The 72089-nt window shown below is 39.6% G+C and overlaps 1 protein-coding gene across 1 annotated transcript; it reads right to left on the minus strand.

Annotated features, from left to right (window-relative positions):
- Positions 1 to 32532: 32532 nt before the first annotated feature.
- On the minus strand, positions 32533 to 41771 carry LOC117137558. Its single transcript, XM_033299061.1, has 2 exons — positions 38608 to 41771; positions 32533 to 33297 (listed from the first exon to the last, which is right to left on the minus strand). The coding sequence occupies exons 1-2, from the start codon at positions 38619 to 38621 to the stop codon at positions 32889 to 32891; spliced, it is 423 nt and encodes a 140-aa protein (XP_033154952.1). The 5' UTR covers positions 38622 to 41771; the 3' UTR covers positions 32533 to 32888.
- Between the last annotated feature and the right edge of the window lie 30318 nt (positions 41772 to 72089).

Raw genomic sequence — 72089 nt, forward strand, 5'->3', positions numbered from 1 at the left:
CCCGAAGGTAACTGTTTTTAGTTCAAAGTCTCGGATATCTCCTTCCTTGTTTCGGAACAGAATTCTTTGAAACGGGGTATGTTTTGGATCGACCCAGATCTGACGATACATTTTCGTAATGTCTGCACTGAAGACGTATTGAAAATAACGCCATTTCAGGACCTGGATCGTTAGATCGGATTGTAGGACTGGACCAGCATGAAGGATATCATTTAAGCTGGTCCCATTTGCCGACGGACTTGAAGCGTTGAATACAACGCGAAGCTTTGTAGTGGTGCTTTCGGGCTTAACTACCGCGTGATGAGGAAGATGATACGAGGGAGAATCGTGAGTCGGCGGAACTTCTTTCATATGACCCAGATCCAGGTACTCCTGGATTACGCTGTCATATTGCTCTTTTAAGGGAAAGTCTCTTTTTAAACGATTTTCGTTTCTAAGAAACTGAGCTAACGCAATGGACCTTGAATATCCTAAATCGGATCCGGTATTCTCGGGATCCCGGAACGGGAGCGTCACCACGTACCTCCCGCTTGCGTCTTTTGTTGTTGTTTGGAGGAAGTTCCTTTCACAATAGGAGTCCGACTCTTTTACCATCTTTACTGGTAGATCCTCCACCTCCCAGAACTTGCTGAGAAGCGTGTCGAGCGAATCAGGGTCGCCTGTTTGGTGCACCTGGGTCGTGAAGGATGCGACCCGTTTCGGCTTACCCTTGGAAATCGGCCCCGTTAGCACCCACCCGAAAATAGTTTCTTGGCCCAGGAGCGAGCCGCAAATATTTTGTCGGGTGCCATCCATCATTATGGATGGTAGAATGTCAGCCCCGATCAGTACATCAATTTGAGAGCTCTCAAAAAAGGTAGGATCTGCCCAGCGGAGTGCGGGCAGGTCCTTCAAAGAATTCCGAGGGATCGGATAGGAGGGCAGTTTGCCTGAGAGCTCCGGAAGGACGTACGCTTCAGTGTCTAACTGTAGACCTGGCTTAGTAGGAGCGCGAATCCCGAAGTGACACAGCTTCGAGGATTTCGCGGAGACCGAATGATTTAACCCGGAGACTTGGGTCTGGGTGTTGCGGAATGGCAACTTGATGAGGTTGAACAGGCGTTCAGAAATGAACGTCGCCTCGGATCCCGAGTCGATTAAGGCTCGGGCTCGGTAGTTCGTCCCCAAATGGCACACGTCAATCATCGCTGTGCTCAGTAGGACGGCTGAAGTGCCGGACGCGAAGAAAGTTTGCACCGCTGAGGTGCTTGCCGATGCATTTCTGCTAGAGGGTCTCGGAGTTGCTGTGTAGGGGGCGAGGTTGAGGAACTCGCATTTTCGGAATTTGGGGGGCTGCGATGCAGCAGCGTATGGTGCCTGCCCTTACATGTAAAGCAGCTGTGTGTGCTTGTGCAGTCACGTAGCTGGTGACCTCTGGCAAAACAATTCAGACATAGCTGCTTCTTTTTTATATATCCGGAGCGCGAGTCAACAGACATTTGAAGAAAACGCGGGCACAATCGTACCGGATGGTTCTCCTTAGAACATAAGTCACACCCTTTCTGTTTGGTGCTGACCTTTGTCTCGAAGGATTGAAGCCTTTTTGGAACCGCCTGAGTCGGTTTCATATCTTCCAATGTCCGATACCTTTCGCTCAGGAAGGCATTCATTTCTTCCCAAGCTGGGATCTCGGATTTGGTAGTTAGCGACTGTTCCCATAAGGACAGGGTCTGCTTGGGCAGTTTGCTCGCGCAAAGGAAAACCAAGAGACAATCCCAGTTTTCTGTGGATACCTGGGAATGTGCTAGTGCTGTTAAACACCCCTGAATCGTGGATTGTAGCTCTTTTAAAGCATGACCAGATTCTTGCGAAATTGAACTCAAGTTAAAAAGAAGCTTGAGCTGGCTGTTGACTAAAAGTCGCTTATTTTGGAACCGATCTCGCAGCGCCTCCCACGCCGAAGCAAAACCATCATTCGTGAGAGGAGATTTCGCCACGATGGCTTTTGCTTCGCCACTTGTTTTCGTGAGGAGATGGAATAGCTTCTCGACCGGAGTCAGCCTGGGGTTGTTTACGTAAATTGCCGTGAATAGGTCCCGGAAAGTGGGCCATCGGAGGTAGTCGCCATCGAAGACTTCCGTGTCGCATGGAGGTAAGCGGCAGCCGGACGAAATTAGCGGCTGAGAGGGTGCTTGCGCGACTTGAGGCGTTGCTCTGTCGATTGTTTCGCCAATTTGTGCTGCACATGACTCGTATACTGAGTAGCAGTAGTCATATTGGCCTGGAGAATAGGCACTGTGTCGAGCGATCCTTCTTGGGCCATTAGGTCAGAGCATGTTTCGTACTCTCTTTCCACTTTGTCCCATAAGGCTCGCACCTGTTGCAGACGGACTTGTAACGTGTGTAGGGACGGAGAGGCTTGATCTGGAGTGTTGATCTTCGCTTCGAAAAGGCTTACGCGATCGCTGACGGCGATGAATTTATGCAACGCTGCGTTTGCGGGCGTCGGCTGCTCAGAGGATGCCATTCTCTTTGTGGTAGAGCGTGTGACGCGGAGGAAATCAATCCCGACAGCGGAGGGACTCTCGGATTTTCTCGATAGAGAAGACTCACTAGACGCTCGCGTCACTGGTCGGGAAATGACCAACCTAGGAGTTGTCTTCGAACTGGTCGATGGCACAACCTTTGGTTTCGGAGTGGGAGTCGCGGTTTTGACCCTGGGACTAACGGACTTGGTGCTGGCCTACCGCGAGTGGATAGCGGAGATTGCGGGTTGAACCTTTGTTCTTTTCCAGGTGCGGGTGTCTTTTTCTTGTCTCCCTCTAGGGGCATGCTCAGCTATGCCCTAGGAGAAGGAAGTCAAGAAGGCCTGCACGCCGCAAAAAATGTGGAATTGAAAAGGAACCAGACCCAGAGGGCATCCAAATCTGGATGGACAAAGGATCCCGTCGGAATTCGGGAGAAAGTTGCAATTGGGATCTGGAGATTGGAGCACGAAGGAAAAAAAATCCCAATTTTTGTGAAATAAGGCCCCAATAGATCTTAAATCAACTGGAAAAATGCTTAAATGAAGTACAATATAGCTAAAATTCAGTTTATTGCAATTTCTGAAAAAATAGCTAAAAAAAAAAGCTACCAGCTGGAGTCTGGATAATAGCCAAGGATTTATAAAAATCGCTACCGACTGGAAATTCCGAAAAAGAATAGCTAATATAGAAAATAGCTATAAACTTGAATTTATAAAAAATAGCTACCGGATTTCATATAGCTAAAACTCAGTGTGAAAAAATAGCTAGGAGGATTCACAAAAAAGCAACAGCTAGAGTGTAGTCCACAAGCAGATATAGCTATATTGGAGTCTAGAAAAAACAGTAGCTCAAATTTATAAAAAAGACTATAAATTGCAATTTCTGGAAAAATAGCTAAAAAATAGCTACCAGCTGGAGTCTGGATAATAGCCAAGGATAAAACGTGACTGGAAATCCGAAAAAGAATAGCTAATATAGAAAATAGCTATAAACTTGAATTTATAAAAAATAGCTACCGGATTTCATATAGCTAAAACTCAGTGTGAAAAAATAGCTAGGAGGATTCACAAAAAGCAACAGCTAGAGTGAAGTCCACAAGAAGATATAGCTATATTGGAGTCTAGAAAAAACAGTAGCTCAAATTTATAAAAAAAGCTATAAATTGCAATTTCTGGAAAAATAGCTAAAAAATAGCTACCAGCTGGAGTCTGGATAATAGCCAAGGACTGGAAATCCCGAAAAAGAATAGCTAATATAGAAAATAGCTATAAACTTGAATTTATAAAAAATAGCTACCGGATTTCATATAGCTAAAACTCAGTGTGAAAAAATAGCTAGGAGGATTCACAAAAAGCAACAGCTAGAGTGAAGTCCACAAGAAGATATAGCTATATTGGAGTCTAGAAAAAACAGTAGCTCAAATTTATAAAAAAGACTATAAATTGCAATTTCTGGAAAAATAGCTAAAAAATAGCTACCAGCTGGAGTCTGGATTTATAAAAAATCGCTACCGACTGGAAATCCCGAAAAAGAATAGCTAATATATAGAAAATAGCTATAAACTTGAATTTATAAAAATAGCTACCGGATTTAGGACCACAACGAAAAAATCGCGACAATTTTATTATTTTAATTTAGGAACCAGAAATAGGAGCCAGAAATAGCTTGTAAAAAAAATTATTATTTGGCTTAAATAATTATTAAATAATCGGGTAAGTTTTTTTTTTTTAAATTTTGTATTTTATATTTCGATTGTAGGGTATTCTCTCGTCGCTATGCGCCGGTTTTTGTCAGGGCAATAAAGAACAAAGAGGAGACGAAAGAACTTGCACTTGGCAAGTCTATGTAAGTCGCGACTGTGTGTATGTGAATATGTATGTATTATTTGGAGTTTAGACATAAAATTTGTTCTTTATATTATTTATTATATTATATAATATATTTATTTATTAATATAATATTATTAAAAACATTGATGCAAAATAAAACGCCTTTTCCGCGTCGGAACTTGGAATAAATTTTATTTGTGGTATGGATTTGCCGACGGGAAACAATCAAAACTTAGGTAAACTTTGGTTATACGCCTTTTCCGCGTCGGCACTTGGGAAACAGGCAATGTAAACTTTGATACACTTTGGTTAAAGGGAATGCAGATAATCTGCGCAATGTATGTCGCTAATATGTGTGATGTATATGGAGATGTATGCGTATATTTATGTGTATGTAAAATTTTGAATTAATTTTAGTTGGATTTGTGGTTTGTGTATTTTAATGAGGCAAAAAAACAGCAGTTTAGCAGCGGACGATAATAGTGAATTTTGGACAGTGTATATATGATATATGTATATGCGCTTGGATACCAGCGGATCACCGTGAGACGAATTAGGGGGCCGGTATTGGCAAAGTGCTTGTTTATGCACTTAGAAAAACGAAGTAATCACGGTGGCTGGGCGCATGTACTTATATATTTTCACTTTTCACTTGTACGGATGGACGGAAAGAATGAACGCCGTTGGAAAAACGAAAATGGCGACCACGGACGGAATAGGATTTAAAGCCGTACTTATCTTGATTTTTTCCGCAAGGAGCGCTGGCAGGATCAGGATTTATCCGGCTCGAAGGACCATGAAATGTAGAGGGCAGAAATGTTTGTTGTTGTTGTTGCTGCGGCTGCTGCGGATTCCTCCAGAAATTAAAAAACGCGCGGGGTTGACTTCAACTTTTCGTTCTTTATTCACGCACTTGTAAATTAAGACTACCTTAACACTAACAGTGGAAATACCGCGGGACCGCGGAGAGGTGAATACCTTGCGGAAAGGGAGGAGAGCGAGAGGAGAGAAGGAGAGCGCGAGCAGCGGTGCTTGCGAGCCGTGGAGGAGCTTTGAGTGCAAGCATTGGCCGCTTACACTGCCGCTCAACTGTTTGCGCCCTTCCGGCGTGAACACCCTTTTTACCCTTTGAAATATTCTAGGGGCGTTTGTTAACCCAAATGGCATACGTAAGAATTAAAAGTTTCCGTTATTTATAGAGAAAGCTGTTTTTTCAATATCTGAATTTTTCATTAAAATTTGGTGGAATCCTGATTCCAGATCAATTCTTGTAAAAATATTTTGAATTCCCTAAGTTAGATAATATTACAGACGGATCTTGCATCGGATATCTGTCAGGTATTGTGCTTTCATTTAATTTTTTATAGTCAATAACTAATCGATGTTTTGGAGATCCATCTTCGTTTTGACCTTTTTTGGGCACTACTAAGACTGGTGAATTGTAGGGGCTTCTACTTGGTCTTATAATTTGTTCTTTTAGCATTCTAACGATTTCATTATTAACGAAATCTGAGACCGACATGGCATAAGGATATTGCTTGCTATAAATTGCTCTGTCATTGACTGTATTTATTTCTCCTCGAATATCGGTACGAAAAGGAATTTGCGTATTTATTTTAGAATGCTCCTTTTCAATTTTATTCATAACTTTATTTTCAAAATCTTTTATTTGATTTGAAATTATATTTAGGTTATGAATTTTTTCTTTGTCGGAAAACTCAACGACTGCGTGCTCGGTATTTGTGGATTCCAAGCTATTTGATTTAAGACTGACGGAATTATCATCGTCGTCTTGTTCAGGATTTTTCAATCCCAAACTGATATATTGTTTATTAGCGGATAAATCTACGCTGGCGTGCTCAGGATTTTCAGATCCCGAACTATTAGTTTTATTAATGACGGATAATTCAACGTCGTCGTGCTCAGGATTCATTGATCCCAAGCTATATAAACTGCCTTCAGCAATTACCGTTTCGGTTTTATATACCTTTTGCTCATCTAAATATTTTTTAATTATATATTCTTTTAATGGAAGAATACTTTTTTCCTCAATTAAACACAAATCGTTTTTATCCTCGTCAAAATATTCGAGTTTCTCTTTATTTCCCTTATACTCCATGATTCCTTTCTCGATATCTAATTTAGCTCCAATCTTTCTTAACAAATTGAACCCAATTAATAGATCAGATTCTAAACCCTCAATTTCATAGAATAAATATTGTTCCCCAAATATATTTATCAAATGATAATATTTTATGATTGAATATCCATGAACTGTAGATACTCTTTTGTGTATTGATTCCTCTGTAAGGTGCTGATCTAAAAAATGGCCCTCGTTGATATTATTTACTCTCATTGTTTTTTGAGCTGGCTGGTTGACTGTTCCCGTTGATTCCCGTTTTATCGGGGGGTGTGTTTCGGACTGATTTACATGACCTGCGCTTGTGTTGTGTTTTTGCGCTGGGTATTGATTATAACTATTTCTTTGGAAATTATTATTAAAGTTGTGTCGGTTATTATTATAATTCCACTGGTTGTTATTATTCCTAGGATGATTATAATTTTTATACGGACGATTTTGAACTCTTATGGAGCCGTCTACTTCCATAGGTTCTGGTGGTGGTTGATCTTTGGAATTATTATTAAAATTCCAATTGTTATTCGCTCCGAAGTTCCCGTTTTGCGGCCAATTATTATTTATCTTATTTGGTGTATTATTAATCTGTCTAGAGGCAAATCTAAGGTTGTTTCCTTGATTTTTGTTTTCATTCCTAAATCCATTATACCTCATTGCAAATTGAGCTCTAAAGTTGTTAGACTCTAATTCGTGACACTTTGCCAAAGCATTTGGCAAGTCTGGTGGGTTAAGAGAGAAGAGTCTTTCTGAGATTGAACCGTTTAATCCAGAAATAAAAATTCTTAGAGCGTTGCTCCTAATTGTTTTATTTGTTTCCTTGGTTATAAGGCTGTCCTTTCCATAAGTCATTATAGTTTTATTTATGAGTAACGTCATTTTCTTGTTTACTTCGTTGTAGAATTCTGTAATGGTCATGCGTCCCTGTCTTAAGATGCTTAATTCTGATTCGAGTATATGGATTGGTCTTTTATCGGTATAAATAAAATCCAATCTGGAAAGAATTGCTTGAAAGTTTAAAACGGTACCATGGTTGGTTAGAGCATCGTGTGCTGCTCCCATGATTTTATTACGTAAAATTGTTAAAGCGATAAAATATTGTTCACTTTCAATTTTATATAGACTCATTGCGGTTTCCGCCGCTTCTCCCCAAGCCTATATATTGGGTTATTTCACCTGTGAACTTTGGTAAGGATTTAATTACCTCTAATGTAGTTTCGCATTTTATGGTTCGGTCAATTGTTTGGATCTTATAGTCTTCTACCTCATTTTTGTTAGCGGTTAACTGCTCTTCTAACCCTTCAAGTTTTCTGGTTACTTCACTCAACTGTACATTTATTAATCGGCTTATTAATTCCATTGTCGGATTGCTGGCACTGGATATCCCTCCCCCAGAAAGGGTTGATACTGAACCTCCGGTTGCCATTGTTATCAACTCTTCCAGATTGTTTCAATTAAATTGATATTGTAATATTTAATTTTAATGTAGTATTCTCTGTATCTTAATATTAATTTTTTTAAATTTTATTTAAAGACTTAGTGTTGATTTTATCTGCTCACGATACTTTCCGTGGGAGTTCTTCCTTCAGCGTAGTTGGTGGAGGGTAGGGGTCTTCCTTCAATTGGTTGGTCTTAATAATTCTTTGTTGTAGTCTTCCTTCAATTGGGTCGTCTTGATTATAATTTATTGGGGTCTTCCTTCAATTTTTTATATAGCCTTCTTTTTTTTTAAATTTGTTTGAATTTCTTTGGGGGCATAGTTGAGTTCTGAATTTTTATTATTATTGTGTTCTCGTAATTTGTATTAAGTATTCAGTCCACCCTTTTATATTAAATTCTTAATTGGATTATTGCATTAATTGATTTCCAATTAAGTTTTTCCACGATCACTTTCACAGTAGTTAGATGTCGTTTGTTGTTGTGGATGTTTTAATTTTTCCACTAAAAATATGGATTGTTGGCGGCGCGAGTTCCGTTTTATTTTTAACTTATTATCGTTAATATTTATTTAGAACTGTAGGGATAATGGGGGTTTGCACTTGACTTGGCACAAATTAATTTAACTTTTCCACATTTTAAATTTTGCACTGTTCGGACTGGATGAATATTTAAATATATTCGGAAAATGGGACTTAGAATTTTAGGACGATGGGTAATATGGAAGCGCCCGTGAAAATGGATAAGTAATTACCTTTAATTGCCTTTTGTCGGAGAAATCTGTTAGATCTGACAATAAATCTGGCAGCAAATTGAACGAAATTGGATGTTCGAACCTTTTGGTGCAGACCGGCAATTAAAAGGAATGGAGATTTCGTACTTATCTTATAAGTTGGTCGCTGAAGGACAAACTTGAAAAATCCAGGATATCCGGCTCGAAGGACCAAAATGTAGGGATTATGGGGTTTGCTGGCCCTGGAAAATTCCTAGTTTGCTGAAAATAGAACACTCGAAAAAACACTCGAAGACTTGTAGAAATAGCGCGGGCGCGACCGGGCGTATGTTTATTGATCGTGGTTTGTTTTTACACTAAAGCTTATTCTAATGAGTTGGGTTCTCCCAAGCGCAGCGGAGACTCCTCGGAGACTCTGTGGTGAAGAGCGGGAGAACGTAAGAGGGAGTGGAGAGAATAAGAGGGAGCGGAGAGCGGGTGACAGTCGAAACCCCGTAACTTGAACATTCCGCCCCCCTTGCAATCACTGGGGTTGCAACATAGCCATCCTACGGCAGACTGCAGGCACCGGACACGATCCACCCAAACACGGTCTTTTGAGCGACCGGCATTCCCTCGTCGAAGGTCAGGAATCCGGATTGGATAACCTTAGGATAAATATTTGCTCCTAAGACCATGGAGACGGTAGCAGGCTGATGGAACTGGTCATCAGCCAGCATGATGTCCCGGTACTTGGACACTACGGTGTCGCTCAATGCCCGGACAGGTGTGCGGATCCGCACCCTGGGCTCGATCTTGAGCACGACCTCCAGCTTCGTGTTCGCGTCGATCCTAGAGCGAATCGTCGTCGTGCAGACCTTCTCGTCGCCAACATTGGTCATCGGAAGCTTAAAGGCTGACGCCAACGAAGCGTCGATGCAGCTCATGGGGCTGCACGGATCGATGAGTGCTGCGGTCTCGAAGGTCTTCGTCCCGGTCTCCAACTTGACCAGCGCTGTGGGAAGGATGTTCACGCTGTGGCGTTGCAGCAGCGACGAGAGCGATGGGCCTGGCGTCGTCGATTTCGGGCGTCGTGGCGGTGAACTCCTACGCTGAGTTGGCGGATTGTGCCGGCGGGAACGTTGGGACGAGGCCGAAGCTGCTTGCCGGCTTGGCACCGGTTGGAGACGCGAGCGCGCTCTCGACCGCGACAACGAGTTAACCTGCTCGTGCATGTGGAGCAGCGTGTGGTGGGATCGGTCGCACTTCTTGCAACGATCACCGCTTCGGCAGTCTCCCGTGGAATGCTCGTGAGCGAGGCAATTGGCGCAGTATTTGTTAATGAGGACTGCTCGCAAACGCTTTTCCGCGCTGAGCTTTAGGAACCTCGCGCACTTCCGAAGAGGATGGATACCGCGGCAGACTCGGCATCGGTAGGATTGAATACCTCGGGTACGTCTGCTCTCCACGAGCACTGCGTGCGTTTTGTTGACGAGGGGCCATGCTGCGCGTAGTCGAATGTCGAAAGGAGATCGAAAACGAAATGAAAAATAATGGATGATTAGTGCTAGTGAACTACAACTAAGGACGAGAAGAGCGTCTATTATTGTGGAGATTCTGAAGACTCCGTCGGCAAAAGCACCACTTTTGCCACTGGACGTTTAATAACTCCACGTGCAGTACGGATATTTACTACACAGACGTTGCCGTCGGCTCCTGGGAAAACAGACTCAATTTTGCCGAGCCGCCACTCATTAAAGGGAAAGTTTTCGTCCTTGATGACGACCATGTCATCGATGCGGAGATTTTTGGACGGGGCCTGCCATTTAGAACGCTTGTGGAGTTCTTTAAGGTACTCTTCTTTCCATCGCACACGGAACTGCTGATGGAGAGCTTTCAAATGCTGCCACCGATTAAGAAGGGATTTCGTTTCCCCCTTTACTTCGGGTTCCACCGTGGACATAAGGGGTCCCCCGACAAGGAAATGCCCTGGCGTCAGAGCCAGCAAATCTGTCGGATCCTCAGACATAGGAGAGAGCGGCCTGGAGTTAAGGCACGCTTCTATTTTTGCCAAGAGCGTGGAGAGCTCTTCGAACGTGTATTTTCGTGTGGCAGTGCATTTGTAAAATAGCGTCTTGAAGCTTTTTACGCCTGCTTCCCAAAGGCCTCCCATATGGGGTGCCCCCGGAGGAATAAATTGCCATTGCATCTCTTGATGAATATAGGCATTCGTCACCGACTCTTTTACGGCTTGAAGGAAATCGCGGGAAAGCAGGGTGGCAGCGCCAACAAAGGTTTTGCCATTGTCTGACTGGACTTGACGTGGACACCCTCTTCTGGATACAAAACGAGAGAAAGCGGCAAGAAACTTCTCGGTCGTAAGTTAAGGATGGCCTTGGTGGAGAAACAAACAAAACATACCCCTTTGTAATAAGACATGCTCTTCCCGTATAGTTCTTTATATCGAACGGACCGGCGTAATCCATGCCAGTATACGTGAATGGTCGGGAGAACGATGCTCTTTCTTTGGGCAGGACACCCATCAGTTGGCTTTGCAACCGCTTTTTGTGGATCACACATACTTTGCACGAATTTACCACTGCTTTCATCAGGTTCTTAATTCTCGGAATCCAGTATTTCGACCGGATGAGGCGCACCATTAACTGGTTACCACCATGGAGAGTTATGCGATGCGTGAAATTCGCAAGGAGGCGAGAAAGCAGGCAGTTATACGGGAGAATCACTGGATGGCGTTCATTGTATTGAAGGCTTTCGGAAGCCGCCACACGGCCGCATGCCCTGATCAGTCCTTGCGGATCTAGAAACGGGTTCATGCTTAGGATGGCACTTGAACTTAGCACTGGACGCTTTTCACTTAGGCAGTGATATTCCACAGGGAATTCTCTGCGCTGAGTGTTCGAAATTAGGAACCGCTCGGCGGCGGCGATTTCAGTGGCCAGTAGATGCACATCAGATGGAGATGTCTGCTTCCTGCACCGCTGAATGAAGCGATAAACATAAGCATGGACTCATAGGGCTTTCTCTAGCTTAGAGAAACGTGCCAACAACTCTTCAGAAGGAGCTTTTGCGAGACGGACTTTTAGAGCACGCTTCTCCAGGTCGGTCACTGGAGCGTTGTCGACTTGAGTTGGCCATTGGTTGCGTGGATTTTGCAACCAAGTCGGTCCGTGCCACCATAACTGGCTATCGGCTAGATCTTGGAGGGAAACTCCTCTACTTGCCAGGTCTGCTGGATTATGCTCAGATTGAACATGAGAATTCTCTGTTTTTGTGGCCTGGGCGATCTTCGTCACCCTATTGGCTACAAATGTGGTCCACTGGCACGCTGGCTTGCTTAACCATGCAAGCACTATCGTGGAGTCCGTCCAACAGTAAAGTTGCTGCTCTAACACTGAATAACTTTAAAGAAAATTAAGCCATCGCTGAAAAAGCTCATTTGGTGAGCTAACCAGCCGGCAGGGTCGAACAATTTGGCAATTTGGGACAGGACTTGGCGTTTTGTAAAGGACGTTTCGATAGCCAACTCTGGCGGGACGAAGAAGTATTCGTCGGAGGTTGCTTTCCAGCGAATACCGAGGGTTTTGGCAGTACTTTCTGCATCGATCTCGAGAAAATCAGTATTTAAAAGATGGTTGCTCTGAATGGCCGCTAGAACTTCCTTTTGGTTGGAGGTCCATTTCCTCAATGGAAATCCGGCGGAATTCAGAGCGTCTCGGAGCTCTTGCACCATGAGCTGAGCTTCTTCCGTGGAGTCCGCTCCGGCTAGAACATCATCCACATACATGAATTCGAATGACATTGCTAGCTTTTGGATGGCTGAGTTCTACGTCAGCTGCTAGCTGCTGCAGTACTCGGATGGCCAGGAAAGGCGCGCAATTGACTCCAAAGGTTACTGTTCTCAGTTCGAAATCTCTGATTTCCCCTCTATTGTTACGGAAAAGTATTCGCTGGAATGGAGTGTGTCTCAGATCTACCCAGATCTGCCGATACATTTTCTCGATATCGGCGTTGAACACGTATCGGAAATAGCGCCACTTCAGAATTTGAATGGTCAAGTCGGACTCTAAGACAGGGCCAGCATGAAGGATATCATTTAAACTGGTACCATTCGATGATGGGCTGGAGGCATTGAATACTACACGGAGTTTAGTAGTTACGCTCTCCGGTTTTAAGACGGCGTGATGTGGCATATAATAGGCGTTGCAATCATGCGTAGGAAGAACTTGTCGCATGTGCTTTAAGTCGAGATATTCCTGGATCACCGAATCGTATCTCGCTTTCAAGGCCTCATCTCTTTTTAGACGCTGCTCATTTCTTAAGAACTGAGCCAACGCGAAAGACCTAGAATGCCCTAGCCCGGAACCGATACGTTCTGGGTCGCGAAAAGGCAGATTAACGACATATTTGCCGCACTCGTTTCTCGTGGTCGTTTGAAGGAAATTCTTCTCGCACATGGAATCGGATTCTTTTACCAACTTTGTTGGTATATCCTCCACCTCCCAAAATTTTGTGAGAAGTTTGTCCAGTGAATCATCGTACGCGTGGGAGATCTGTGTAGAAAAAGATGAAATTCTGCTTTGGGCTGAGGCTGACACTGGCCCAGTTGGTACCCAGCCGAAAATGGTCTCTTGCCCCAAGAGAGAGCCACAGATGTTGGTTTTTGCTCCACTCAGAAGCACCGAAGGCAGGATGTCGGCTCCGATAAGTACATCTATTTGTGCGCTCTCATAGAATTTTGGATCCGCCAGTGGAAAATCGGGAAGATCCCGAAGGAAATTTTTCGGAATTGGGTAGGAAGGCAGATTTCCGGCTAGTTGAGGGAGGACATAGGCCGTCGTCTCCAACTGCAACGCGGGCCTAGTCGGAGATCGGATGGTGAAACTGCAGAGCTTCTTGGACTGAGCAGCTACTGTTTGGTTTAAGCCCGAGACTTGGGCTTGAACCACCTGGAATGGCAATCTAATTAGATTGAACAGTCGCTCGGTTATGAATGTCGCTTCTGATCCGGAGTCGATCAGAGCGCGTGCCTTAAAGTTAGTGCCAAGATGGGAGATATTGATTATGGCAGTGCCAAGAAGGATAGCTCTTGAGCCCGTGGCGAAATAATTTTGAATACCGGCTTGCTCATTTGGAACGAAATTGTCCTGATTAGCGGAAATTGGCCTTGCAGGATTTGAAGGGCTGGAGCTTAAGCATAGTTTTAGCATAACATAGTTTAAGCATAACTGCTTCCGTTTAATGTAGGCTGACCGGTCGTCAACCGACATTTGGAGAAACCGCGGACATACACGGACAGGATGGTTCTCCTTGTTGCACAAGTCGCAACTTTTCAATTTTGGAGCCACTTTCGTCTCATAGGAATTTAATTTTCTAAAGGGCCCACTTGAGTTTATCGCTTTGGAATGCGACTGACTCGGAACGGACGGTCTCACATCATCGATTGCTTCTAGGGTTCGATGACGTTCTGTGAGGAAGGTGTTCAGCTCGGCTGAACAGTGTCGGCTTTCTTATGTAGCGACTGCTCCCATAAGGAGAGAGTTATCTTCGGGAGCTTGGATGAGCACAGATATACCAGCAGGCAATCCCAGTTCTCAGTGTTGATGCCTGACAGTTCTAAGGCAGTCAAGCAACCTTGAACAGTACTTTGCAGTACTTTCAAGGCCGCCCCAGATTCCTGTGGTATCGACTGCACATTAAACAGTATTTTCAATTGCCTGTTTACCAACAATCGTTTATTTTCGAAACGCTCTATCAGGTTTTCCCACGCAGAGCAGAAACCCTCGTTGGTGAGAGGCGAAATCGAAACTATGGCATGCGCTTCGCCACTTGTTTTGGCATTTAAGTGGAATAACTTTTCAACCGGAGTCAGCCGTGGATTATTGATATAAATGGCTGTGAAAAGATCCCGGAAAGTCGGCCAGCGAAGATAGTCGCCTTTCTGAGCCTCTGAGCAGAGATCGTATTCCTTCTCAACCTTGTCCCATAGGGTTCGGACTTGGTCGCGACGGACGCCAAGCATCGTGACGGTTGGAGCTGCGGATTCCGGAGTGTTGATCTGCGCCTCAAATTCGCTTAAGCGGTCAGAAACCGAAATGAATTTGGCTAGCGCTAGATCTGAAGCAGCCATATTTTTAGCTGTGCGCTGTATTGTGGCTTTGGATGGGGTAGCACAGTCGTCGGAAATCTGCGCAGGCGTTCTCACCGAAATGCTTGGGATTCTTGGACTCTTGGGCCCTTGTGGTGAAAAAATAGACCTTGGTTTGTCAGCGGACAATTTCTTCTTATCGTCCCCGATGGGCATAATCGAAGAAATAAGAAATGGAAGGGAAGCGGTTTTGGTGCCCTGTCAACCTTTTGAAAAAGTAGACAGATTCCTCAGACTGCACTTAATAATTTAAGTGGAAACGCCGTAGTTTAGACTAATCGGACAGGTGATTCGGAGTGAACAGCGAAAAATGACCTGTGATTTATGGTAATTGGGTCCACCTTATTTACGGTTGGAACCCTTGGAATATGGAACACGGTGATATAAAATGTTTTTTAGAACGAAGAAAATTTTATTCTTTTATTTACAACTGGAAACGGAGAAAATGGAATGACTGGAATTGAAGTCTTTTCTCCGCGTTGTAAATACTTCTAAAACAACCACAACTAATATCCAAGCAATACGAAAAAGAAATATTTGTCGGGTGAGCGACTTGTATATGGCGGTCGTATTATTTATTTATGGATATTTAATTTTTTTTTAAAGTTTTCAAAAAAATTTAAAAAATAATTTAATAAATATTGAAAATGTTTAATTTAATTTAAAATTTATTTATTGTTCGGAAATTAATTTGGAAATTTACGGAAAAAACATTGATGGAAAATAAAACGCCTTTTCCGCGTCGGCACTTGGAATAAATTTTATTGGTGGTTTGGATTTGCCTACGGGAAACAATCTAAACTTTGGTAAACTTTGGTTATACGCCTTTTCCGCTTCGGCACTTGGGACACAGACAATTTAAACTTTGGTAAACTTTGGTTAAAGGGAATGCAGATAATCTGCGCAATGTATGTCGGTACTGTATGCATATGTATATGGAGATGTAATGTATGTATATGGAGATGTAATGTATGTATATGGAGATGTAATGCATGCAATGTATATGGGTAAATGGCGGGAAAATATCGCGTATTAAAGTAAGCGTTTGTTTATTTTCACAAGAAGGTAATTAGGACCGGTGGTCCGTCTTTATTTTGACAAAAATCGGAAATAAATTTAAAGTACAAAATTGGGTGGTATTTATACCCCCCAGCACCGTCGCTGCTTCTGCTAGCCTCAATGCCAACGTTGCTGGCCTCGTTGCTGGCCTCGTTGCTGGCTCTGCCATCGTCGCTCCCACGGAAGCGCTCTAGACGCTGATCTTGCATTTATTGGCTACTGCAGGCGCACGGCCGGATGCGCGTGTAAGCCTTCGCAGATTGTTGTTGCGAATTCTTTTGGTGCTAAATTATATAAGTAAAGATCGCACACACGTTGTACATGTGAACAGTATGAAAGTTTAGTTTGACTGACTTATTTTGTCTTCTAACACATCTAATTTAATTTATAACACCCTCCCTCAATGCGAACATCATACAATTGTTAGTTCATATTTACCAATTTTACATAACCTTTTGTTTTTTCTTATGCCAATTCTTTGTTAGTACATCTGCTATCATTATTTCTGCTGAAGCATACTTCAGAACAATTTGACCATCATCCACAATCTCCCGAACAAAATGATAACGTATATTCACATTGTTGGTCCTTGCATGATGGGCAGAGTTTCGATATCACCGCAGCTAAGTTCAATTATGAACCGTCTCATAGAAATTCATTGTTTACACGCCGTTGACAATGCCATATCCTCTGCCTCATGACAGACCATGAAGATAACATAGCCTGTGTAGGATTTGCTGTCGATCTTATCTCCGCCCCAGTCAGCGTCAACGTAGCCAACCAACGCCTGCCCACACTTCTTGTAGTGAAGCTCGTAGTTCACCACAGCCGAAAGATATCTCAAGACGTGTTTGACCCCAGCGATGTTCGCGCTATGCCGATCCTTGTTCCGCTGTGCCAATTTTGTCACCGAGTGCTAAATATCGAGTCCAGTAGTCAAAGCCAACCACATCAGCTGGTGTGTGCGACATAGTGATAGTGGTGACATAGGATACCATGGATACGTTTGCATTTATAATTGAAAAGTTATATCGCAAAAAGAACGAAATTTGTCGGAATTAATAAAATACTTGGACGATATTGCTATTAAAATACTGTGCAACTTTTTCAAGAGATTTTCGTTGAAGCTGGTTATCGACGAGAAATTGGTACTTGCTAAAGCTCTTCTTGCCTTCTTACCATCATTGCTATTGCCGCTGCCATTTTGCTTTGGTATGCTTACTCGAAGGCCCATTTCTCTCCACATTTCCTCCTGGATATATTTTTTTCGAATACTCATTTGAACTTTGTCCTCTCCTTTTATATGCCACTTTTTTATCTCAGCTCTGTATGATACGTTTAAAACAAATTCAAAACAACGGATCCAAGCATGTATGCTTGGAAATAAATCGGTCTAGTTGTCTGTTACACTCGGGCAGTTTTCTTTTAATAAATAATTCAAAATTTACTATTTTTTTATCAACCTCTTTTGTCTTTTTCGATTCCAGATTATTGTTGTTGATTCCGGAATAAACGTAATCTGAAACATAACTTATTTGCCTATTGTTACTCCTCCAAATGTCCAGGAGGTCGCTATGTCTGAACTCGAACTTGGTTATATAAAATCCACGTGCCACGTACCACGTGCAAAAGTAAGCAAATAATTTTTCAGGAATTGCATTCTCTCATAAAACGATTTAGTGAAGCTTTCGGTCTATTTTGTTTTTGGTTTTTATTTAAATGATTAATTTTCTATTAGAAAGTAATTGTTAAAGGACGATATATTGACATAAAAATTGGACTTTAGGCCAAAAAAAACGAATTCTGGACCATAGTGCACTGGCGAGAACCTCACCTTGTAGTTTACACCATACTGAACAATTTCTCGCAACTAGGCCCGTCTGAATCGATCAATACAGCCTTCAGCATAACGCTTCACACTGTATACCCATTTGCATCCAATCGTTTTATGGGTATTCAGTAATTCTGCATTCTGCCATGTCTTGTTAGATACCAGTGCATCATATTCACACTGCATCGTCATAGATGGGAGACATTTTCAACTTATTGTACTGCTTCTCTTGGCGTCCAGGTTTTCCCGTTTGTTTTAGTTTCGGCCTACCTGGTCCCACCCGTACAGCTTTAGGATTTGGTAAGACTTGCTCTGCACTCTCATCATCTGAATTCTTGCTAGCTCTGTCTGGTCCTTTGGTCATTCGCGTAGCTGTCTGCATCACCGTCGTTTACGATGTCCTCAGTTCCCACAGATTCTGCATGAATACGGCCTGTGCTAACTATCGACTCATTTCGACTTTCACCCAACTCCCATTCGGAAACCACTATCTCAGCATTAGCTTGCCGAGACACGTCACTCTCGTTGAAAAGAACGTCTCTCTTCTCAATCACACGCCGCTTCTCAGTCATACAGCCGATACGCTTTGGGTGACCTTGAATACGCTATCATACGGTATTATTATTATATTATTATGTTCAAATTTAACTTTCAGTTTGCCCTTGTCCGACCAAGCTTCCATAGGTGTCATGTTTACGAGAGTTACAATCCTGTGGCCGAGGGAGAAAAGCTTTCAAAGAACAACTGAACAGCTTGGGGTATGAAATGCGAATGATGCTTTGCATTAGAAAAGTTATATGCTTCTCCCAAATGCTGGGTCGGTGTTGTCTCTCTGTGGCCGGAGAGAGATTGTGCTTTCCTCTGAGTTTTTTGTTGCTGTGGCCGGAAAGAGGGGACATGGTAACCTTTTTTTCGAATTCAGCACCTCAATGATAATTTGAATTTACTTTCCACTTTTCGATGGCCAACCACATAGAAAACTTCTTACTGCTTCGTCAGACCGTCAGAAAGAGAAGGCCTTCTTGGCCTTCGGATGCCCGCCGAACCCATCTCTCTCTCTCACCGCCATTCCAGTGGAACTGACAATCAGCTCTGTTTGAATCCGAAATTCTTGACTCGAAGAATTCTTCTTCTGCCCCAATTTTAGTTCTGGGAACCGAACATAGATGGCGGCACAAGCGCTACACCGCTTGCAATATTTCGTCGCTTTTTCCCGTTGCTTTTAGGTAAACCGCGCCAGCCAGTCCTATACTCTCATTGTGTTCTTCGAAATTCGTAAATAGTTCCCCTTGTCAAGACACGTGGCTGGTGGGGTCACTTTCTAGACTCCACATCGAACGATCAAAGCCATCAATGTCCAGAGAGCCAAGAAAAGAGCTTTGCTTGAAGCCGAATACACATACAGACTTAAATGTATGTATGTATAAGATGCGTGCATTGCAGTTCATACCAGAGTCGTAATTTAACGACATACCAAACTAGGGTTGGTTTTTAACATAAGACTTTAAGACCCCTTTCTCGCTGCTCAGGAGTTATAATCCTGTGGCCGAGGAAGGAAAGCTTTCAAAATAAACAACTGAGCAGCTTGGGGTATGAAATGAGTATGAATGAGAATCTTTATTGCAAAAGTTGTATGCTTCCCCCAACTGTGTCTTTGTCAAAGTTCATATTGGCGATCTTCGTTGAATTTTTTTCTGGGCTCGCAGTTATTTGTTGCTGTTTCGGTGGTGTTTCCCTGTGTCCGGAGAGAAGTCCGTGTTATTGTTTCTTATGAAATAACAGTTTAGGGATAATGTTTAGTTTTCTAGCTATCGACTATTTTGTTTACCTAATCAGACGGTGCCTATATTAATAGCTTAGCCTATTTTATAATGAATAAGTGTTATATCTTGTTAATATGGGCTTTTATGTTACTTAGTTTGATAATAATATATTTATTGAATAGTGCGTGTCTATCTTACGTTTTCTTAACTGTTTCCAATTTTTTGTTTGTGTTACTTTTGACCTTAAGTTGTTAGGAATGTGACGCCTTTCTCTCTATCTACTTTGTGTAGTGAAAATCTTGGTGTTTTTGTTTCTACGGGTTTCTTTTCTAAATATTGTATCATTAGGCTCGACTTGGACTGGTGTCTCTTTGTCCTTGTTTAAATTAGCCAATATTCTTTCTTCGGTCGCAGAATGTTCCTGTACTTTTGGGTAAATGTATTTTCTAAATTCGTTTAATTTCTTAAGTTTATTGTTTTGTTGAATCTGTGAGTTCCTATGTGGAACAGCTCGAAAGGGGTATAGGAAGTGCTGGAGTGTATTGCATTGTTATATGTTGCTCCTGCTTTTGCGAGTATTTGATCATGATCCCGTTCTAGGTGTGCTTCCTTTCTTTTGTTCAAGATTATCCTATATAGTTAGGTTAAGGTGGAAAAACATTCTTAAATGAAAAGCTAATTGACGTTATGCTCATTTCTAAAACAATCTGAAACTCAACTGAGAAAACCTATATAAACATACCCAACTATAATATTTTCTCCACAAATCTACAAATCACGCCCATGGTGGTACTGCAGTAATAATTAAAAAAAAAATCAAATGCATAGAGCTCGGTGGATTCAAAAAGGACTACATACAGGCTACTACTATATCGACCTCAGACACAAAGGGTCCAAGAAATACAAGAAATATAGCATGCGAGAACCTAACAATAAAATCATGCCTAGGCCTCTCTTCCGACCATTCCCAAATATTAATTACATTACATGGTGGGCTAGAAGAATACAACAAAGACTCCCCTTTATTTAACCACAAAACAATTTGGAACCTCGAAACCTTGGACAACTTTACTCTGCAATAGCATATTTAAATGATCATATTATTCAGCACCGCAATCGACACCATCTATAAAAATGATCACATTAAAGAAAACTCCCGCTTTTATTAGAGGCAAAATGAGGAAAAAGCTTAAACTTAGGAGGATATGGCAAAGGACTAGTCATCCAAAAGATAAAAACAAACTTAATAGAGCACCAGACGAGGTCAAGAGAATCCTCAGGGAAGAGAAAGATAAACGGCTTCAATACTACCAAACTTGGAATTTCTTTATCTACAAATTATTTCTTTTGGAAAGCGACCAACAAATTTTCGAATTCAACTTGTATACTTGTATACTTGTGTATACTTGTGTATACTTGTGTATACTTGTGTATACTTGTGTATACTTGTGTATACTTGTGTATACTTGTGTATACTTGTGTATACTTGTGTATACTTGTGTATACTTGTGTATACTTGTGTATACTTGTGTATACTTGTGTATACAAGCTTGTGTATGCACTTGTGTACTTGTGTATACAAGCCACCTATAAAAACAAACAACAACATATGGGCAAGATCAAACAAAGAAAAAGGACTTTGCTGAACTTTTTAAAACATCATTTACCAATGACATGGACAACGGCAATGTTCAGCTTCCAAATCACCAACTTAAATTTTGCACTTAAAACTATAACAAAGGCAGAAATTAAATTTTACATAAAACAAATTTAAAATAAGAAAGCCCCCGGATATGATTTAATCGGAGGAAAAAATAATTAAAGAACTACCGGACGCTATAATCACCTATATTAGAAACTTGTTTAACGGAAGTATTTGATTGCAGTACTTTCTCATAGCTTGAGAGGTAGGCCAAATTAAAGCAATTCCAAAACCAAATAAAAGCGCCAATACTGTAAGCTCGTACAGACCAATCAGCTTATTACCCGTCCTCTCAAAAGTATTTGTCCTATTTAATAGAATCGAGCCAACCCTAAAACAAAAAAATATAATACCTCATACGGACAGATATTTCTATATTAAATACGACAATGAATGCTCAGATATTATGCCAGAGTCAGCGGGTGTTCCCCGAGGTACTGTGCTTGGGCTCATATTATACCTGATTTATACCTCCGCTATTGCAGCGCCAACTATCCCTAGATCAATGATTACGACGTTCGCAGACGTTACTGTTTTAATGTCGTCAAGGGCATTCGAAAAAACAGCTGCAAATACGATACAACAAATCATGACACAAACAGTATTCTAGAAGATTAAAACGTTGAACTCCTACAGAGTTAAATTATACAATTATTAATGTATTAGCGTATTCTTGCACTAGGAAGGCCACTAGGATATTTTTCCATCGAAATATTTTTGTATTCTTTCCATTCCTTTCAGATTTTCTAGCCAGACTAATGGCTTATGGTCATTAGGGTCTTGGGCCTTGTGACAGCACAGAGCCTATCGCATAATTACTTGCATCTGTGGTCAGCTTGAACGGTATATTAAAATCAGGGTATATGCAAAGACACTAGAATAACAAGATGCTTAACGGCCATACATTGGTTTGGCACTATGCACCCCCTTTTTTGTGAAGGCCAAATTTGCTCTCTTTCCGCTCGCTTACGCTGAGAGCGTAAATAATCTAAAAATAGAATTAGCTTGCTTGTGTGAGTAAAAGCAAGGGACGAGAACTCGTATATGTATGCGTGTTGTGCCAGAAGACGATTTTCGGGCCGAAATCAATTCTGATCGAAGAAACGAATTTACATATTTCTAGTTGTGGCCAATTTCGTAGCAATATGATGATATAAAAAAAAAATTAAAAATTCACGCCCTGACTATTATAAACTTTTATAAGTTTGTTTAACAGATCTGTTCTATGTGCATAACATTAATTATTTTCATAAAACCATAATGAGAAGTGACTACTTTCATTTGTGCACTTTGAAATGGAGTGGGCGGAAAATTGCCGTGGTTGTAGTTGCTGCGGCTGCTGCTGAGTCTCCCTGAAATGAAACACTCGGGATCGACTTCACGAAAATTCCGTACTTTATTCGCGCACTTGTAAATTAAGACTCTCTTAACACTAACAGTAGAAATACCGCGGGACCGCGGAGTGGTGAATACCTTGCGGGAAGGGAGGAGAGCGAGAGAAGAGAAGGAGAGCGCGAGCAGCGGTGCTTGCGAGCCGTGGAGGAGCTTCGAGTACAAGCATTGGCCGCTTACACTGCCGCTCAACTGTTTGCGCCCTTCTGGCGTGAACATTCTCCCCCCCCTTGCGTAGGCAAAGGTATCCCTGTCCGGCTAGACAGCAGGATCGGCCTCTTCATTTCGTGCACGTTCCAGAAACGGTCCATCCGAACACCGTGTTCTGCGCGACGGGCAACCCATCATCAATTTTTAGGAACCCCGGTTGGATCAAATTGGCATATACATCTGATCCCAACACGAGGGAGATGGAGGCCGGCCGGTGGAAGCGCTCGTCCGCGAGACGAACACCGTCAAACTTAGCCCTGGCGGCGTCGCTCAGAGCTCGGATGGGTGTCCGGATCCTTAGGCTGGGTTCGATCTTCAGGACGACGTTGAGTCGGAAGGTGCTTGTTCGGGACCGGAGTGTCACCGAGCAGACCTCGTTGCCTCCCAGCCGAGTGATGGGCAGCTGGAACGCAGCCGCTAACGACCGGTCGATGCTGCTCACCGGCATGCATGGGTCGATCATGGCCCCGGTCTCGAAGGTCTTCGAGCCCGTGTCCAGCACGACGATGGCTGTAGGCAGTATGGGGACAGCCTTCTGCTGCTGCTGACGCGGGCGATTGTTGGCGACTGGTGGCGGAGTGCGGGAAATCCGGACCGGACGAGGTGCAGCGGGATGGCGCTCTCTGCGCGTCGGAGCTGGTAGCGCTGCCGGGTTCGGAGCGGGGAGGACCTCGTGCATGTGGAGTAGGGTGTGGTGGTCTCCTCCACACTTCTTGCATCCCTCTTGGCTGCGACAGTCTCCTCCTGAGTGCTGATGGGCGAGGCAGTTCGAGCAGTACTTATTAATAAGTACTGCCCGAAGGCGCTTTTCAGCGCTCAGTTTGTGGAACCTCGTGCACTTTCGAAGAGGATGGATTCCAGAGCAGACTCGGCAGCGGTAGGATTTAATACCTCGAGTACGTCTGCTCTCCAACGACGGGGTGGCACGAGGACGAGGAGCCATTATTGGAGGAAGTGAGTAAGTCTGCCAATAAAGAAATGAAAAAGCTTAGTGTGAGCCGACTACTATTTGGGCCCCGGAATGGGGGAAGTGCCCTAATCCCTAGGAACGGAGGACTCTTTGTCCTCCATCGGTAGCAGAATTACTTTGTGGACAGGGCGTTTTATGGTGCCGCGAGACGTACGGATCTCAACGACTCGAATGCGATCGTCGGCTCCTGGAAAGGCAGAAACAATTCTGCCGAGCCGCCATTCGTTCGGTGGTAGATTGTCCTCCTTGACAACTACCATATCGTCGGCTTGTAGGTTCCTGGTCGGAAATTGCCATTTGCTTCGTTTATGGAGTTCTTTGAGATACTCCTCTTTCCACCGTGCACTAAACTGCTGATGTTGTGCCTTGAGGTGTTGCCATCGATTTATTATCGACTTGGCTTCGCCCTTTATCTCGGGCGAATCAGGGTCGCCTGTTTGGTGCACCTGGGTCGTGAAGGATGCGACCCGTTTCGGCTTACCCTTGGAAATCGGCCCCGTTAGCACCCACCCGAAAATAGTTTCTTGGCCCAGGAGCGAGCCGCAAATATTTTGTCGGGTGCCATCCATCATTATGGATGGTAGAATGTCAGCCCCGATCAGTACATCAATTTGAGAGCTCTCAAAAAAGGTAGGATCTGACCAGCGGAGTGCGGGCAGGTCCTTCAAAGAATTCCGAGGGATCGGATAGGAGGGCAGTTTGCCTGAGAGCTCCGGAAGGACGTACGCTTCAGTGTCTAACTGTAGACCTGGCTTAGTAGGAACGCGAATCCCGAAGTGACACAGCTTCGAGGATTTCGCGGAGACCGAATGATTTAACCCGGAGACTTGGGTCTGGGTGTTGCGGAATGGCAACTTGATGAGGTTGAACAGGCGTTCTGAAATGAACGTCGCCTCGGATCCCGAGTCGATTAAGGCTCGGGCTCGGTAGTTCGTCCCCAAATGGCACACGTCAATCATCGCTGTGCTCAGTAGGACGGCTGAAGTGCCGGACGCGAAGAAAGTTTGCACCACTGAGGTGCTTGCCGATGCATTTCTGCTAGAGGGTCTCGGAAGTTGCTGTGTAGGGGGCGAGGTTGAGGAACTCGCATTTTCGGAATTTGGGGGGCTGCGATGCAGCAGCGTATGGTGCCTGCCCTTACATGTAAAGCAGCTGTGCGTGCTTGTGCAGTCACGTAGCTGATGACCTCTGGCAAAACAATTCAGACATAGCTGCTTCTTTTTGATATACCCGGAGCGCGAGTCAACAGACATTTGAAGAAAACGCGGGCACAATCGTACCGGATGGTTCTCCTTAGAACATAAGTCACACCCTTTCTGTTTGGTGCTGACCTTTGTCTCGAAGGATTGAAGCCTTTTTGGAACCGCCTGAGTCGGTTTCATATCTTCCAATGTCCGATACCTTTCGCTCAGGAAGGCATTCATTTCTTCCCAAGCTGGGATCTCGGATTTGGTAGTTAGCGACTGTTCCCATAAGGACAGGGTCTGCTTGGGCAGTTTGCTCGCGCAAAGGAAAACCAAGAGACAATCCCAGTTTTCTGTGGATACCTGGGAATGTGCTAGTGCTGTTAAACACCCCTGAATCGTGGATTGTAGCTCTTTTAAAGCATGACCAGATTCTTGCGAAATTGAACTCAAGTTAAAAAGAAGCTTGAGCTGGCTGTTGACTAAAAGTCGCTTATTTTGGAACCGATCTCGCAGCGCCTCCCACGCCGAAGCAAAACCATCATTCGTGAGAGGAGATTTCGCCACGATGGCTTTTGCTTCGCCACTTGTTTTCGTGAGGAGATGGAATAGCTTCTCGACCGGAGTCAGCCTGGGGTTGTTTACGTAAATTGCCGTGAATAGGTCCCGGAAAGTGGGCCATCGGAGGTAGTCGCCATCGAAGACTTCCGTGTCGCATGGAGGTAAGCGGCAGCCGGACGAAATTAGCGGCTGAGAGGGTGCTTGCGCGACTTGAGGCGTTGCTCTGTCGATTGTTTCGCCAATTTGTGCCGCACATGACTCGTATACTGAGTAGCAGTAGTCATATTTGGCCTGGAGAATAGGCACTGTGTCGAGCGATCCTTCTTGGGCCATTAGGTCAGAGCATGTTTCGTACTCTCTTTCCACTTTGTCCCATAAGGCTCGCACCTGTTGCAGACGGACTTGTAACGTGTGTAGGGACGGAGAGGCTTGATCTGGAGTGTTGATCTTCGCTTCGAAAAGGCTTACGCGATCGCTGACGGCGATGAATTTATGCAACGCTGCGTTTGCGGGCGTTGGCTGCTCAGAGGATGCCATTTTCTTGGTGTTAGAGCGTGTGACGCGGAGGAAATCAGTCCCGACAGCGGAGGGACTCTCGGATTTTCTCGATAGAGAAGACTCACTAGACGCTCGCGTCACTGGTCGGGAAATGACCAACCTAGGAGTTGTCTTCGAACTGGTCGATGGCAAAACCTTTGCTTTCGGAGTGGGAGTCGCGGGTTTGACCCTAGGACTAACGGACTTGGGTGCTGGCTTACCGCGAGTGGATAGCGGAGATTGCGGGTTGAACTTTTGTTCTTTTCCAGGTGCGCTGGTCTTTTTCTTGTCTCCCTCTAGGGGCATGCTCAGCTATGCCCTAAGAGAAGGAAGTCAAGAAGGCCTGCACGCCGCAAAAAATGTGGAATTGAAAAGGAACCAGACCCAGAGGGCGTCCAAATCTGGATGGACAAAGGATCCCGTCGGAATTCGGGAGAAAGTTGCAATTGGGATCTGGAGATTGGAGCACGAAGGAAAAAAAATCCCAATTTTTGTGAAATAAGGCCCCAATAGATCTTAAATCAACTGGAAAAAAGCTTAAATGAAGTACAATATAGCTAAAATTCAGTTTATTGCAATTTCTGAAAAAATAGCTAAAAAAATAGCTACCAGCTGGAGTCTGGATAATAGCCAAGGATTTATAAAAATCGCTACCGACTGGAAATTCCGAAAAAGAATAGCTAATATAGAAAATAGCTATAAACTTGAATTTATAAAAAATAGCTACCGGATTTCATATAGCTAAAACTCAGTGTGAAAAAATAGCTAGGAGGATTCAGAAAAAGCAACAGCTAGAGTGAAGTCCACAAGAAGATATAGCTATATTGGAGTCTAGAAAAAACAGTAGCTCAAATTTATAAAAAAGACTATAAATTGCAATTTCTGGAAAAATAGCTAAAAAATAGCTACCAGCTGGAGTCTGGATAATAGCCAAGGATTTATAAAAATCTCTACCGACTGGAAATCCCGAAAAAGAATAGCTAATATATGGAAAATAGCTAGAAAATTCAAGTTTATATTTATACAAATAGCTACCGGATTTAGGATCACAATTTTATTATTTTAATTTAGGAACCAGAAATGGGAGCCAGAAATAGCTTGTAAAAAAAAATTATTATTTGGGTTAAATAATTATTAAATAATAATCAATAATAATAATAATTAAAACAATCGTTTCTTTCCTTTTTATTTTTTTTTATTAAATTATTTATTTTTAAATTTTATCGTCGGACTTATTTATTTTATTTTATGTCTCGACAATAGGGTATTCTCTCGTCGCTATGCGCTGGTTTTTTTGTCAGGGCAATAACGAACAAAGAGGAGACGAAAGAACTTGCACTTGGCAAGTCTGTGTAAGTCGCGACTGTGTATATGTGAATATCGTTGGAATCTATGTATGACAATGGATATGTCGTAATGTATGTATATGGCTATGTATATTTGTGTGTATGTGAAATTTTTGGTGATTATATGTATGTGTATATTTAATTGAATTTAATTAAATTTGTATATTGTATTGTATTGTTGTATTTGTATTGGGTTGTATATTTTATTGAGGCACAAAAAAAAACAGCAGTTTAGCAGCGGACGATAACAGTGAATTTTGGACAGTGTATATATATATATATGTACATGCGCTTGGATATCAGCGGAGCACCGTGAGACGAATTAGGGGGCCGGTATTGGCAAAGTGCTTGTTTATGCACTTAAAAAAAAGTAATCACGGTGGCTGGGCGCATGTACTTATATATTTTCACTTTTCACTTGATACGGATGGACGGAAAGAATAAACGCCGTTGGAAAAACGAAAATGGCGACCACGGACGGAATAGGATTTAAAGCCGTACTTATCTTGAATTTTCCGCAAGGAGCGCTGGCAGGATCAGAGCTCATCCGGCTCGAATGACCATGAAATGGAGTGGGCGGAAAATTGCCGTGGTTGTAGTTGCTGCGGCTGCTGCTGAGTCTCCCTGAAATGAAACACTCGGGATCGACTTCACGAAAATTCCGTACTTTATTCGCGCACTTGTAAATTAAGACTCTCTTAACACTAACAGTAGAAATACCGCGGGACCGCGGAGTGGTGAATACCTTGCGGGAAGGGAGGAGAGCGAGAGAAGAGAAGGAGAGCGCGAGCAGCGGTGCTTGCGAGCCGTGGAGGAGCTTCGAGTACAAGCATTGGCCGCTTACACTGCCGCTCAACTGTTTGCGCCCTTCTGGCGTGAACACACTTAATGCATTGCTCACCAATAAATTTGTTTATACACATTAGTTTTTTATTATTTTTAAAAATATTTTCGAAAACTTTAATGTGTATTTTGCAAATATTAAAAAATTAATCAGATGGTGCCTTTAATTTCCCGAAGTCCGAGGCACGAAGTGCGGACACAAGAACTCAACAATCACTGATAATTAATATTTCTCACGTCGCAAGCTGAATACCCTAATGACAAGTATTCTAATATAGTCATTTTCGAAATTTATTTTGTGATGTACATAGATTCGGCTATTAATATTTATAATCTTTATTTAAATAATAATAACGATAAGGCAATGCAAAACAAGAATTTTTCGCATCCTGCCAATTGATAAAAAATAATATAGATTTAAAGTCAACGAACTTCTAAGGTGAAGGGCATATTTTGTCAAATTTACAATGCATGAGCATACGTTTGCACTCATACAGTTGTCTGCTATCACTGTATGCGTAGAAAAGAGCTGTTTGCTGTAGCGCTCTCCGCTCCTTGTCTCTCGAACATAAAAACTAATTGGACTTTAGGCCAAAAAAAACGAATTCTGGACCATAGTGCACTGGCGAGAACCTCACCTTGTAGTTCACACCATACTGAACACTTTCTCGCAACTAGGCCCGTCTGAATCGATCAATACAGCCTTCAGCATAACGCTTCACACTGTATACCCATTTGCATCCAATCGTCTTATGGGTATTCAGTAATTCTGCATTCTGCCATGTCTTGTTAGATACCAGTGCGTCATATTCACACTGCATCGTCATAGATGGGAGACATTTTCAACTTATTGTACTGCTTCTCTTGGCGTCCAGGTTTGCCCGTTTGTTTTAGTTTCGGCCTACCTGGTCCCACCCGTACAGCTTTAGGATTTGGTAAGACTTGCTCTGCACTCTCATCATCTGAATTCTTGCTAGCTCTGTCTGGTCCTTTGGTCATTCGCGTAGCTGTCCACATCACCGTCGTTTACGATGTCCTCAGTTCCCCCAGATTCTGCATGAATACGGCCTGTGCTAACTATCGACTCATTTCGACTTTCACCCAACTCCCATTCGGAAACCACTATCTCAGCATTAGCTTGCCGAGACACGTCACTCTCGTTGAAAAGAACGTCTCTCTTCTCAATCACACGCCGCTTCTCAGTCATACAGCCGATACGCTTTGGGTGTCCTTGAATACGCTATCATACGGTATTATTATTATATTATTATGTTCAAATTTGCCTTTCAGTTTGCCCTTGTCCGACCAAGCTTCCATAGGTGTCATGTTTACGAGAGTTACAATCCTGTGGCCGAGGGAGGAAAGCTTTCAAAAAAACAACTGAACAGCTTGGGGTATGAAATGCGAATGATGCTTTGCATTAGAAAAGTTATATGCTTCTCCCAAATGCTGGGTCGGTGTTGTCTCTCTGTGACCGGAGAGAGATTTTGCTTTCCTCTGAATTTTTTGTTGCTGTGGCCGGAAAGAGGGGGCATGGTAACCTTTTTTTCGAATTCAGCGCCTCAATGATAATTTGAATTTACTTTCCACTTTTGGATGGCCAACCACATAGAAAACTTTTTACTGCTTCGTCAGACCGTCAGAAAGAGAAGACAACCATCTTGGCCTTCGGATGCCCGCCGAACCCATCTCTCTCTCTCACCGCCATTCCAATGGAACTGACAATCAACTCTGTTTGCCTCTTTGAATCCGAAATTCTTGATTCGAAGAATCCTTCTTTTGCCCCAATTTTAGTTCTGGGAACCGAACATAGATGGCGGCACAAGTTCTACACCGCTTGCAATATTTCGTCGCTTTTTCCCGTTGCTTTTAGGTAAACCGCGCCAGCCAGTCCTATACTCTCATTGTGTTCTTCGAAATTCGTAAATAGTTCCCATTGACAAGACAAGAAAGCAAGAAAGAGCATTGCTTGTGTTCCGTATTCGGTGAAGCCGAATACACAGCAAGTCACTAATCACGACCATAATAAATAAGTGCTTGCAATTGGGGCACTTCCCTTCATCATGGAAACGCGTTGAAGTAGTTATGATCCTGAAGCCTGGTAAACATGAAGCCAATCTCGCCTCCTACCGCCCGATCAGCTTACTGCCAGTACTCTCCAAGATACTCGAAAGAGTATTTTTGTCCAGAGTATTGCCGGTGATTGAGGAGGCTGGTCTGAGCCCTGATCACCAGTTTGGCTTTAGGCGCCGCCACGGGACACCAGAGCAAGGCCACCGACTAGCGCAATATATCCTGGACGCCTTTGAGAATAAGAAATACTGCCTAGCAGTAATGCTGGACATTAAGCAAGCCTTTGATCGTGTTTGGCACCCCTGTCCCCTGCCCCAGCCATATTTCAAGTTCTTGAAGTCGTTCCTGGAGGGCAGAAGATTCGCCGTCAGGTGTGGAGAAGCGCGCTCAGACGTCAAAGAAGCCCGTGCAGGAGTTCCCCAAGGAAGCGTTCTCGGTCCGCTCCTCTACAACGCGTATACGGCTGACCTGCCGGTGATACCGAGCCAGTACATTATGGCAGCCACTTACGCCGATGATACTGCGTTCCTAACAACAGCAGATACCCCAGCAGAGGCCTCCCAGACTATGCAGGAGCAACTAGATCTACTGAACACGTGGCACACGAGATGGAATATATCGGTAAACAGCGACAAGTCAACCGCTACCACCTTCGCAACTAGGCGCGGCACTTGCCCACCAGTCAGTTTCAACGGGTTCCCAATCCCAGAGGTAGCCAATCCAAATTATCTTGGCTTTACACTGGACAAGAGACTTACATGTAGACCACACCTGCTAAAGAAGCGGAAACAGGCGGAGAACCGAGTCCGTGAATTCTACTGGCTGATGGGCAGACAATCTAAGCTACCGACTTCCACTAAGCTCCTTATCTACAAAGCGATCATAAGGCCAATCTGGACGTATGGCATTCAACTGTGGGGCACTGCATCGAAAAGTAACATCAACATTATCCAGACATTCGAAAACAAAACGCTCCGCACAGTCACAAACGCTCACCCTTTCCACGATAATGCCACTATCCAGGAGGTCCTCAGCTTCCCCTGGGTGAAGGATAAGATTAAGAAAAGCAGCAGGCAGTACATGCAGAGGCTTCAAGACCACCCAAACAACCTGGCACAAGACCTGCTGGACACCAGTCAACGCACCAGAGGCTGCACCGATCCCACCCTTTGGACCTCTCTGGGATTAGACACGCACATTAAATTAAATTATATACATACATTATTATATACATCATACATACAATATCGACAGTTATTGTAAAGTTTCGCAACAAATTATGTAATCCATTAATTTTCTACCGTTAAGTTTAGTCCTCAAATTTAATGATTGTCCGCGAAGGACAGTTTTAAATTAATACATCCAAAAAAAAAAAATAAAATAAAAACTTTTTTGGTGAAGGCCAAATTTGCTCTCTTTCCGCTCTCTTACGCTGAGAGCGTAAGAAATATAAAAATAGAATTAGCTTGCTTGTGTGAGTAAAAACAAGGGACGAGAATTCGTATATGTGTGCGTGTTGTGCCAGAAGACGATTTTCGGGCCGAAATCAATTCTGATCGAAGAAACGAATTTACATATTTGGAGTTGTGGCCAATTTCGTAGCAATATGATGATTTAAAAAAATAATTAAAAATTCACGCCCTGACTTTGTTTTAACAGATCTGTTCTATGTGCATAACATTAATTATTTTCATAAAACCATAATGAGAAGTGACTACTTTCATTTGTGCACTTAATGCATTGCTCACCAATAAATTTTTTTATACACATTTGTTTTTTATTATTTTTAAAAATAGTTTCGTAAACTTTAATGTGTATTTTGCAAATATTAAAAAATCAATCAGATGGTGCCTTTAATTTCCCGAAGTCCGAGGCACGAAGTGCGGACACAAGAACTCAACAATCATTGCCTTATTAATATTTCTCACGTCGCAAGCTGAATACCCTAATGACAAGTATTCTAATATAGTCATTTTCGAAATTTATTTTGTGATGTACATAGATTCGGCTATTACTATTTCTAAGCTTTATTTAAATAATAATAACGTTAAGGCAATGCAAAACAAGAATTTTTCGCATCCTGCCAATTGATAAAAAATAATATAGATTTAAAGTCAACGACCTTCTAAGGTGAAGGGCTTATTTTGTCAAATTTACAATGCATGAGCATACGTGTGCACTCATACAGTTGTCTGCTATCACTGTATGCGTAGAAAACAGCTGAAGTGTTAAGTTAAAGTAAACGTTTGTTTATTTTCACAAGAAGGTAATTAGGACCGGTGGTCTGTCTTTATTTTGACAAAAATCGGAACTAAATTTAAAGTACAAAATTGGGTGGTATTTATACCCCCCAGCACCGTCGCTGCTTCTGCTAGCGTCAGTGCCAACTCCGTTGCTGGCTCTGCCATTGTCGCTCCCACGGAAGCGCTCCATACGATGATCTTGCATTTATTGGCTACTGCAGGTGGGCGGCCGAATTCGCGTGTAAGCCTTCGCAGATTGTTGTTGCGAATTCTTTTGGTGCTAATTCCTCCGCCTTTAAAATCGAGTGTCCCCACTCATTGCGGTCGTTAGTCGGTTTGTCATCGGTGGTTTGGTTGGTATGGAATTTTGTAACCTTTGTAAACTTAATCTAGATGCGGATCGTTATTATGACGATTCCTGTGATTAGGACGCAGCCCATCAGTATATCGGCTGTGTGGGAGGTTGTTTTTAACAGCTCCAAGGTTTTAGTATTATTGATGTTAAGCTCCTTGACGAATTCTAGTGATAGTTTCTCTTCTAGGTTTTTAATTGTCATCTCGGTTTGGAGGATTGCCGGCATGGGTTGATGGTGTACGGTGTACTTGTTCGTAAAGGCTTGTTCATCAATTTCTATGGTGGTATTGCTGAAGCTAATGACAAATGACCCATTAAGTGTTGACGTTGTTCCGTTGACTGAGATCTTGCCGCTGAATTTGTTGAGTAAGATAACTCCGGGTGCGATTTCATCAATTGTGGGGATGTGTTGGTTGTTGATTCTAATGCAGGTGGCAGGGCGACTTTTTAGGAGATTTGATAGGAAAGATGAATTACTAATGTCTATCATGTTCTTATGTTTACAAATCGTTATTTCATTATAAATATTACATTTTGTAGTTGTTGCGAATATTTTATTTTTACATCTAATTACATTTTCGGTTTCTATTTTGTTGACATATTGACCAATTTTTATTGGTTTAATTGGAATTTCTAAACATAGTTTGGTATCGGTTACAGGGATTTTTACAATATAGATTAACATTGGTCCGTTACTTGCTATGTTTACTTCTGCTATGTGCATGGCTTCCTCAAAGTTTGTGTAAGGAAATTGATTCTGATCTAATATTCTTTTAACTTCATTGATCTCCTCGTCTCCTAGTATTTGGGGGTTGCTAATGTCTGCTTTTGCCCACTGTATGCCCTGATTAAGTTTAAGAATTTCTTCTTTAAGCATTTGTCTCGAGCGTCTCCTTAATATTTTAGGCTGTTTATTACATATCTATTGGCCAAAGTAATTTTATTTATTTTGTCAATGATAAGCCTATTAAGAATAACCTGGTTATTGTTGTTAGTTAAAGCTGAATTTATTTTTTCTTGAATTATTTCAAAATCTCTCATCTCAGTTGGCAAAATCGTCAGAATTAGTGTAGTCCGTTATTTGTAAGTCCGCAGCGCACACAGTCAGAAGGGCTCCGTAAGTGACAGTGTTTAATTTTTTATAAATTATTCTCCCGCTATCTGCTAGTACTGTAGTTCCTTGACAATTTCTTTTTTGTATCTGGGTGACAATTTGGTGCCTAATATTTTATTGTTTTGTACGAATATTTCTTGTCCAGGATAGTAATTTTTTATCTGATTCCTACTTTTATTATGGTAAGCTAGATCTTTTTCCTGCGTGAGCTTGATTTGGTCCGTAATTTTCTGTCTTTCTGTCTGGAATAGTTTAGGGTCCAGAGATACTTTTCTGCCAAAGAATAAATCGACCGGTTTCCTGTTTGTGGTTGAGTGTATTGAATAATTATATTTGACAACTGATCTCTCTATAAGGTCGTTTAATGAACTGTGTAATTTCTCGGCTTTTTGGCATCTAATAATTTCTGAATGAGTTGAATGAAAGCGTTCGATCTGACCGTTGGATGAGCTGTTGTAGGGTGGTGCTTTATAGACCTTTATATTGAACTGGTCTTGCAGCATCCGCATTATGGGACCTGATCCAAGGGACTTTTCGTTACCTATTACCACTACTTCAGGAATACCAAAGTTTATTAATATTTCTTTCAGGGGTTGTTTTATGTCTTGGGTTGCTCGTGAATTGACTATTTTAGCTTGTGCGAATTTAGAAAATGTATCTATTGCTGTGAAGACTACTTGTTTACATGTGAGATCAAAGTCGAAATTAATAATTTGCCCTGGGTATTGTGCTATAGGTGTGCCTTCTAGCTCTTGCTTTTTTGGGTGTCTTTCGTATTTTTGTTCTTTGCAGGTCCGACATTCCTTCGTTATTTTTGTGATTTTAGCCCTCATTTGTGGAAAATATACTTTATACTAACAGCTGCTGTTTGTTTTCGCTGCTATTGCGGTGTGCTCTTCTGTGTTCCGATATAACTGCGTTTTCTTGGTAATTTTCGTCGGTCAGGTCTGTAACTATTTTATTAGAGAATCTGGTTTTGTAATTATTAAAAAGTGGATACATTTCTTGTAGTTTCCCTAAGCTTTCCTCGTCGGTGTAGATTCCATTTATGACGGACGGATTGAGTCTATCTTTTAAAATTTGTATCAAATTGTCTGAATTGAATATTGGTTCTGTAATAGTGTGTCTGTGATATGTTGGAAAAACAATTTCAAATTTGTAAGATTTATTTCCTAAAGATAGCAGTATTTGATTTTTAAAAACATTTATTGGTTCTTCTGCCATGGGTATTCGTTTTTCGGGAGAGCTGAAACTACTGAGCACGGTTTCTGTCATAGCATTTAGTTCTCCATGCGTCTACTCAATGCATCTGCAACCACGTTTGCCTTGCCCGGTTTGTGCAAAAGTTCAGGGTGTATTCTTCTAAAATTGCTTTCCATCTTTTCATTTGATCGTTACGGCTTTTTGGATTGGTTGGGTGCGTGAGAGACTCGTGATCTGTGAATATCTTTAGTTTATATGTATTGCCCAAATTATGGCCAGCATTTCTTTTTTGTTCGGTGCGTAACTTTCTTCCTTACTTAAGGTTCTAGAAATAAACATTATTGGTTTGTCCTCCTGAGCTAATACGGCTCCTATGTCATAATCGGAGGCATCGGTGGTCAATTGGATTTCTTTACTATAATCTGGATAAGCCAGCATGACTTCTTCGGAAGCTAGAGTTTGTTTTAGTTTATTGAATGCTTCCGTAGCGTTTTCGTCCAGGTAGATAAGCGTTCTGTTTGAGGCATTTTTTGAAATACGTCCTCGGCCCTCTTACCCTCTTAAAAGGGCTGTAAGGGGCTTTGCGAGTTTCGCATAATCTTTGATAAAGCGACGGTAAAACCCTGAGAGTCTTAAAAAGGAACGAAGATTTTTGAGGGTCTTTGGCTCGGGAAATTCTACAATAGCCCTGACTTTTTTAGGATTCTTTTTTCTTCCAGTATCGGCCACTAAAAACCCTAAGAATTCCACTTCTTTTTTGAGGAATTCACATTTGTCGAGCTGGATTCCCATATTTGCTTCTTCTAGAATATTAAATATTATCTTGATGTCTTTTAGATGGTTTTCCTCATTTTTGCTAAAGATGGTGATGTCATCGATGTATACGAAACACCTAATTCCTATATGTTCTGTAAGGATATCGTCCAGCGTCCGTTGAAAAATTGAAGGAGCGTTTTTGAGTCCAAACGGTAGTCTGGTAAACTCGTATTTACCCTGGATAACTGAGAATGCCGTTTTTTCAATATCGGATTTTCTTAGTGGGATTTGGTGAAAGCCGCTTTTGAGGTCAATGACTGAGAAAAACTTATTATGTCCTAGCTGTGCTAGTACGTTGTTAATGTCCGGTATGGGGTATCTGTCTGGAATGGTAACCATGTTTAATTTCCTATAGTCAATTACCATTCTGTGTTTTCTCTGTCCTGATCCTTCAATTTTTTTGGGACAATCCATATTGGGGAATTGTATGGAGATCGTGAGGGTCTAATTATGTCGTTTGCGAGCAGCTCTTGTATTTGTTTTTCTACTTCTGGTCTAAGAGCATCTGGGTACGGGTAGTGTCTTGAGAATATTGGGCACTCGTTTGTACTCCTTATAGTGGCTTCTACTCTTGTTGTGTATGTCAGTTTTCCGTCCGGGTCCCCAAAAAGTTTTGAGCAAATAGTTCTTAAATGTTTCTTTTGAGTTTCTGTAGCGTGTTCTACTTGAGTATCTAATTGTTTGACTTCGCGTGAGGTTTTCTGTTTTATTTTAATTCTTTTTTATTCTGTATTGAAATATACCCCTTTTGCATATTAATTTGTGCTTTTACTTCGCGCAGTGTATCGTTTCCGATAATGGCTTCGAAGGTTTTTAAGGAGGGTAGTATAAAAAATTTAATAAAAGTATTTTTTAGGTCAAAAGGATTGGCGATTGTATGGTGTGTTATAAGAACTCTTTCGCCCACAGAGTTAACGAAAAAGGGTTGGTTGTTTTTGATTGGTTTCTTAGCTAATCTTGGTTGGATGTAATTTTTGTTGGATCCGGTGTCTATCAGAATGTTGATCATCTCTCCATGACCTGCTTTAGATTGGAAGTAGGGTAACGAAGTGGGTTCTACTCTAATAAATGTAATTCAGTATGTTCTGCCTCGTCTGTAACCTGCTCGAAATCTGAGATTTCTGAATAGTATTCATTGAGTGTTGCCTCATCAGTCCCTGTTGGTTCGTCGTTGTACTCTGTAGTTTGTTCGCTAGCGTTTTCTGTCTGGCAGTCCGTTTAGTCCTTGTGGTGATGGTTTTTTTTCTTGCTGTCCAAATCTGGTTCTGTCCATGTAGTTAACTTGTTTTGTCTGCATACTTCTATCTATGTCCATAGGCTCTGGCCTAGGTTGTGGCTTTGGGGACGATGGTCTTGGTTTCTGTGTTGGTAGGTTGCCATAGTGTTGTTGATAATTCCCTCCATATTGTTGCTGTGGTACATAGTGAGTTATTCCAGGGGTCTGTGGAACATAAGCCAAGTGTGGAATGAATGGTTGTCGACCTGCGTTTAAGAATTGTTGTACGGGATTTTTTGGTAGGGGTGGTCCTCTACCAGGGCCTTCGAATTTTCTTAAATGGGTTTGGCTATTAGTTCCGTAATTGGTTCTAAATTTTTGGTTTTCCAATTTCTCGCATAGCTGAAGTGCTGATGGGAGATCTGCGGGCTCTTTGGTTCCCAACAGTCTGGGAACGTCGCCGTTCAGGCCTCTGACGAAGGTGTCAAGTGCCTTGTCTCTGTAGGATTTGGCAAAAAGATCCATTGATTCTTTTCCCATTTCCATGCAAGTAATTTTGTTCAAAATAAGAGATAGGTGGGTATAAACTTGCTGGTAGGTAAACTTGGTAGAAATCTGCTGTACTTTGATTTCCTTGCACCAGCGAGGTCATTTGGTATTCTAGTGTGGTCACATCGTGTGTGTGCTGTCAAACATTTTGAGATAGCTGTCTAATTTAGTGGGGTGTTGTAAGACTCCAGGACTGAGTCTGCGTTGCCTACAATCTTGTTCCTCATAACATTAAGAATTCCGTAATATTTGGGTGATCCTGCTAATGATGAATATATTTTTAATATTCTCTCTACGCTTTTTCTCCATGAGCTAAATTCTCCTGCTTGGCCAGAAAATTCCCTTAAACACTTAATTCACTCATATTAACATTATTGATATGGACTGCTTGATCAAGTAGTGGTGCAGTGTCTGAGTTTTATTTTTGGTTCAAAATTCTCTCTACTATTTCCTGAATTTGTCCCTGCATATTGGCTATGTTAAGGGCTTGGTTTACTTCGGGGCCTGTGTTATTATTAAGTAGGGCAGGCCTAATTATATTGTTTGGGTTTGCCATGATTATTTATAAAAAAAATATTTTTTCTTAATATTTTCTCAAAGTGTTTCTCGTATACATTTTAAACGTTTTTCAAATATTTTTTTTTATTTTTAAAAAATTTTTAATTATATAAATTTTGTATGTTTCAAACATTTTTTCCTTAAATTTTTGTTAGAAAATTAAAAATTTAAATTTAAATTTTGTGTGTTTTACAAATATTTTTTCCTTTACTTTTTGTTTTATATTTTATATTTTTAGATTATTTCTCCTATAGCTTTATCACTTTTCGTATAGATTTTCTAACATGTTTAACTTACAGTATAAAATACATCCTGAACCGGTTATTTGGTAATCTTCCTTTTTGCTCCTGGGGGCTACTGGGGTACCTTCGTAACACTTCCGTCCAGTCGTCTGCGGCGATAGCCTTCAGGCCGATGTAAGTGAGTCCTTTTTGTGCAGGATCCGTCCCACGGTGATCTTGGCAGCCAATTGGGTGCTTTTTCAGATTCGTTGTATTTGTTTGTTTTTGTTGTTTTTATCGTTCGCGAACCGGGGCAGCCTATGGGGTGCTCTTACGGGTTTGCGTTTTCGCGTATCGTAAACAGGGCAGGACCCTTTTAACGTTGGGCGCCAGTTAAAGTAAACGTTTGTCTCTGCCATCGTCGCTCCCACGGAAGCGCTCCAGACGCTGATCTTGCATTTATTGGCTACTGCAGGTGCACGGCCGGATGCGCGTGTAAGCCTTCGCAGATTGTTGTTGCGAATTCTTTTTGTGCTAACTTATATATATCGCGTTGTTAATATCAGGATCCTCGTCGTATGTCCATATCGGCGTCACTTATATTGATCTAAACTATGTAATTTGTACAGCTGTGCGCATTCAAAGAGTCCACTTGCGTCTGCTTTGGCTTCTTAACGATTAATGTGCAGTTTCCTGCAGGCTGCTTTTTCTCTTCTTCATTTTGGCATTTCCTTCTCATTCCTTTCTCACTGTAACCAAGCAGCGCAAGTGGTCACGTTCAGCAACAGCTCTATCGCTCTCATTTTAGCAGAATCCCGTTCATAGATAATTCATCTATTCATCCTCACACGTTGACAATAAATAGGAACACGCATAAAAGCAAAAGGAACATGGAGAAGAAGTATATAGCGACTAAACTCATACCCATTATTTTCGCCTTGACACTGCCATTCTGAAATTTACACGTCCCCGTTTTTGTTTCTCTTGATAAACTCAATAAGCATTTCTGCATCCGGCATTTTCCGTATATCTTCATTGCAATACTTGAACGATCGGTTACTCGTCAACGGCTTTAGCGTATACCTGTCACACTCTAATGCTTCAGTTACCTAAATGGGTCCTCTGAATTTCGGATCTAACTTGTTTTGATGTCTTCCTTCATTTTTCGATAGCACATAGTCATCTACGTGGTGTTTGTCAACGGCTGCCCTACTGCTATCAAATCTGGATTTGTCGTAAGACGCTAAGGAATTCATATTTTCCGTCGCATGAGCTCTAACAGTTGCCAAATCTATTTCACATTCGGTCTCACATGGAGAAACCAAATCAAGGGGTCGAGCCATTTTATCAATTAACATCTCCAACGGTTACCTGGTTATTTACTGACCTTTTGAAAGCTCTGGGTAAAACTGGTAATTAACTCGTTCTACCTAGTCTTTGGACCTTGCGATATAATACGCCTTTTTGCAGATCATACGGATTTCGGCAAACGCATCTGATTCCAATTGTCGACCATTACTATCGTTATGGGAATTATGTTGACGTGTAAAGCGTCTATTAATATTGTTTTTAAAATTTTGTTGTCTCTGTATAAAGCAGCTATTTTATTGTTGGTGTTATTATATCGTGGTACATGACGAGCGTTGTTGCCATTATTATAGTTCTGTTGTCGTGGTATGTAGCGACTGTTGTAGTCACTATTGGTTTGTTGTCCTTTCGCGTATGGGAGATTCCAGATTCCATATTTCGTGGAGTTTGTTCAGGCTTTTAGAGAAGTTTAATTCAATCTGTCCAAACTCGTATGCTTTCTCAATTATCTTTGTCCTTTGATTCTTAATGGCTGACATAAGAGGGTCCTTTAATCCAGCTAGGAATGTATTTAAGCAGAATCTGTCGTATTGGTCACGTTTGGCCGCGAGGGAGTGTCTACTAGGGTCTGCTTCTCTGGCGAGTGACATTAATTCGATCCTATTTCCTGCTAGACTGTATTCGGTTGAGATTTGCTTTGATGTCATCCCAACTAAGGAGTACATCGCAGACATTCAGAGCTTCGTCTGCCCTGCCTTTAATTTGGTCACGGATAGTTCCAAGAAAGTACTGTGGGACTTAGTGGCCCTGGGGCGTTACCGGAATCCATAGCGTTGGTGGGATTGTTTTGGGATTGTACCGACTTGTCTCTCTCTTTTGTTCCTGTCGCTTCCCTTATCTCAGATAGACTAGATCCGCTTCTTAGCCCTAATCCGCCCCCACTGTGTTAAATATTGTAAGTGTTGGCTTTTTTTCTTAACATTTACGTGTATTGGGAATTTTTTTTTTTTTTTCTTTTTTGTATCGGGAAAATTTTTGCTGTTCGGTTTGTTTTGTTTTCGTTTGTATATAAACGTATTAATGCTATAGTGTAATATATTTTGTGATACTATGTATAAGTAACTATTCTTGAATGTGTATTATTTCCAAATTAAAAGAAAACCTGTATGTGTGTGTCCGTTACGAAGTTTCCTCTTTGCCTCGTTTACCGATGTAGTAATATTTGTATGTCATTCATGTAGTCCTGCTGTTCTTCCTTCCACCTATGAGGTTTTTTTTATGTTTTCGACTTTATATGTAATGCATGAATTAAATTAGTATTCAATAGAGTGTACTTTAGAGAACATGTTGTATTTTTAGTGAACATGTTGTTTTCTTTTTGTTGTTTTGTCTTATTTTTCTTAATTTTTTTTTTTTTTTATTGGGTCGGGTTGTTAATATCAGGAGCCTCGTCGTCCGTCCATATCGGAGTCACTTATAGATTATACAGCTGTGCGCATTCAACTAGTACACTTGTGTCTGCTTTGGTTTCTCAACGATAAATGTGCTGTTTCCTGCAGGCTGCCTTTTCTCTTCTTCATTTTGGCATATCCTTTTCATTATGTCACTTTCTCACTCTAACCATACAGCGCAAGTGACCACGTTCAGCAACAGCTCTATCGCTCTCATTTAAGCAGAATACCGTTCATACATAATTCATCTATTCATCCTCACACATTGACAATAAATAGGAACCCTCTATTTTCGCCTCGAGATTGCCAGTTTCATCGATCAATAATACATCAGCTTACAACTTGTCTTAACATGACCATTTATCAATTGCTAGTATCGATCTTCCGTCAGTTCAAACACACTTGATTCAAAGACACTAGAATAACAAGATGCGTAACGCCATACTATTTTTTGGCACGCGATTTTTTGGCCGTGGCTCTAGAGGTGGCTCCAGGCTCTCTCGAGTTTTTGTTCGAGAGAGAAAGAGCGGAGAGCGCTACAGCAAGCAGCTCTTTTCTACGCATACAGTGATAGCAGACAACTGTATGTGTGCACACGTTCGTCCATATCGGCGTCACTTATATTGATCTACACTACGCAATTTGTACAGCTGCGCATTCAACGAGTCCACTTGCGTCTGCTTTGGTTCAACGATTAATGTGCAATTTCCTGCAGGCTGCTTTTTCTCTTCTTCACTTTGGGATTTCCTTCTCATTATGTCACTTTCTCACTCTACCACTTTTCTCTTACCAATTTTGACATTCCCTTTTTATTATGTCGCTTTCTCACTCTAACCAAGCAGCGCATGTGGTCACGTTCAGCATTCATTTTTTCATTCGTTTCATTCATTCGCTCCCACTTTAGCAGGCTCCCGTTCATAGATAATTCATCTATTCATCCTTACACATAGATATTAAATAGGAACACGCATAAGAGCAAAAGAAACATTGAGAAGAAGTAAATAGCGACTACATGCATACCCATTTTGTTCGCCTCGGCATATACGCAACTTTGTATAAATGTGACTTTTGTATTTTCAACACGCCACCTCAAAAATCACACTGATACAAATTGATTAAAATTCAAATTAAATTAAAAATTACTTTCAGACGAGTGCGCGTGTTTTCTAATGGTTGTAATCTTATTCTTTTCTTTTTTCTCTGGGGCTACTTTTATTGAACCAGCATTTATTCCCCAAAGAATTGGGGAAACCCAGTATAACTATATCCCAATTAGTTCAATCAAATAAAAATTTAACGAGATTCACTTAAATAAACATAGTAATGATTAGACAAGTAATTGATTTGAATTGATTATGGTTATGGTTATATATATATACAGACTTCATATAAAAAAATTAATTTGCTTATTCAGATTCGGTAAGCTCTCGTTGGTCTCGCAGTGCAGTGAACCTGGCTTTGGCTTTGGTATTGGCTTTGTCAAAATATCAGCCAATTGTAAATCTGTGGAAAGATACTTAACACAAATTAGTTTGTTTTCAATTTATTCTCTGGTAAAATGATATTTGATGTCTATGTGCTTAGTTCTCTTGTGGCAAATGGAATTATTGGCTATACTTATACAACCTTGGCTATCCTCGAAAATACCTATTGGACCATTTAATTCTAATTTCATTTCATTCGTAATGAATTTAGCCATAATGCTTCCCTTACTCCTTCGAATAAGGCCATATATTCAGCTTCGGTAGATGAAGCAGCAACAGATTTTTGTTTCATAGTACTCCAGCAAATTGAAAAATTTTCAAACATTTTAAATATATACCCTGTAGTACTTCTTCTGTCAGTCTCATTTCCGGCCCAATCAGAATCAACATACCCCATAAGAATTTTATTAACTTACTATAAATTGACAGTTCCCTTTAGATATCTTAAAATTCTTTTAAGACATTGCCATAATTCTCTATTATTGTAGTTAGTATATCGACTTAAGATACTTATCGATGTACTTAAATCCGGTCGTGTACACAAAATTCACGCATTTAATTAGAGAGATATTCTCTTCCATTATCGATATATAGATTAACCATTTTTAAATTGAAATGGGCCTCACTCTTTGCTACAAAATCTTTAAATACAAAGAACACGTCCGATTTATAAGTTATTAAATACGTCGCACAATAATGTGTATATTGATCAATAAATACTACATAGTAGTTTTTATTATCAATAGTTGAGGGCCTAATCGGACCGCATAAATCCGAATGAATTACAAATAGTGGGCGTTCAATATTTTCTTTATTTTTGTGTTTTTCACATTTTAGTCTTGATTGCTTTCCGTTAATACACGCCTCACATAATTTACTACTATTTACTTGTACGTTTTTTATAAGTTTCATTATTTCTGTTAATGGTATAGTTGGGTGGTCTAGGCCCTGGCTTTAATTTTTCACTCAATTCTATTCTGACTTTGCAGCCTTTAAAACTTTCAGGGTGATTCTCCATGCAGTTTGCACATACGTGTGCAAACACATAGGTGTGTCTCACATGATTTAGAACCGGTAGGATGCTCACCCGCACAATTCCGAATAATAATAATAGCCGAATCATAATATCACAAAATAAATTTTAAAAATACTTTATAGTAGAATATTTGTTAGAGTATTCAGCGTGCGTAGTGTGAAAAATGAATAAGGCAATGATTGTTGAGTGCTTGTGAACGCACTTCGTGCCTCCAGATATGTCTTTTGCAATAAACAATTTTAATATTTTTATTTATTTTATAAATTTTTATTTTCTACTACGTATTATTTTTATGAAATATTTATTTCTCATGTAATGCCTTTTTTTTGGAAAATTTATTGGAATTTTTATTAAATTTGTACATTGGATATGATAAAGATATTCTAATGTGCAATGTAATGTACCGTTGTGTTTGGTGGTAGATATTTTCTTAATATTCCTACTAGATTTTCTAGTGTGTCATTCGATTATATGTCGTGTTTTATCTAAAACTCTCAATGACTTATGTATTGTATACCTCCCTTTTGTTAATATAAGTTGTTGCTGAAACTGGTCTCTCGTATTAAATTTTCAAAACTACTTTCAGCAGAATGCTGTGTATTTTGATCTGAGCTTAATTGTTCAATATCGCTGTTTGCAATATTATTTATTTTTATTCGTGGTATTGCGTCAGCTATGACATTTGTTTTTCCGGGTCTATATATTATTTTTCGTGTGAAACTTTCTATGAAAGAATACAATCTTTTCATTTCTACCTTCGGGTTTTTATCTGAGATTGTAAATGTTGAAAATACAAAAGTCACAATTATGCAAAGTTGCGTGTAAGTTATCCAACCCATGAACATAGCTCCCTTCCACAGTTTATAAACAAATTTCAATTCTCAATCTCGTCGGCATTTCCTTTGTCTTTGTTTTTGTCATTGTCTTTGCCAGCACTCAGCTACCCGCTAACATAAGCAATCCAAACTTAACGTAAACACAGCTTCCGCTTGGAGACCAAACCACGGCCGACTTATTGCGCATCAATCAAAAACTGCATCGATCAGCATAATTGAATTTCACAATGCAGTGGAATAATTTCAGCATAAAGATTTTATCGAAAGTTTGGTAATTTTCCAAAAGAAAAGCTTCTGGCCGAGGTTGATTGGATTAGGACTTAGAATTTGAAGTTCAGTCTGAATCGGGACGAGATCGTCAACAGCTCGAAGCTAAAGATAAGCTACCAACAAAGTGCCTCGTAATCACCAAATAAATGTTAAATAATAAAAAATAAAATTTATTTTTTTAAATAAATAAAGAGTAACAATTTTAATGGCGCCCAACGTGGGGCGGCGTATTTAAAAGTTCTAAATAAATTTTAACGATAATAAGTTAAATATAAAACGGAACTCGCGCCGCCAACAATCCATATTTTTAGTGGAAAAATTAAAACATCCACAACAATCCAACGACACCTAACTACTGTGAAAGTGATCGTGGAAAAACTTAATTGGAAATCAATTAATGCAATAATCCAATTAAGAATTTAATATAAGAAGGTGGACTGAATACTTAATACAAATTACGAGAACACAATAATAATACAAATTCAGAACTCAACTACGAACCCAAAGAAATTCAAACAAATTAAAAAAAAAAAGGCTATATAAAAAATTGAAGGAAGAACCCAATAAATAATAATCAAGACGACCCAATTGAAGGAAGACTCCAACAAAGAATTATTAAGACCAACCAATTGAAGGAAGACCCCTACCCTCCCCAAACTACACTGAAGGAAGAACTCCCACGGAAAGTATCGTGAGCAGATAAAAACAACACTAAGTCTTTAAATAAAATTCAAAACAAATTAAGATTAAGATACAGAGAATACTACATTAAAATTAAATATTACAATATCAATTTAATTTAAAACAATCTGGAAGATTTGATAAATAGTTTTCATAATTTAAATTTAACAATGGCAACCGGAGGTTCAGTATCAACCCTTTCTGCGGGCGGGATATCCAGCGCCAGCAATCTGACAATGGAATTAATAAACTGATTAATAAATGTACAGTTGAGTGAAGTAACCAGAAAACTTGAAGGGTTAGAAGAGCAGTTAACCGCTAACAAAAATGAGGTAGAAGACTATAAGATCCAAACAATTGACCGAACCATAAAATGCGAAACTACATTAGAGGTAATTAAATCCTTACCAAAGTTCACAGGTGAAATAACCCAATATGTAGGCTGGAGAGAAGCGGCGGAAACCGCAATGAGTCTATATAAAATTGAAAGTGAACAATATTTTATCGCTTTAACAATTTTACGTAATAAAATCATGGGAGCAGCACACGATGCTCTAACCAACCATGGTACCGTTTTAAACTTTCAAGCAATTCTTTCCAGATTGGATTTTATTTATAACGATAAAAGACCAATCCATATACTCGAATCAGAATTAAGCATCTTAAGACAGGGACGCATGACCATTACTGAATTCTACAACGAAGTAAACAAAATGACGTTACTCATAAATAAAACTATAATGACTTATGGAAAGGACAGCCTTATAACCAAGGAAACAAATAAAACAATTAGGAGCAACGCTCTAAGAATTTTTATTTCTGGATTAAACGGTTCAATCTCAGAAACACTCTTCTCTCTTAACCCACCAGACTTGCCAAATGCTTTGGCAAAGTGTCAGGAATTAGAGTCTAACAACTTTAGAGCTCAATTTGCAAATAGGTATAATGGATTTAGGAGTGAAAATAAAAATCAAGGAAACAACCTTAGATTGGCCTCTAGACAGATTAATAATACACCAAATAGGATAAATAATAATTGGCCGCAAAACGGGAGCTTGGGAGCGAATAATAATTGGAATTTTAATAATAATTCCAAAGTTCAACCACCACCAGAACCTATGGAAGTAGACGGCTCCATAAGAGTTCAAAATCGTCCGTATAAAAATTATAATCATCCTAGGAATAATAACAACCAGTGGAATTATAATAATAACCGACACAATTTTAATAATAATTTCCAAAGAAATAATTATAATCAATACCCAACGCAAAAACACAACACAAGCGCAGGTCATGTAAATCAGTCCGAAACACACCCCCTGATAAAACGGGAATCAACGGGAACAGTCAACCAGCCAGCTCAAAAAACAATGAGAGTAAATAATATCAACGAGGGCCATTTTTTAGATCAGCACCTTACAGAGGGATGCCCCATATAACAAGGGTAGACAGAAAAACTAAAAGACAATTCAAAATATTAATAGACACAGGAGACACCGCGTGCTATATAAAAAAGGGTATTTATGAGAATAAAACGGAATTATCAATACACAAAAGAGTATCTACAGTTCATGGATATTCAATCATAAAATATTATCATTTGATAAATATATTTGGGGAACAACATTTATTCTATGAAATTGAGGGTTTAGAATCTGATCTATTAATTGGATTCAATTTGTTAAGAAATATTAGAGCTAAATTGGATATCGAGAAAGGTATCATGGAGTATAAGGGAAATAAAGAGAAACTCGAATATTTTGACGAGGATAAAAACGATTTGTGTTTAATTGAGGAAATTGAGGATCTTCCATTAATAGAATATATTATTACAAAATATTTAGATGAACTAAAGGCATATAAAACCGAAACGGTAATTGCTGAAGGCAGTTTATATAGCTTGGGATCATTGAATCCTGAGCACGACGACGTTGAATTATCCGTCATTAATAAAACTAATAGTTCGGGATCTATGAATCCTGAGCACGCCAGCGTAGATTTATCCGCTAATAAACATTATATCAGTTTGGGATTGAAAAATCCTGATCAAGACGACGATGATAATTCAGTCATCGTAATTCGTCAGTCTTAAATCAAATAGTTTGGAATCCACAAATACCGAGCACGCAGTCGTTGAGTTTTCCGACAAAGAAAAAATTCATAACCTAAATATAATTTCAAATCAAATAAAAGATTTTGAAAATAAAGTTATGAATAAAATTGAAAATACGCAAATTCCTTTTCGTACCGATATTCGAGGAGAAATAAATACAGTCAATGACAGAGCAATTTATAGCAAACAATATCCTTATGCCATGTCGGTCTCAGATTTCGTTAATAATGAAATCGATAGAATGCTAAAAGAACAAATTATAAGACCAAGTAGAAGTCCCTACAATTCACCAGTCTTAGTAGTGCCAAAAAAAGGTCAAATCGGTGATGGATCTCCAAAACATCGATTAGTTATTGACTATAAAAAATTAAATGAAAGCACAATACCTGACAGATATCCGATGCAAGATCCGTCTGTAATATTATCTAACTTAGGGAAGTCAAAATATTTCTCAACAATTGATCTGGAATCAGGATTCCACCAAATTTTAATGAAAAATTCAGATATTGAAAAAATAGCTTTCTCTATAAATAACGGAAAATTTAAATTCTTACGTATGCCATTTGGGTTAACAAACGCCACTAGAATATTTCAAAGAGCAATGGATGACATATTGAGAGAACAAGTAGGAAAAACTTGTCATGTTTATATGCATGATATAATAATCTTTTCTAATACAATTGAACAACATTATACTGATTTAATTCAAATAATTAATATTTTACAAACAAGCAAATATGAAAATTTCTCTAGAAAAATCTAAATTCTTTAAATTAGAAACAGCATTTTTAGGTTATATAGTATCTCACAATGTAATTAAAACAGATCCTGAGAAAATCTCCACAATTATGAAGTATCCGATTCCACAAAACATTAGAGAGCTTCGAAGTTTTCTAGGCCTCACCGGCTATTAACGTAAATTTGTCCGAAATTATGCAAAAATTGCCAAACCTTTAACCAAATACCTAGGAGGAGATAATGGAAAAATTTCTAGGAGAATGTCTACAAAAATTAAAATACAGTTAGACGACCCAGCTGTTAAAGCTTTTAAAGAACTTAAAGATAATTTAATAGAACAAGTGGAATTAGTTCAACCAGATTAGAACAAAAAATTCACTTTAACGACAGACGCATCAGATGTAGCTATCGGAGCAGTTTTATCACAGGATAATAAACCAATTACTTTCATATCCAAAACTTTAAATAAAAAAAATAAATAATATTACTAACAGCGACTTAGAACAATCAAACTCAGATCAAAATACACAGCATTCTGGCGAAAGTAGTTTTGAAAATGTAATACAAGAGACCCGAAAACCGTTAAATCAGTTTCAACAACAACTGTTTAACAAAGGGGAGGTATACAATGCATGAGTCATTGAATGTTTTAGATAAGTCACGACATATAATTGAATATGATACGCCAGAAAACTTAATAGAAATATTAAGAGAATATCTAAAACCAAACATAACGGTAGGAATTCATTGCACTTTAGAAGATCTTTATAATATTCAATTACAATTAAAATATAACTTTACCAACAAATTTCTTTATACTAAAATATTTCTACAAGACGTGGAAAATAATGAAGATAAGGCTATCATAATAGAAGAAACACATAGTCGTGCTCACAGAGGACTAGACGAAAATTATAAACAAATCAATAGATTATTTTATTGGCCAAATTTATATATCAAATTAAAGGAATATATAAAAAATTGTACAATTTGCAACAAAAATAAATACAACCGGCATTCTATTAAAATTCCTATTGGGGAAGCTCCTATTCCAACTAAAGAAGGAGAGAATTTACACATCGACATTTATTACGCGCAAAGTCTTATTTTCCTAACCTGTATTGACGCATATTCAATATTCCTGGTTGTAAAAGAAATTCAAAATAATCTAAACATCGAGAATAAAGTAATGGAATTACTCCAACAGTTTCCCCACGCCAAAGTAATTATGACTGATAATGAACCGAGCTTCACCTCTGCTCAATTTAAATTCACATTCAACATTAACAGAATTAGCTCGTTGTATAAAAGAAGAATTTAATCTCACTGACTATTCTGAAATAATTATTAGAGCCGCAAAAGAATTCAATCAAAGCATTCATTCTACAACAAACCAAAAACCTTTTGATATTCTATATAATGAAATTGATCACGAAAACATTTCAAGAATTCTAAAGAACACACAAGAAAAAATGTTAGTAACACACAATGAAGGTCGTAAAGAAAAAGAATATCATGTAGGTCAAGTTGTTTATGAGAAGAAACACGGAGAAAGAAATAAGCTAAAAACTAGATACAAAAAACAGGTTGTTAAGGAAAACTTACCTAACAAAGTTATAATAAATAATAAAAACAGGACTATTCACAAAGACAACATTAAGTTTTAACAAATACCATATTTTTTTTTATTAAATTACAGAAAATGCATTTCTTATTACTTCTAATAACATTCGTAATGATAACCACTTCAGAAATAATTGATTACTCCAATCACGAATTCTTCTTTTTCAAGGATGTCCTTACCTATGAATCATATGCTGACTTATTCCACGTAAATAACTTAAGTTTTTATAAAGAAATAATCAATCTAGAGTCAGGATATGTATGAAAAGATAAAAATATACGGACACAATGGGAAATTACTTACGAAATACAGATAATAGTATTAATTTTGTCACAACTGATATCAACTAGATCAAAAAGGGGAATAAATGAGTTAGGCACTGTTTGGAAATGGTTAGCTGGAACTCCGGATCACGATGATTTCATTAAAATACAGAATAAAATAAATGATTTAATTGAAAACAATAACCAACAATTTATTATTAATTCCAAATTGTTTAAAGAGATAAAATCACTTTCCGATCATTTTAAAAACATTTTTATCGATCAAGAATTGCCATTACGAAAACATCGTTTACGTTTATTAACATATGACTTACAAAACATTATTGATACTATCACACTGGCCAAACTTGATTTATTCAACACAAAAATTTTAAATAATGAAGACATTAAAGAAATATTAGATCACGAAAAACAGCCTGTACTTATTGCAGACTTAATGAACATCGCCATATTCAAAATTGTATTGCATAAAGAACTCTTAATAATTTATATAAAATACCCCGTTATAACAAACAGATGCGAAATTTACTATGCCAGATCCATTTCACATAATGATGGAAAATTACTTATAAGTAATCAGGTCGCAAAATGCGAAAATACCTTTTATGAAATATCTAATTTTAAGAACGAACTTTTTAACAACTATTGTATTATAAGTAAAAATAAGACTTGTTACCCGCTTACTAAATGGAAAAAAATCAATTTGCACTAAAATTCTAGAAAAGAATAAGAATATAGATATCATTCAAGAAGGTGCCATTCTAATAAATGGAAATAATATTGTGAACAATTCTCATTTAAATGGGTCATATTTAATAACATTTAACAGCACAACTACAATAAATAATATTTCATACACCAATTCAGAAAACAAAATACTTGAGTACATAACTACCAACCACTTTAAAAACTTAGAAATATCAGAATATATAAAATCAAACAATTCAGAACTTTCTCTTGACAACATTAATATTTTAAACCCATTTATTAAAATTTACAATTGGAAAATTTCGATTTCATTTATATTATTAATTTTAATCATTTTGTATTTCATTACTATATTAATAATAAAAATCATAATATATATAATAATATATATATATATAATATTATATATTTGTAACCAAACAAAAACGGCCAGAACCAGAAAAACCAAATAATGATGTAGAATTTTCAACAGAATTAAATGATCGTTTGAACGAAATTAATAATGAAGCGGGACGCATCATTTTAGAGGGGGGAGAGTTATCCAACCCATGAACATAGCTCCCTTCCACAATTTATAAACAAATTCCAATTCTCAATCTCGTCGGAATTGCCCTTGTCTTTGTTTTTGTCATTGCCTTTGCCAGCACTCAGCTACCCGCTAACATAAGCAACCCAAACTTAACGTAAACACAGCTTCCGCTTGGAGACCAAGCCACGGCCGACTTATTGCGCATCAATCAAAAACTGCATCGATCAGCATAATTGAATTTCACAATGCAGTGGAAAAATTTCAGCATAAAGCTTTTATCGAAAGTTTGGTAAATGTTAAATAATAAAAAATAAAATTTATTTTTTTAATAAATGAAGAGTAACAATTTTAATTTGTATGTGGAGAGTGATGAAATTAAGAGGATAATGTAAGAGAGAATGCGCTCTATTATTGTTCTCTTTGTACTCTGTCATTGTTGCCTCTCACATGCATGTTAGAGAGTAATCGTGCCATTCGCTTGCGGACAACAAGACAGTTCTATCGGTTGCTTAAATAAAATTATTATTGAACAGTTAGATTAATAAAAGGGTTTCACTATTTGGTTGATGGGCTGGCTTATAATATACACATTATATTATATTATATTAAATTGAATAGGTTATGGGCCCAGTCACATTTTCGGCCAAGTGGTGAAATATTTTAATTGTGCAAATAGGATAATTAAAATAAATAAAAGTGAATTTTCTTATTTAATTATATGTATTTATTGAATACAAATACATATCGGCTTTGCGAAATGCATACAAGTTAACATCCAAAGCTTCAAGGATGACGTGGAATCTGAAGGTCCGTTTAAACTCTGGTTCGTAGCTGGTGTGGTCCTAAACCTTGGTTTAATTGGCTCCTTCGCACTTTATCTGGCATTAAGGAGAAGACGAGCCTCCATGGAGATACAGCGTACCATCGACACATTCAACATGACCGAGGACGGTCATAAACTTGAGGGGGAGTAGTTAACAACGCTTAACATAATAATTCATAGCAACTAAGTAGCTCTATGTATAGAATGCTGACGCGCCAGAATTGAGTTCAGCGATCTGCGCAAAGAACGTCCGGCAACGGAAAGCTGACTCTTCTTATTCGGAGTGTTGCTTCACGCTGCAAGGAATGCTGAGTCGGCTTTGCCGACTCGTCTTGTTGGCGCGATGCATTGCTGTTAGGGTAAACTTAGCTCTATGTTTTGTCAACTCTTCAGTCTCAGTTTTGTATCCGAATAAATCAGGCTTAAAGCCGCAAATAATAATTGTATTTATTATCTAAATTGCTACGCCACAAGGCTAGTCTATATACCTAAGGGGGCGAAGTGAAGCCCTCCAACGTAATCTTCAGTAGAAGACCCTGACGCAAGACGTCCAACCACCGCTACCGGCCGTAAGAGAAGTCTCTGGATCAACGCGGGAATACGCAATTTCATAATTTACATATGTATGTATACCGATACACAAAAACGTTTGGTTGTATATACATAGGTGTAAAAGCAGAATAGCAACGAAAAGTGATTCTAAGAAGCGCAAGGCAAACGGAGAAACAAAGAAGAAAAAATAAGAACAGTTAGTAATATCATCGCAACGACGAGTTGTCAAAAGTCAAAAGAACAAAGACATGGATAAAGGAAAGAGGAATATAAAGCCGTTTAACGGAGAAAAATATTCAATTTGGAAGTTTCGAGGAAGGGCACTGTTAGAGGAAAACGATTTGTTAAATGTAATTGAGAAAGAACAAACCGAAGTAAGCGAGGAAGTAAAACGGGCAGAAAGTAATGCAAAGGGGATTATAATAGAATATTTGAGTGATTCTTTTTTATGTTTTGCCAGCAGTGGAAATTCGGCAAAGCAGATTTTTGAAAAATTGGATACTATGGTATTTATGAGCGTAAAAGCTTGGCATCTCAACTGTCACTACGCACGCAATTATTTTCTTTAAAACTAAAAGGTGATACTCTGCTAGTAAACCCTTTTCATTTATTTAATGATTTGATAACTGAGTTAGTTGCGGCTGGAGCCAAGTTGGACGAAATGGACAAAATTGCTCACCTACTTAATACCCTTTCGACTAACTATGAAGGGGTAATAACAGCTATAGAAACTCTTACTGAGAGCAATTTGACATTATACTTTGTTAAGACACGGCTACTCGATCATGAAATAAAGTTAAAAGGAATTAACAAAGACACAAGTGCTAAAGTGCTCCAAGCTATAGGCAATCGAGAGTCTAGGGAAAATACATACAAAAACAAATTTATGAAGAAACCTTTTAACAATAAGTCCAAACTAAAATGTTTTCATTGCATGAAATTGGGTCATATAAAGAAAGAAACCGGGAAACCAGAATGTTCCCGATGGAAATAATGTTAGAGAGAGACAGGCTCAGATGGCGACAGAAACACAGCCAGAACGTGCGTTTGCATTTTTGATGAATGCAGAAGTTAGAGAAAGACAGACTCAGAAGGTAGAAACGCAGCAAAAATTCGCATTTGCATTTATGGTGAAATTGGTAAATTACACTGAAAAGCCAGACGAAGTAAATTTTATATTAGATTCGGGGGCATCAGATCACCTAGTGAATAATATTAATTTATTTTCTGAGTATGAAAATTTAAATTTAAACGTGGCTATTGAGATTGTGTGGACGCCGAAAAATGAATATAGGCACTTAGTCTTTTTAATAATTTCACAATCTCTTTAATCGACCTTTCCCTTCAACTACACGCCACCGAATGCCGCGTCTCGCATATTCCACTTTGCTTATGCTCTCTCATATCTGTATGCGTTTTTGAGTGAGCTAGGTATACATTATTATCTCTTAATGCTAGCTTATAAGTAAGAGCGAGATGACAATAATATTCTTATTTCTAACGGTGATATGATCTTATGCGTGTTCATCCTACCACAACTCGGCCGTCCTGACTAGCTGATCCCCTGATCATGGTTTACATTGATTGCTTAGTTGTATGATGAATTCTTTTACCTTATTTATACATATGTACATACTATATTAATCTGTTATTATATTATTATTATTGTTTAATTGTGTCTTCGTTTATTTTTCTTGTTGCCTATCCAATGCTTAATATTTTGGATGCTCCAGACACCTTGGTATGGGTTACGAGATATCTGAAAACCTTCTACGTCTTTTAACAAGAATCTGTCGTTTCTTAATACCTTAGATATCACATATGGGCCTTTACACTTTGGAATCAATTTTCTAGAGATGCCTGCTGTACTGTCGAAATTTTTAACCATCACATAATCTCCTTTTTTGTATTCTGATGGCTGTCTGGCGGTCTTATCATAATGTGTTTTATTATACGCTTGAGCCTTTTTTTGATTATTTTTAACTTCATTTCTAATTTTTACCAAATCCCTACCTTCTTCAGTATTTTCTAATTCCTCTAGTTTTTCTTTTAATTCGTCTACTATTTTTCCTCTTTGCTCTAAACCAAAAAGAACTCTGCTTGGAGTTTGCTTGATGCTGCGGTGCTGTGTATTATTTAAGACGTGCTCAACTTTATCTATTACTGTGTCCCAATATATGCTTTTCTCTGGTTGTACCAGTTTCGCTATCATTGGACCTAGGCTTCTATTGACTCTTTCAACCTGTCCGTTTGCTTGGGGTGAACCAGTCGCAATCTTCATATGCTTAACATCGAATTCTAACATAAAGTCATCAAATTCCTTGGATGTAAAACAACTTCCCCTATCTGAAATGATGCATTTAGGCTTGCTGTATGCTCTAAAATAGTCCTTCAGGGCTGTAATGACTTCTTTTGTATTAGTGGTCTTTGTGGCGTATAAACGTACGAACTTCGTAAAACCATCGATGACAACAAAAATGTGTTTTTTGGATCTGCCTGAGTCGACTGGGCCGTAATGATCGATATGTATTAGTTCGAACGGTTTGCTGCCCTTCGGAATGCAGTGCAGAAATCCTTCCTTGCCTGTCTTAGGGGAGAACGCAACACATTTTAAACAATTTTCTATATGGCTCAAGCATTTGTCTTTGGCATTGGGAAACCAATAAGATTTCGAAATAACATCTAACATTTTGTCTCTACCTATGTGTCCGATCTCATTGTGATATTTATATAGAATATGATCTTCCATGTCTGTGGGAACATAAAATAAAAGTCTGCCGTCGTTACATTTTCTATAAATTATTCCGTTTCTCATTTCGAACAACTTATGTTCATTTTTTTCCAGCAGTTTCTTGATTTCTTGAACTTTTTGATCCTTGCCTTGGCAGATTACTAAATTGTCTTCAAACGTATTTGATTCCACTATCAGAATATTCGTGCATCTACTAAGAGCATCAACATGCTGCATCCTTTTACCCTCTCTATGTATGAGCTCATAATCATAGTTCTGGAGCTCTAACGCCCATCTAGCTATTCGCGGATTAAGTTCAATCTTGTTAAGCGTCAAAGTAAGAGAATTACAATCAGTTATAATTTTAAAACGTTTTCCGTACAAATATATTCTAAATCTTCGCAGTGCGTGAAGAATTGCCAATGTTTCCAATTCGAAACTGTGATATTTTGCCTCAGCGACTGTTGTTCGCTTTGAAAAATAAAATATTGGGTGTAATTTTCCATCCTCTTTTTTTTGACATAACACCGCACCGAAACCAAGAGCGCTTGCATCACAGTGCAGTTCTATTTCGTCTTTGAAATTATAAATTGCTAAGACCGGTGCCTGCACCAGCTTTTCCTTAAGAGTTGAGAAACAGCTCATTTCTTTTTCCCCAAATTTAAATTTTTCATCTTTTCTCAAAAGGTCATATAAAGGTTTCGCTAATGTTGAAAAATCTTTTATAAATCTACGGAAGTATGAACATAAGCCCAGAAAACTTTGAACGGCTTGTATTTTGTCTGGAACTGGAAAATGCTGTATGGCATCTATTCCTTTGTCATCAGCCCTAATGCCTTCACCATTTATAATGAATCCTAAATATTTAATATTTGTCTGAAGGAATTCACATTTATCCATTCGTAATTCCAATTTGTTTTGAGCTAATCTGATAAACACTTCCTTTAAGGTTTCTAAATGCTCCTCCGAGTTCTTGCTAGCAATCATGATGTCGTCCATGTATACAATTACTTTGTTATCCCTTATAAGATCCTCGAAAATTTTGTTTACAAACCTTTGGAACACCGCCGATGCAGTTTTTAGGCCCATTGGCATTCTGAGAAATTCGAATTGCCCTAACGGTGTAACAAATGAGGTGTATTTGACTGATTCCTTATTAACGAATACATGAAAATAACCGTTTTTTAAATCAAGTTTCGAAAAAACTTTTTTGTTGACTAGCTTGTCTAAAAGGTCATCGATAAGCGGTATCGGATAATTATCTTTAATTAAAACTTTGTTCAGTTTTCTAAAGTCTATACATAGTCGTATGTCTCCTGTTTTCTTTTTGACTAAAACAATTGGTGAAGCATATTCTGATTTACTAGGTTGAATAATTCCCTCTTTTAAATAGTCATCTAATAGTTTTTGTAATTTTTCTTTTTCTGAGTAGGCAAGTCTTCTTGGGGCGCAGCTAAATGGTTTTGACGTTTCTAAACAAAGTTTTATTTCGCATTTGACTAAGGGCTCGGTAGGCTTATTAACGCTTAAGTAGTTGCGTTTGTTAATCTCCTTTAACTGACTGTTTAAGGCTTGGTTATTGTTTTCGCCGCATATGAAGTTCATTTGCTCATCGTCTAAGTGATCAATGCTACAAATTTCTCTAACAGCTTCTTCATAACTGGGCACAACCGCAGCATAAAGTCCGGAATCCGTCGTGAAGTTGGCTAAAGGCATAACTGTTTCGATGACCGTTTTGCTACCTGCTTCGTTAACAGTTTGACTAACTATACTACTCGCTTCGTTGGCTGTTTTACTAACTGTCTTATTAACTGTTTCATTATCCATTTGACTAACTGTTTCATCAACCTCTTCGTTAACTGTCTCACTAACTGTTTTGCTAACTGTCTCACTAACTGTCTCACTAACTGTTTCACTAACTTTTTCGCTAACTGTTTCACTAACTGTTTCACTAACTGTTTCGCTAACTGTTTCACTAACTAATTCACTAACTGTTTCACTAACAATAGAACTGACTGTTTTACTATTTGCTTTTCTATATCTTTTACTATCGACTGGGTTGACCGTTATCCTTCCCAAGGCGTCTGGATCCAGTTTTAACTGGCACGCTTCCATGAAATTTCGTCCAAGAACTACATTATGACTCATAGACTCGTCTGGGACCACGTACAAATAAAAATAACATTTAACTTTTTCTTTTATAATGTAACATAAGATTTTTCCATGTAAGATTCCATAAGAATGGCTTTTATTCAGCCCGAAATAGGTTTCTGAAGCGGATTCTAAATTAATTTCCTTGGATACATTGCTTAACTTTGTAAATGATATTGGACTCCCTGTGTCTATGAGGCATTCTGTAATTAATGGGATTTTATAGCTATTGTGAAAAAAAATCTTGACAAGTCTTACATAATTGTTGATATTGGCACTCTTGCGCTCCGGGCATTGTCCGACGAAGTGTCCAAATGCCCCACAGGCATAGCAGGACCCGGGCTCCCTCTTTGGCTTGAGACACTCCCTGGTGAAGTGCCCTTTGGAGTTGCAATTGGCACAACGTAAGTCCTTATTGGCTGCACCTCCTCCAGTAAGGTGCTTTGATGAACTGCTTTGATGAACTGCTGTTTTGTGCTTCGGCAGACGGACTTCCGAGAAAGCCCGCAGAATTTGCATCGGCTCGGAGAAACACTGTATGCGCGCCTGGTTGCGCAACGCTGGTGCTGGGATTCCTTCAATGATGTTTTCCAGGAGCTCCTCTAGATCGATGTTGATGTCGTTGGCCAGCATCACCTTGTCCTCGAAATAAACAGCAAATTTCTCATCCGGATGCCATTCGCGTTTTTGAAATGCGTTCCTCATTTCCCCTTTTGACATCTTGACCTCGAATGTCAAGATTAACTGTTCGCACAGCTGGTCGGTCGATTCTAGGATGCGTGTGGCGCTTGCGTGCAGCCAGCGCTGTGCGTTTCCTTTTAGTTTGGCAATTAGCAGCATGTGCATGCATCCGTCGTCCAAATTGTAAATCTTTCCGATGTTCTGAAACTGCGTGACCCAATTGCGCGCACATAAGCTGCCGTCAAACTCCATCGTTACCTCTTTTGCCAAGGCAAGCGATGTTGCAGGAGATTCCAGAAGCTTGTTTACGTTTCGACTCTGGTGCTGAACAACACTACCAGCGGTTTCATTTCCAACACTGGTATGTCCTGTATCGATGTTATCAGCGGCGATAGTCACCTTGGTGCTGTTAACATTGGCGTCGGTGCTGTTAACATTGGCGTCGGTGCTGATAACATTGGCGTCGGTGCTGTTAGCGCATATGTTAACATTGCCGTGGTTTCCGTTGCTGTTGTTCTTGATGACGTCATTGATCTGGCGAGCATGAGCAGACTTGCTCTTGTTCGCGTCGTCGATATCCGCTTGGATCCTCTGCAGCACAGCCATGTTTGCCTCTATCTCGTCCCGAAGCTTTTTTAGAGTGGCTCTCTCTGCATCCACCAACGATAGCTGATCCAGATCGAGGTTCTCCGGGGATTCTGACTGCAATGACTGCTCGTCGAACGGGATCGTGGGTGTGTCTCCACCCTGTGGTTCTCTCTGCTTTGGCCAGGCTGCAGCTCCATCCAATTCTTCCACCTCTTCTGCTGCTGATCCGTTATTTGGCGGTGAATCGCCACGCGTTTCTGGGGAAATGGCCTGCAGACGCACTATTAATTCCGCTTTAGTGCCGGAAGTCTGGCGTCCAAGAGCTTCCAACCACTTCTTTAGTTGGAGCACTGAAAATTGATTCCATTTAGTGTCAGGCATAGTGGGTAATGACCACTTCTGATGTTGTGGACGCCGAAAAATGAATATAGGCACTTAGTCTTTTTAATAATTTCACAATCTCTTTAATCGACCTTTCCCTTCAACTACACGCCACCGAATGCCGCGTCTCGCATATTCCACTTTGCTTATGCTCTCTCATATCTGTATGCGTTTTTGAGTGAGCTAGGTATACATTATTATCTCTTAATGCTAGCTTATAAGTAAGAGCGAGATGACAATAATATTCTTATTTCTAACGGTGATATGATCTTATGCGTGTTCATCCTACCACAATTGCAAAGCGTGTAGAATTTGATTATGCTTCTGCAAAAGGACAAGTTAAACTTAACAATTCTGGAAGCAACATTACATTACATAACGTGTCAGCTACCCGCTAACATAAGCAACCCAAACTTAACGTAAACACAGCTTCCGCTTGGAGACCAAACCACGGCCGACTTATTGCACATCAATCAAAAACTGCATCGATCAGCATAATTGAATTTCACAATGCAGTGGAAAAATTTCAGCATAAAGCTTTTATCGAAAGTTTGGTAAATGTTAAATAATAAAAAATAAAATTTATTTTTTTAAATAAATGAAGAGTAACAATTTTAATTTGTATTTTGAGAGTGATGAAATTAAGAGGATAATGTAAGAGAGAATGCGCTCTATTATTGTTCTCTTTGTACTCTGTCATTGTTGCCTCTCACATGCATGTTAGAGAGTAATCGTGCCATTCGCTTGTGGACAACAAGACAGTTCTATCGGTTGCTTAAATAAAATTATTATTGAACAGTTAGATTAATAAAAGGGTTTCACTATTTGGTTGATGGGCTGGCTTATAATATACACATTATATTATATTATATTAAATTCAATAGGTTATGGGCCCAGTCACATTTTCGGCCAAGTGGTGAAATATTTTAATTGTGCAAATAGGATAATTAAAATAAATAAAAGTGAATTTTCTTATTTAATTATATGTATTTATTGAATACAAATACATATCGGCTTTGCGAAATGCATACAAGTTAACATCCAAAGCTTCAAGGATGACGTGGAATCTGAAGGTCCGCCTAAACTCTGGTTCGTAGCTGGTGTGGTCCTAAACCTTGGTTTAATTGGCTCCTTCGCACTTTATCTGGCATTAAGGAGAAGACGAGCCTCCATGGAGATACAGCGTACCATCGACACATTCAACATGACCGAGGACGGTCATAAACTTGAGGGGGGAGTAGTTAACAATGCTTAACATAATAATTCATAGCAACTAAGTAGCTCTATGTATAGAATGCTGACGCGCCAGAATTGAGTTCAGCGATCTGCGCAAAGAACGTCCGGCAACGGAAAGCTGACTCTTCTTATTCGGAGTGTTGCTTCACGCTGCAAGGAATGCTGAGTCGGCTTTGCCGACTCGTCTTGTTGGCGCGATGCATTGCTGTTAGGGTAAACTTAGCTCTATGTTTTGTCAACTCTTCAGTCTCAGTTTTGTATCCGAATAAATCAGGCTTAAAGCCGCAAATAATAATTGTATTTATTATCTAAATTGCTACGCCACAAGGCTAGTCTATATACCTAAGGGGGCGAAGTCAAGCCCTCCAACGTAATCTTCAGTAGAAGACCCTGACGCAAGACGTCCAACCACCGCTACCGGCCGTGAGAGAAGTCTCTGGATCAACGCGGGAATACGCAATTTCATAATTTACATATGTATGTATACCGATACACAAAAACGTTTGGTTGTATATACATAGGTGTAAAAGCAGAACAGCAACGAAAAGTGATTCTAAGAAGCGCAAGGCAAACGGAGAAACAAAGAAGAAAAAATAAGAACAGTTAGTAATATCATCGCAACGACGAGTTGTCAAAAGTCAAAAGAACAAAGACATGGATAAAGGAAAGAGGAATATAAAGCCGTTTAACGGAGAAAAATATTCAATTTGGAAGTTTCGAGGAAGGGCAATGTTAGAGGAAAACGATTTGTTAAATGTAATTGAGAAAGAACAAACCGAAGTAAGCGAGGAAGTAAAACGGGCAGAAAGTAATGCAAAGGGGATTATAATAGAATATTTGAGTGATTCTTTTTTAAGTTTTGCCAGCAGTGGAAATTCGGCAAAGCAGATTTTTGAAAAATTGGATACTATTTATGAGCGTAAAAGCTTGGCATCTCAACTGTCACTACGCACGCAATTATTTTCTTTAAAACTAAAAGGTGATACTCTGCTAGTAAACCATTTTCATTTATTTGATGATTTGATAACTGAGTTAGTTGCGGCTGGAGCCAAGTTGGACGAAATGGACAAAATTGCTCACCTACTTAATACCCTTTCGACTAACTATGAAGGGGTAATAACAGCTATAGAAACTCTTACTGAGAGCAATTTGACATTATACTTTGTTAAGACACGGCTACTCGATCATGAAATAAAGTTAAAAGGAATTAACAAAGACACAAGTGCTAAAGTGCTCCAAGCTATAGGCAATCGAGAGTCTAGGGAAAATACATACAAAAACAAATTTATGAAGAAACCTTTTAACAATAAGTCCAAACTAAAATGTTTTCATTGCATGAAATTGGGTCATATAAAGAAAGAAACCGGGAAACCAGAATGTTCCCGATGGAAATAATGTTAGAGAGAGACAGGCTCAGATGGCGACAGAAACACAGCCAGAACGTGCGTTTGCATTTTTGATGAATGCAGAAGTTAGAGAAAGACAGACTCAGAAGGTAGAAACGCAGCAAAAATGCGCATTTGCATTTATGGTGAAATTGGTAAATTACACTGAAAAGCCAGACGAAGTAAATTTTATATTAGATTCGGGGGCATCAGATCACCTAGTGAATAATATTAATTTATTTTCTGAGTATGAAAATTTAAATTTAAACGTGGCTATTGAGATTGCAAAGCGTGTAGAATTTGATTATGCTTCTGCAAAAGGACAAGTTAAACTTAACAATTCTGGAAGCAACATTACATTACATAACGTGTTGTATTGTAAGGAAATCCCGCACAATTTGCTATTCGTAAAGAAGATGATAGATGCTGGAATGTCCGTCGAGTTTAATAAGGATGTCATTATGGAAACTGGTGATAAAATAAAAGAAAATAAAAATCAAGAACAAATTAGACGCAGTGAGAGAATTAAAGATAAACCAGAGTTATCATATAGACTTTTAGAAAAGTGTGAATACCCAAATGTGTTTAAATGATATACCCAATACATATGAAGAGATTAAAACTCGTGAAAACAGAACCTTGTGGGAGGATGCCATTAAAGACCAACTAAATTCTCATTTTGTAAATAATACATGGTGCTTTGTGCAAATGACTAAGGATAAAAACATAGTAGATTGCAAGTGGGTTTTTAGTATAAAACAAGACGAAAATGGTATTTCCTTAAATATAAGGTAAGATTGGTAGCCATGGGATTCACCATATGATGGTTTATTATGAGACTTTTGCACCAGTTGCACGAATTTCTAGTTTTAGATAACTTTTAGCTTGTTCGAATCAATATAATTTATTGATCCATCAGATGGATGTCAAAACAGCTTTTTTAAATGGAGCAGTAAAAGATGAAATTTATATGAAGATTCCAAAAGGTTTAATCCATCATGATGAAAATAAAGTATGTAAACTTAATAAAGCCATTTATGGTCTAAAACAAGCTGCAAGATGCTGGTGTGAGATGTTTGAAAGTGCACTACAAAATTTTGGATTTCGGAGTCTAGAAATAGACAGATTCTAGATGAAGGAGATATACATAAAAATATATATGTACTCTTATATGTTAACGATATAATAATTTCTACTAATGATTCCGAAAGAATGTCTAAATTTAAAACATATCTTTTGAATAAGTTTCAAATGACCGATCTAAATGAAATACGATATTTTATTGGCATAAACATTGAAAGAAAAAATGATCAAATTTGTCTCAGTCAATATGCATATATTAAAAATGTTTTAAAAAAATGCAATATGGAAGATTGTAATCCAGTTGGGACTCCTCTTCCAAGCAAAATAAATTATGAGGCTTTGCAAATAGAAGAGTCATATGAAGCACCATGTAGGAATTTGATTGGTTGTTTAATGTAAGTTACACGACCGGATTTAAGTACATCGATAAGTATCTTAAGTCGATATACTAACTACAATAATAGAGAATTATGGCAATGGCTTAAAAGAATTTTAAGATATCAAAAGGGAACTGTCAATTAAAAGTTATCATTTAAAAGGAATTCGAAAGTAAATAAAATTCTTATGGGGTATGTTGATTTTGATTGGGCCGGAAATGAGACTGACAGAATAAGTACAGGGTACAGGGTATATATTTAAAATGTTTGATAATTTTTTAATTTGCTGGAGTGCTATGAAACAAAAATCTGTTGCTGCTTCATCTACCGAAGCTTAATATATGGCCTTATTCGAAGGAGTAAGGGAAGCATTATGGCTAAAATCATTAACGAATGAAATGAAATTAGAATTAAATGGTCCAATAGTTATTTTCGAGGATAACCAAGGTTGTATAAGTATAGCCAATAATCCAACTTGCCACAAGAGAACTAAGCACATAGATATCAAATATCATTTTACCAGAGAACAAATTGAAAACAAACTAATGTGTGTTTAAGTTGTTAAGTATCTTTCCACAGATTTACAATTGGGTGATATTTTGACAAAGCCACTACCAACTACCAGGTTCACTGCACTGCGAGACCAACCGGGACTAATCGAATCTGAATGGGCAAAATGAATTTTTATATGAAGTTTGAATCTTTTATTTATATATAACCATAATCAATCCAAAACAATTACTAGTCTAACTATTACTATGTTTATTTAGGAATCTTGTTAAATTTTTATTTGATTGAACTAATTGTGTTTTACTGGGTTTCCCCAATTCTTTGCAGCAAGTGCTGGTTCAATAAAAGTAGCCCCAGAGAAAAAAGAAAATAATAAGAGTACAACCATTAGAAAACACGCGGACTTGTCTGAAAGTAATTTTTAATTTAATTAAATTTTTAATCAATTTGTATAAGTGTGATTTTTGAGGTGGCGTGTTGAAAATACAAAAGTCACACTTATGCAAAGTTTATGTGGAGAGTGTATGTGGAGAGTGATGAAATTAAGAGGATCATTTAAGAGAGAACGCGCTCTATTATTGTTCTCTGTGTACTCTGTCATTGTTGCCTCTCACACGCATGTTAGAGGGGAATCATTCGCTTGCTGACAACGAGTTCTATCGGTTGCTTAAATAAAATTATTATTGAATAGTTACAACAATAAAAGTGCTTTACTATTTGGTTGATGGGCTGGCATATAATATACATACTTAAACGTATATTATATGAAATTCAATAAGGCTGATGCAATATTACCATACTGATGAAATTACTATTATGAAATAACCAAAAAGCATACCAATACTCTTCCAAATACGCAAACTAAGTGCTCTTCGTCACACACAAACGGGCACCACACACAGCAGTTTGATATGTCAAAAAAATCCCTACAACCACTGCCGTCACATGTTCATCACCTCTTTAGAATTAGAACGATAAACGTTGTGGGCATTGTTAATCCCTTGTTCGTAGTCCGGCTGGGCCAGTTACTGTGGCCGAGGGAGGAAAGCTTTAAAAAAAAGCACAACTGAGCAGCTTGGGGTATGAAAAGAGAATCATGCTCTTTATTACAAAAGTTGTATGCTTCTCCCAAATGTGTCTTCGTCAGTGCTCGTTTTGGCGATCTTCTTTGAATTTTTTCTCGGCTCTCTGTTTTTTGTTGCTAAGTCGGTGTTGTTTCCCCGTGGCCGGAGAGAGGGGGCATGTTAACTCAGACCATTGCTTGGGGCTGGGTCGCCCTAGCCTTTTTTTACTCTGAACATCGAGGGTGAACGTACACATCCTGAGATCTTCTAACGGTCTGGTGCTGATCCTCTAACGGCAGGCTCTGGCCAAAACGTGGGACGTTTCCGGAAGCCTAGGATACCTGACTCAAACGAAACACATGGGCTTCTAACTTATCTTGATTACGTCCATATGAATTTTTAATTTGGTCAATAAGATTCAACGGCACATCTTAATCAAATTGACTTAACCAATTTTATCCACACTGGCAATAACCTTAAACCGGTCAAAATAAACCTTGCTGAAATGGAGTGGGCGGAAAATTGCCGTGGTTGTAGTTGCTGCGGCTGCTGCTGATTCTCCCTGAAATGAAACACTCGGGATCGACTTCACGAAAATTCCGTACTTTATTCGCGCACTTGTAACTTAAGACTACCTTAACACTAACAGTGGAAATACCGCGGGACCGCGGAGAGGTGAATACCTTGCGGAAAGGGAGGAGAGCGAGAGGAGAGAAGGAGAGCGCGAGCAGCGGTGCTTGCGAGCCGTGGAGGAGCTTTGAGTGCAAGCATTGGCCGCTTACACTGCCGCTTAACTGTTTGCGCCCTTCCGGCGTGAACATTCTCCCCCCCCCCCTTGCGTAGGCAAAGGTATCCCTGGCCGGCTAGACAGCAGGATCGGCCTCTTCATTTCGTGCACGTTCCAGAAACGGTCCATCCGAACACCGTGTTCTGCGCGACGGGCAACCCATCATCAATTTTTAGGAACCCCGGTTGGATCAAATTGGCATATACATCTGATCCCAACACGAGGGAGATGGAGGCCGGCCGGTGGAAGCGCTCGTCCGCGAGACGAACACCGTCAAACTTGGCCCTGGCGGCATCGCTCAGAGCTCGGATGGGTGTCCGGATCCTTAGGCTGGGTTCGATCTTCAGGACGACGTTGAGTCGGCAGGTGCTTGTTCGGGACCGGAGTGTCACCGAGCAGACCTCGTTGCCTCCCAGCCGAGTGATGGGCAGCCGGAACGCAGCCGCTAACGACCGGTCGATGCTGCTCACCGGCATGCATGGGTCGATCATGGCCCCGGTCTCGAAGGTCTTCGAGCCCGTGTCCAGCACGACGATGGCTGTGGGCAGTATGGGGACAGCCTTCTGCTGCTGCTGACGCGGGCGATTGTTGGCGACTGGTGGCGGAGTGCGGGAAATCCGGACCGGACGAGGTGCAGCGGGATGGCGCTCTCTGCGCGTCGGAGCTGGTAGCGCTGCCGGGTTCGGAGCGGGGAGGACCTCGTGCATGTGGAGTAGGGTGTGGTGGTCTCCTCCACACTTCTTGCATCCCTCTTGGCTGCGACAGTCTCCTCCTGAGTGCTGATGGGCGAGGCAGTTCGAGCAGTACTTATTAATAAGTACTGCCCGAAGGCGCTTTTCAGCGCTCAGTTTGTGGAACCTCGTGCACTTTCGAAGAGGATGGATTCCAGAGCAGACTCGGCAGCGGTAGGATTTAATACCTCGAGTACGTCTGCTCTCCAACGACTGGGTGGCACGTGGACGAGGAGCCATTATTGGAGGAAGTGAGTAAGTCTGCCAATAAAGAAATGAAAAAGCTTAGTATGAGCCGACTACTATTTGGGCCCCGGAATGGGGGAAATGCCCTAATCCCTAGGAACGGAGGACTCTTTGTCCTCCATCGGTAGCAGAATTACTTTGTGGACAGGGCGTTTTATGGTGCCGCGAGACGTACGGATCTCAACGACTCGAATGCGATCGTCGGCTCCTGGAAAGGCAGAAACAATTCTGCTGAGCCGCCATTCGTTCGGTGGTAGATTGTCCTCCTTGACAACTACCATATCGTCGGCTTGTAGGTTCCTGGTCGGAAATTGCCATTTGCTTCGTTTATGGAGTTCTTTGAGATACTCCTCTTTCCACCGTGCACTAAACTGCTGATGTTGTGCCTTGTGTGGACGCCGAAAAATGAATATATGCACTCAATAATTTCATAAAGCCTTTATTCAACTTGTCTCTTTAAGCACACGCCACCGAATGCCGCGTCTCGCCTATTCCTCTTTTCTTATGCTCTCTCAAGTGTGTATGCGTTTTTGAGTGAGCTAGGTATACATTCTTATCTCTTAATGCTAGCTTATAAGTAAGAGCGAGATAACAATAATATTCTTATTCCTAACGGGGATATGATCTGCCACTATGGGCTTCATACCTAAAACTATGCTACTACATGGTACAGTGGGCCTTATGAGTGTTCATCCTACCACAACTCGGCCGTCCTGACTAGCTGATCCCCTGATCATGGTTTACATTGAATGCTTAGTTGTATGATGAATTCTTTTACCTTATTTATTACATATGTACATACTATATAATCTGTTATTATATTATTATTATTGTTTAATTGTGTCTTCGTTTATTTTTCTTGTTGCCTATCCAATGCTTAATATTTTGGATGCTCCAGACACCTTGGTATGGGTTACGAGATATCTGAAAACCTTCTACGTCTTTTAACAAGAATCTGTCGTTTCTTAATACTTTAGATATCACATATGGGCCTTTACACTTTGGAATCAATTTTCTAGAGATGCCTGCTGTACTGTCGAAATTTTTAACCATCACATAATCTCCTTTTTTGTATTCTGATGGCTGTCTGGCGGTCTTGTCATAATGTGTTTTATTATACGCTTGAGCCTTTTTTTGATTATTTTCAACTTCATTTCTAATTTTTACCAAATCCCTATCTTCTTCAGTATTTTCTAATTCCTCTAGTTTTTCTTTTAATTCGTCTACTATTTTTCCTCTTTGCTCTAAACCAAAAAGAACTCTGCTTGGAGTTTGTTTGATGCTGCGGTGCTGTGTATTATTTAAGACGTGCTCAACTTTATCTATTACTGTGTCCCAATATATGCCTTTCTCTGGTTGTACCAGTTTCGCTATCATTGGACCTAGGCTTCTATTGACTCTTTCAACCTGTCCGTTTGCTTGGGGTGAACCAGTCGCAATCTTCATATGCTTAACATCGAACTCTAACATAAAGTCATCAAATTCCTTGGATGTAAAACAACTTCCCCTATCTGAAATGATGCATTTAGGCTTGCTGTATGCTCTAAAATAGTCCTTCAGGGCTGTAATGACTTCCTTTGTATTAGTGGTCTTTGTGGCGTATAAACGTACGAACTTCGTAAAACCATCGATGACAACAAAAATATGTTTTTTGGATCTGCCTGAGTCGACTGGGCCGTAATGATCGATATGTATTAGTTCAAACGGTTTGCTGCCCTTCGGAATGCAGTGCAGAAATCCTTCCTTGCCTGTCTTAGGGGAGAACGCAACACATTTTAAACAATTTTCTATATGGCTCAAACATTTGTCTTTGGCATTGGGAAACCAATAAGATTTAGAAATAACATCTAACATTTTGTCTCTACCTATGTGTCCGATCTCATTGTGATATTTATATAGAATATGATCTTCCATGTCTGTGGGAACATAAAATAAAAGTCTGCCGTCGTTACATTTTCTATAAATTATTCCGTTTCTCATTTCGAACAACTTATGTTCATTTTTTTCCAGCAGTTTCTTGATTTCTTGAACTTTTTGATCCTTGCCTTGGCAGATTACTAAATTGTCTTCAAACGTATTTGATTCCACTATCAAAATATTCGTGCATCTACTAAGAGCATCAACATGCTGCATCCTTTTACCCTCTCTATGTATGAGCTCATAATCGTAGTTCTGGAGCTCTAACGCCCATCTAGCTATTCGCGGATTAAGTTCAATCTTGTTAAGCGTCAAAGTAAGAGAATTACAATCAGTTATAATTTTAAAGCGTTTTCCGTACAAATATTTTCTAAATCTTCGCAGTGCGTGAATAATTGCCATTGTTTCCAATTCGAAACTGTGATATTTTGCCTCAGCGACTGTTGTTCGCTTTGAAAAATAAAATATTGGGTGTAATTTTCCATCCTCTTTTTTTTGACATAACACCGCACCGAAACCAAGAGCGCTTGCATCACAGTGCAGTTCTATTTCGTCTTTGAAATTATAAATTGCTAAGACCGGTGCCTGCACCAGCTTTTCCTTAAGAGTTGAGAAACAGCTCATTTCCTTTTCTCCAAATTTAAATTTTTCATCTTTTCTCAAAAGGTCATATAAAGGTTTCGCTAATGTTGAAAAATCTTTTATAAATCTACGGAAGTATGAACATAAGCCCAGAAAACTTTGAACGGCTTGTATTTTGTCTGGAACTGGAAAATGCTGTATGGCATCTATTCCTTTGTCATCAGCCCTAATGCCTTCACCATTTATAATGAATCCTAAATATTTAATATTTGTCTGAAGGAACTCGCATTTATCCATTCGTAATTCCAATTTATTTTGAGCTAATCTGATAAACACTTCCTTTAAGGTTTCTAAATGCTCCTCCGAGTTCTTGCTAGCAATCATGATGTCGTCCATGTATACAATTACTTTGTTATCCCTTATAAGATCCTCGAAGATTTTGTTTACAAACCTTTGGAACACCGCCGATGCAGTTTTCAGGCCCATTGGCATTCTGAGAAATTCGAATTGCCCTAACGGTGTAACAAATGAGGTGTATTTAACTGATTCCTTATTAACGAATACATGAAAATAACCGTTTTTTAAATCAAGCTTCGAAAAAACTTTTTTGTTGACTAGCTTGTCTAAAAGGTCATCGATAAGCGGTATCGGATAATTGTCTTTAATTAAAACTCTGTTCAGTTTTCTAAAGTCTATACATAGCCGTATGTCTCCTGTTTTCTTTTTGACTAAAACAATTGGTGAAGCATATTCTGATTCACTAGGTTGAATAATTCCCTCTTTTAAATAGTCATCTAATAGTTTTTGTAATTTTTCTTTTTCTGAATAGGCAAGTCTTCTTGGGGCGCAGCTAAATGGTTTTGAAGTTTCTAAACAAAGTTTTATTTCGCATTTGACTAAAGGCTCGGTAGGCTTATTAACGCTTAAGTAGTTGCGTTTAATAATCTCCTTTAACTGACTGTTTAAGGCTTGGTTATTGTTTTCGCCGCATATGAAGTTCATTTGCTCATCCTCTAAGTGATCAATGCTACAAATTTCTCTAACAGCTTCTTCATAACTGGGCACAACCGCAGCATAAAGTCCGGAATCCGTCGTGAAGTTGGCTAAAGGCATAACTGTTTCGATGACCGTTTTGCTACCTGCTTCGTTAACAGTTTGACTAACTATACTACTCGCTTCGTTGGCTGTTTTACTAACTGTCGTATTAACTGTTTCATTATCCATTTGACTAACTGTTTCATCAACCTCTTCGTTAACTGTCTCACTAACTGTTTTGCTAACTGTCTCACTAACTGTTTCACTAACTGTTTCACTAACTGTTTCACTAACTGTTTCACTAACTGTTTCACTAACTTTTTCACTAACTGTTTCACTAACTGTTTCACTAACTGTTTCACTAACTGTTTCACTAACTAATTCACTAACTGTTTCACTAACTAATTCACTAACTGTTTCACTAACTAATTCACTAACTGTTTCACTAACTAATTCACTAACTGTTTCACTAACAATAGAACTGACTGTTTTACTATTTGCTTTTCTATATCTTTTACTATCGACTGGGTTGACCGTTATCCTTCCCAAGGCGTCTGGATCCAGTTTCAACTGGCACGCTTCCATGAAATTTGTCCAAGAACTACATTATGACTCATAGACTCGTCTGGGACCACGTACAAATAAAAATAACATTTAACTTTTTCTTTTATAATGTAACATAAGATTTTTCCATGTATTGTCAGTTGGCTTTTATTCAGCCCGAAATAGGTTTCTGAAGCGGATTCTAAATTAATTTCCTTGGATACATTGCTTAACTTTGTAAATGATATTGGACTCCCTGTGTCTATGAGGCATTCTGTAACTAATGGGATTTTATAGCTATTGTGAAAAAAAATCTTGACAAGTCTTACATAATTGTTGATATTGGCGCTCTTGCGCTCCGGGCATTGTCCGACGAAGTGTCCAAATGCCCCACAGGCATAGCAGGATCCGGGCTCCCTCTTTGGCTTGAGACACTCCCTGGCGAAGTGCCCTTTGGAGTTGCAATTGACACAACGTAAGTCCTTATTGGCTGCACCTCCTCCAGTAAGGCGCTTTGATGAACTGCTCCCTGTTTTGTGCTTCGGCAGACGGACTTCCGAGAAAGCCCGCAGAATTTGCATCGGCTCGGAGAAACACTGTATGCGCGCCTGGTTGCGCAACGCTGGTGCTGGGATTCCTTCAATGATGTTTTCCAGGAGCTCCTCTAGATCGATGTTGATGTCGTTGGCCAGCATCACCTTGTCCTCGAAGTAAACAGCAAATTTCTCATCCGGATGCCATTCGCGTTTTTGAAATGCGTTCCTCAGTTCCCCTTTTGACATCTTGACCTCGAATGTCAAAATTAACTGTTCGCACAGCTGGTCGGTCGATTCTAGGATGCGCGTGGCGCTTGCGTGCAGCCAGCGCTGTGCGTTTCCTTTTAGTTTGGCAATTAGCAGCATGTGCATGCAAGTTATCCAACCCATGAACATAGCTCCCTTCCACAATTTATAAACAAATTCCAATTCTCAATCTCGTCGGAATTGCCCTTGTCTTTGTTTTTGTCATTGCCTTTGCCAGCACTCAGCTACCCGCTAACATAAGCAACCCAAACTTAACGTAAACACAGCTTCCGCTTGGAGACCAAGCCACG

This window comes from Drosophila mauritiana, chromosome 2R (genome assembly GCF_004382145.1).
Source record: "Drosophila mauritiana strain mau12 chromosome 2R, ASM438214v1, whole genome shotgun sequence".
Classification (NCBI taxonomy): domain Eukaryota; kingdom Metazoa; phylum Arthropoda; class Insecta; order Diptera; family Drosophilidae; genus Drosophila; species Drosophila mauritiana.